General features: G+C 39.7%; 1 protein-coding gene across 1 annotated transcript; it reads right to left on the minus strand.

Moving 5' to 3' along the window:
• Positions 1 to 39,843: 39,843 nt before the first annotated feature.
• LOC107785096 (uncharacterized) lies at positions 39,844 to 40,791 on the minus strand. Its single transcript, XM_016606321.2, has one exon. It carries the CDS (start codon positions 40,711 to 40,713, stop codon positions 40,054 to 40,056), a length of 660 nt encoding a protein of 219 aa, XP_016461807.1. The 5' UTR covers positions 40,714 to 40,791; the 3' UTR covers positions 39,844 to 40,053.
• Positions 40,792 to 72,089: the final 31,298 nt, after the last annotated feature.

The following is a 72,089-nucleotide window of genomic DNA, read 5'->3' on the forward strand; positions in this document are numbered from 1 at the left end:
GTGAACTAATGCCCCGATCAGAAATAATGAACACCAACACACCGTGAAGGTGAACAATCTCGCGGATATAGATCTTAGCCAACCGCCGTGAAGAATAGGTAGTCACAACCAGAATGAAATGTGCGAACTTAGTCAACCGGTCCATAATCACCCAAATAACATCAAATTTCTTCAAAGTCCGTGGGAGTCCAACAACGAAGTCCATGGTGATATGCTCCCATTTCCACTCAGGAATCTCAAGCCTCTGAAGTAAACCGCCTGGCCTCTGATGCTCATATTTCACATGCTGGCAGATTAAGCACCGAGCTACAAACTCCACTATATCTTTCTTCACTCTTCTCCACCAGTAGTGCTGCCTCAAGTCCTGATACATCTATGCGGCAGCCAGATGAATAGAATACCGCGAACTGTGGGCCTTCTCAAGAATCAACTCATGTAACCCATCCACATTGGGCACACAAATCCGACCCTGCATCCGCAACACACCATCATATCCAACAGAAACCTCCTTGGCATCACTATGTTGAACCGTGTCCTTAAGGACAAGTAAATGAGGGTCGTCATACTGACGCTTTCTGATGCGATCATATAAAAAAGACTGAGAAACCGCGCAAGCTAGAACTCGTCATCTAACATCACGAACTGATTGGCCAAGGAATGAACATCTAATGCAGGCAGTCTCTCACCAACAGGAATATATGCAAGGCTATCCATACTCACCGCCTTTCTACTCAAGGCATCGGCCACCACATTGGCCTTCCCTGGATGATACAAAATTATAATATTATAGTCTTTTAACAGCTCCTACCATCTCCGCTACCAAAAATTTAGATCCTTTTGCTTGAACAAGTATTATAGAATCTGATGATCTTTAAATACCTCACAAGACACGCCGTAGAGATAATGCCTCCAAATCTTCAATGCATGGACAATGGCTGCCAACTCTAAATCATGAACGAGGTAGTTCTTCTCATGGGGCTTCAACTGGCATGAAGTATAAGCAATCACTCTATCCTCATGCATCAAGACACACCTAATACCAATTCGAGAAGCATCACAATACATTGTATATGGACCCGATGGTGAAGGCAAAACTAGAACTAGAGCTATGGTCAATGCAGTCTTAAGCTTCTGAAAGCTCTCCTCACACTCATTTGACCACCTGAATAGGGCACCCTTCTGGGTAAACCTAGTCAAAGGCGCAATAATGGACGAGAAACCCTCCATGAAGCGCCAATAATATCCGTCCAAGCCAAGAAAACTCCGAATCTTAGTAGCTAAAGACGGTCTGGGCCGACTCTGAACTGCCTCAATCTTCTTCGGATCTACCTTGATCCTCTCACTGGACACCACGTGCCCCAAGAATGCCACAGAACCGAGCCAAAACTCATACTTGGAGAATTTAGCATAAAGCTTCATCTCCCTCAACGTCTGTAGTACAATCCTCAAATGATGCGCATGCTCCTCTTGGCAATGAGAGTAAACCAGTATATTATCAATGGATACTATGACAAACGAATCAAGATATGGCTGGAATACACTGTTGATCTGGTGCATGAATGTTGCTGGGGCATTGGTCAGCCCAAAAGATATCACAAGGAACTCGTAGTGACCATAGCGGGTCTTGAATGCCGTCTTCAAAATATTTGTAAGACCCCGTAAAATTTTGCAAGGTAATTTAAGGTTTCGTTGTGCCGAAGTAGGCTTACCGTGGCTCGGACTTTTTAGTTTGAATAGCACGCTGAGGAGTTAAAAGAATTTGTTTGGCAGAAGAAGGCATTTCTGCGGTCTATTATGCGGCCGCACAATCACTCTGCGAGCCACAGAATAGCCGCAGAGTGAGGCAGGACTGGGCAGGTATGGGTGCCATTCTGCGGTCGACTATGCTATTGCAGAACTATTCTGCGGTTTATTATGCGACCGCAGAACAGGTCTTCGGGCCGCATAGTGACCGCAAACCCAGGCAGAGTTTCCCAGTTCCTGTGGTTCATTTCGCGGACCGTAGATCCTGTTCCGGAGCTTCAGTTTTTGGGTTTTTATAACCCGACCCTACTTCGTTATATAGACTATATATACCATCCTTTGGGCAAAAATCTGATATTTTGAGGGTGAGAAAGTGCCATAGAGTGGGAAAGAGTTCTTCAAAAATTTGTTCTTCAATTCTTGCTCGAATCTTGGAATATTAACAAGGAAAACTCACTAGGTCTTCATCCTAGAGGTAAGACTCTACACCCTAACCCTTTATTTCGAAAGTTAACCAGAAATGGTAATTAGTAAGATAATTCTTGGGTATGGGAGTTGGTTATTTTGCATGCATGTGTTATCAAGGAGTGCATGAAGAACGTTGAGCTAAAAATGGTAAAGAACGGGTTGTGGGATGATTGAAACCTCCATAAAAGGGCCTTAAAACCTTAATGCACACCTAGTGTTTGATAAAATGCTCAAATGAGCTAGAACTATGATCATCTTCCTAATTTTGGTTCAATTTGTTACATTTCTAAAATAGATCGAAGTTGCTAAGATTTACGGAATATTTTAAAGTTTAAGTAAGCTCAAGTGAGGTATGTTGGCTAAACTCTTCTCCTAAGATTGAACCTCACATTATTCTTGTAAGTCTCAAGTTCTTCACCATGAATCGATTATTCCGAATACGCTTTGTGACAAGAGATATATGTTCTGTACGTGTTCCAAATGTTATTGTTTATTATGTTACTATTGTGAGAACGTGTTCAAAGTATGGATTGCACATATAAATATTATAACTTCAAGTCGTGTTTCAAATGAAAACTATGATGCTAAATTCTGTGGATATTATGATTGGGATTACACCTCCTCCCATATATATTGGGGTGTGGCGGAAAGGCCGCTTTGTGTAGAGTTTTGGTATTGTGGAATACATCTCCACCACATACATTGGAATGAGGCGGCAAGACCGCTTTGTCTAGAGTTTTGGTATTGTGGAATACACCTCCACTCGCATACTTTAGGGTGAGGCGGCAAGGCCACTTTGTGTAGAGTTTCTTGTACTATGATTGCACCTCCACCCGCATATATTAGGGTGAGGCGGCAAAACCGCTCTGTGTAAAGGTAGTTGTCGAGAATTACCGACTGGAAATTTATAAATATTATTGGAAGTTCTTAACAAATCTGTTTGACTCTTATGGCTATCTAAGACCTAAGATTGCTACCACGATTCATCATATCCATGTTGTATTTCCAAGCTCTTGAATAGATGTTTTGGTTTTCATACTAGTACTATTCGACATGTACTAACGTTCTTTTGCCGGGGGCACTGCATCTTTAATGGATGCAGGTGGTTCCACAGTAGGAGACATTGATCAGTGATAGCGGTACATCCTCCTCCCAGCTGACTTGGTAAGCCCCACTTCATTTCGGGGTTGTGTATCTTTTATTCCTTGTATATTGTGTTTAAGGTATAGCCGGGGCCTTGTTGCCGGCACCATCATTGTACTCTTTTCTATTAGATGCTCCGTAGACATAGTGTGGGTTGTGTATTAGTGTGGTAAAGTTAAACTAAAAATTTCGTAATTATATCTCATACTTCCACTGTAAAACTATGGTTGTGAAATGTATTGTTTTGGAGACTTATTAATGAAGTTTATATCCTCTTTATTTATGGGTAAGTTGGGTAGAAAGAAATCCAGCAGGCTTGCTAGGTCAGGTCATCTCAGTTGACCACCGGTCGTGCTCCCCGAGTTCATGGTGTGACAAACTTGGTATCAGAGCCTAAGGTTTTAAAGTATCCTAGGATGTCTCGGAGCCGTGTCTAGTAGAGTCCTTTTTATCGGTGTGTTGTCGACCACATCTATAATTTGGATGCTACCTGGGCAGTTAGGAATAATACCCTTCTTTCATGTTCTCGATCGTGCGTTAAAGATGATTGTAAGATTGTTCCTTCTTTAACTCGTGCGTTGCTCTAATTTTCAGTACATGACGCATAAGAAGAAGGCAAGAACTGGCCAAAGAGCCAATGTCACCCCAGGAGTGGCTGTGAATTCTATATTTGATGAGGCGAGTGAACACCCGAGGGGTGAGGATATCCCTCCAGTTACTACACTGCCTGATTCTACTACAACTGATCAGACCGCACCTGTCCCTACATATACTGAGGGTGCGACGGTCCCTCCAACTGATATTCCAGTTCCACCTCCAGCTCCAGATTCCGATTCTGGTATTTCTGATGGGGATATTATGGGAGCCATACAGATGTTGGCTCAAATAGTGGCCTCCTAGGCCCAGAGATCAAATATTGCACGCACTCTTTACAATTAGCCAGGGGATTCTACTAGTTCCAGGGTGAACATGTTTCTCCAGTTGGATCCTCCAGTGTTCACAGGTACTGATCCTAAGGAGGACCCCCAGGACTTTATTGATGAGATGCACAAGACTCTCCGAGTTATGCGCGCTACTGAGATATAGGGAGTGGAGTTGGCCTCCTGCCACCTGAAAGGGGTGGCCTATTCTTGGTTTGAAATGTGGGAGGTGTCCCATGAGGAGGGAAACCCTCCAGCGAGATGGAGTGAGTTCATTGATTCCTTTATGGATCATTTCTTGCCTGCCGAGACTAAGGCGGCCCATGCCACTGAGTTTGAAAGGCCGCTTTGTGTAGAGTTTTGGTATTGTGGAATACATCTCCACCACATACATTGGGATGAGGCGGCAAGACCGCTTTGTCTAGAGTTTTGGTATTGTGGAATACACCTCCACTCGCATACTTTGGGGTGAGGCGGCAAGGCCACTTTGTGTAGAGTTTCTTGTACTATGATTGCACCTCCACCCGCATATATTGGGGTGAGGCGGCAAAACCGCTCTGTGTAAAGGTAGTTGTCGAGAATTACCGACTGGAAATTTATAAATATTATTGGAAGTTCTTAACAAATCTGTTTGACTCTTATGGCTATCTAAGACCTAAGATTGCTACCAGGATTCATCATATCCATGTTGTATTTCCAAGCTCTTGAATAGATGTTTTGGTTTTCATACTAGTACTATTCGACATGTACTAACGTTCTTTTGCCGGGGGCACTGCATCTTTAATGGATGCAGGTGGTTCCACAGTAGGAGACATTGATCAGTGATAGCGGTACATCCTCCTCCCAACTGACTTGGTAAGCCCCACTTCATTTCGGGGTTGTGTATCTTTTATTCCTTGTATATTGTGTTTAAGGTATAGCCGGGGCCTTGTTGCCGGCACCATCATTGTACTCTTTTCTATTAGATGCTCCGTAGACATAGTGTGGGTTGTGTATTAGTGTGGTAAAGTTAAACTAAAAATTTCGTAATTATATCTCATACTTCCACTGTAAAACTATGGTTGTGAAATGTATTGTTTTGGAGACTTATTAATGAAGTTTATATCCTCTTTATTTATGGGTAAGTTGGGTAGAAAGAAATCCAGCAGGCTTGCTAGGTCAGGTCATCTCAGTTGACCACCGGTCGTGCTCCCCGAGTTCATGGTGTGACAAACTTGGTATCAGAGCCTAAGGTTTTAAAGTATCCTAGGATGTCTCGGAGCCGTGTCTAGTAGAGTCCTTTTTATCGGTGTGTTGTCGACCACATCTATAATTTGGATGCTACCTGGGCAGTTAGGAATAATACCCTTCTTTCATGTTCTCGATCGTGCGTTAAAGATGATTGTAAGATTGTTCCTTCTTTAACTCGTGCGTTGCTCTAATTTTCAGTACATGACGCATAAGAAGAAGGCAAGAACTGGCCAAAGAGCCAATGTCACCCCAGGAGTGGCTGTGAATTCTATATTTGATGAGGCGAGTGAACACCCGAGGGGTGAGGATATCCCTCCAGTTACTACACTGCCTGATTCTACTACAACTGATCAGACCGCACCTGTCCCTACATATACTGAGGGTGCGACGGTCCCTCCAACTGATATTCCAGTTCCACCTCCAGCTCCAGATTCCGATTCTGGTATTTCTGATGGGGATATTATGGGAGCCATACAGATGTTGGCTCAAATAGTGGCCTCCTAGGCCCAGAGATCAAATATTGCACGCACTCTTTACAATTAGCCAGGGGATTCTACTAGTTCCAGGGTGAACATGTTTCTCCAGTTGGATCCTCCAGTGTTCACAGGTACTGATCCTAAGGAGGACCCCCAGGACTTTATTGATGAGATGCACAAGACTCTCCGAGTTATGCGCGCTACTGAGATATAGGGAGTGGAGTTGGCCTCCTGCCACCTGAAAGGGGTGGCCTATTCTTGGTTTGAAATGTGGGAGGTGTCCCATGAGGAGGGAAACCCTCCAGCGAGATGGAGTGAGTTCATTGATTCCTTTATGGATCATTTCTTGCCTGCCGAGACTAAGGCGGCCCATGCCACTGAGTTTGAAAGCCTGAAGCAGGGTAATATGAATGTGTGGGAGTGCCATATGGAGTTCGCGCGCCTGTCCAAGTATGCTATTCACATGTTGCCCACTATGGATGCTAGAGTGCACCGGTTTGTACAGGGCCTTAGCCCCTTGGTTATTAACGAGGCCGCTACACCTGCCTTAAATTCCGATATGAACTACGGTAAGATGGTGGCATTTGCTCAAGCCATAGAGACCCGCAAATTGAAGAATAGAATGGAGCGTCATAGTAGCAGCAAGGCCCGGACCACGGGCAACTTTGGTGGTTCTTCTGGTACTGGTGGTGGTAGTCGGCATTCAGGGGAGGGTCATCAGGGCCATCTCAATCATTTTCTCTGTCTTCGATTAGTGCACTGTCATTTAGACCCAGTCAGGGCAATAGGGGACCCTACCAGCAAGGTCGCCCTGAGGGAAGATTTCAGCAGCAGCGGATGCCCTAAGTGTGGGAGGATGCACTTTGGGGCCTGCTTCATGGGCCTAACTGTATGCTATGGGTGCGGTGTGAGGGTGTAATACCCCGAAAAATTTTGAAGTACCTAAGTGTAAAGCCCCGTAAAATTTTGCAAAAGAAAGTAATGTTTCGTGGTGCCGAATTGGTTTTACGTGTTGAGTATTATAGAAATTCTTCTTGGGTTGAACAATGCACTGGAAAGTAAAGGAAAAGTTTTGGCAGAAAAGTGCATTTCTGTGGTCCATTATGCCACCGCAGAATCAGTCTGCGGACCGCATAATGGCCGCAGAGTGAGGCAGTTAATGGGGTCAGTTTGAAGCAATTAAGCGGTCGACTATGCGACCGCATAACTGTTATGCGGTGCACTATGTGACCGCAGAACAGTTATGCGGACTGCAGACTCAGGCAGATTTTTGGTCATTTTGGACACCAATTATGCGACCGATATGTGGTCTGCATAACCATTATGCGGTCGTATATGCGACCGCAGAACCTGTTCCGGAGCTTCATTTTTGGGTTTTTAAATCCCGACCCTACCTCGTTAAATACACGTTTTGGGCCATTTTTGAGATATAATCTGACATTTTTGAGTGAGAAAGAGTGCCCTAGAGTTAGAAGGTGTTCTTCAATAATTGTTCTTCAATTCTTGCTCATGTTTTGGAAGATTAAGAAGGCAAGCTCACTAGGTCTTCATCCTAGAGGTAAGATTCTACAACCTAAACCCTAATTTCGAAATCATCTGAAAATGGGTAATTAGAAAGATAATATTTGGGCATGAGAGTTGATTATTTTACATGCATGTGATATCAAGGGGTGTAGGAAGATTGTTGAACTAAGCATGGTAAAGATTGGGTTGTGGGATGATGAATCCTCCATAAAAAGACCTTGAAACCTTGTGCACACCTAGTGTTTGATAAAATGCTCAAATGAGCTAGAACCATGATCATCTTCCTAATTTTGATTCAATTTGTTATATTTCTAAAATAGATTGAAGTTGCTAAGAATTCCGAAACGTTTTAGAGTTTAAGGAAGCTCAATTGAGGTATGTTGGCTAAACTCTTCTCTTAGAATTGAATCCCATGATGTTCATGAAATATATGTAAGTCCAGAGCGGTTCATTATAAAATTAGCTATTCCGAGTAAGATTGGGTTGAACGATATATATATATTCGACAAGTATCTCAAATGCTTTATTCATGTTATGTTATCAATTGAGGATGTGTTAAAATATGGTTGTGCATTAATAATGTTTCGACTTCAAGTCAAGTTCAAACGAAGGCTATTATGCCAAATTTTGTGGAATATCTCTATGTGCCTTAGACTCTAAATTGCTCACATGTGTACTACACACCTTGATTTGAATTGTATTTGTTGTTGATGATGATGGTGATATTTGAAATTGAAAAAGTGAGTAGGAAATACTGAAATATGGCCAACATGCCAAGATTGATCTTATAATTATGGCCATTATTGCCAATAAAATGAAAAGATATAAAAGTAATATGAAATGCGATGATTGATATAAAAAGAACATGTCTCAAATAAGACAGCGTAGCCGGTCGGGTCCTGATCGGACACCATGCCTCACACATGGTGGTGATTGTGTTGGAAATAGTAATTGAAATGGTAATTGCGGTTGATGTCCCTAATGGATAGCCTAGCCGATCAGGTCGTGATTGGACTCCGTGTTAAAGACTGTGGTATTGATATTGAGAGAAATTGTGGTTGATGTCTCAAATGAGATAGCCTAGCCGATCGGGTCGTGATCAGACTCCGTGCTAAGAGTACGGTGGTACTGGTTATTGTGAATAATTGTATTGTGAATAATAGTATTGTGGACAATGGTATATCGATACTAAAAATCTCCCAATGTGAGATATGGAAATATTTTTGAACAGTGTCTTGATCCTAAATTGAGGTTTGATGTTGATTAAAGCTTCCTTTGATATTATGATAATCTTGTTTGTATTATTTGTCATTCTATTGAGAGAATGTTTAGTTATACATACTAGTGCTATTCGACAGTACTAACGTCCCTTTTGCCGGGGGCGCTTCATCTTTCAATGGATGCAGGTGGTTCCACAGCAGGAGATATTGATCAGTGATAGCAGTGCACCTTCTTCCCAGCTGACTTGGTGAGCCCCACTTCATTTCGAGGTCATGAATCTTTTGTACTTTGTGTATTCTGTTCGAGGTATAGCCGGGGCCTTGTTGCCGGCATTATCATTGCACTCTTCTTTATCTATAGAGGCTCCGTAGACATAGTGTGGGTTATGTATTGGTGCTGGGGAAGACAAGCTATGCTATGTTGTGGTTGTATTACTTGTCCATTTGAGACTTTAAAAATGGTGAAACTTATGGTAAGAAATTGGTAATTGCAGACATGAGCACTTTATTGTTTAATTAAGGAAAACATATATTCTCTTTATTCATGAATGAGTTTGGGTAGAAGGAATCTAACAGGCTTGCTCGGTCGGGTTCACTTGGTTGAGTGCCGGTCGCGCTCCCCGATTTTAGGGCGTGACAGAGGTGTCACATTCAGATGGATTGCCGCTCGTCCCGCCGAAACATGGGCAGAGGTGCGGCGCAGCCAACTAATTTTGCAGCTACTACATCCACAACACCTCCAGCTCGAGGCACCCTAGAACCTGCAGGGCGTGGTACAGCTAGGGGTGGTGCATAGAATACGGGAGGACCCAGCAAATCTTATGTTATGTGGAGGCATCGGGATTCAGAGGCTTCTCCAGATGTTGTCACAGGTATATTGTCTGTCCAATCTCATGATGTATACACTCTTATTGATGTTCCACTTTGTCATATGTCACTCCTTATGTTGCTATGTAATTCGGGATAGAGCTGGAACAACTTCATGAGCCGTCCTCTGTATCTACTCCGGTTAGTGAGTCTATTTTAGCCGCACGGGTTTATAAGGATTGTGTTGTCACATTGCATGGTCGAGACACCATGGCCGATCTCATTGAATTGGGGATGGTCGATTTTGATGTAATAATGGGGATGGACTGGCTTTATTCATGTTTTGCCAAGCTTGATTGTCGAACCAGGACCGTTAGGTTCGAATTTCAAGATGAACCACTTATTGAGTGGAAGGGGATGATGTGGAGCCGAAGGGTAGGTTTATTGCTTACCTTAAGGCCTCGAAGATGATTAATAAGGGGTGTAGCTACCCTTTCGTCGGGTTTACGGACACCGATACTGAGGCACATACGCTTGAGTCTGTTCCTGTTGTAGACTCCCTAGGACAGAACTGCTCTGATACTACTTTTGTCATGACCCAAACCGATGGGCCGCGATGGGCACCCGGTACCTTACTCAACAGAGTACCAACATAACATATCTTTTCATATTTTACTATTATAGGTAAATGAGATGGAAAGGCTGCCGTGAGATAACTAGAATAAAATATGAGGGAATATTCGACATAGGACGACCCAGCATGTAATATAAATTTATACGTATGACATAAGGGCCTATAAGACCAAAATGATCACTCGTATACTGAACATAGGCCGACAAGGCCATACAATCTTTCATGTACATGACATATATCTACAAGCCTTTAAGAATAGATAAATACCATAAAGGTCGGGATAGGGCCCCGCCATACTAATCAATACATGTCCAAATCATAGTGACCAAATAAGCAACTCCGGAGAAAATGTAGCGCACCGACACCTTCCGTTGAGCTGATAACCTACTTGGAGGACTCTCAACCTGTCTATCGGGACCTGCAGGCATGAAATGCAGTATCCCCAGGCAAATGGGATGTCAGTACGAATAATGTACTGAGTATGTAAGGCATAAAAATCAGTACATAAAGACATAAAAGAAACATGGAGTAAAGAATTCCACTTGTAAGTCTAATAACTTTGTGAATCCTGAAACATTTATAATGTCATGCATATGCGTATAAATGTCATACCATGCATAGGTGTATGTGTACATAACATCATCAAGCCTCTGAGGGCATCCCATCATATCATCTCTGCCAATGTGGGCAAATCATCAACGTATACTAGCTAATCAGGTGGTGGTGCGTATATAACGCCGTAACCTTTTTCCATATCCCATATACATATAATATACATGTATATAACGCCATCTGGTCATGGGTCAATGTACATGTATAAATGCATGAAATGCATAAGAAGTGCGTTAATAAGATTTCTCGGAATGTCATAATATCAATATGCCTTTCGGATAACTTTATCAAAAATATATTTTTTCGAGACACATGAACAAAAGATATAATAATAATTCACATGGGGAATCAAGAATATAGACATCCCTAGTACTTCTATGAATAGAGTCATTTATGAAAGCTGTGCGTTTGCTCGTTTCGTTTGTATCATATGAATTATGCGAAAAGGAAAGAAGGAATAGCCTTAACATACCTGAGACGGTTCTCTTGATAATCCTTCTAACACACAACAATCACGACAAAACACGTAACGACAAGATCGAAGTAGGAAAATATCCGTATAATATTCTTGAGAAAGGTTATACCAGGCTTCCTTAGAATTGCAAAATCCCGTTGCTATTATGCTAAGAAGTTAGCTTTCATTAATTAGCAAGCCTAGCATCAAACTTTAATGAGATAAGAAGGTTTCTTTAAATTGTAGGTTGTGGGCCCCACTTTGGATGGTGACATGGCCACTAACTTTCTCTAAAGGTGCCACTTTGTTACATGAGTTTAAGAGTCACTAATTTGGGATAGTTTACTGCCACGTTGGGGGAGGGGAATAAGCTTATCTAAAATTTATAATTAATTAGCTAATCTCCCACCAAAAATTATTAGTTACCCAATTATCCATATAATTAAGAATTATCCCAAATTACGTAAAATGCTACTCATATTTAACATACCTCATACACCTTACTATCATAGTCATGTGGTACCTTATATGGTACTAGTCCATAAATACTGGGTATTATAGCTCGGACCGTATTTTATCCCAAATTGACAACCTTCAACGAAACTCATTTTCTTTGATTCGGTTACCCTTTAACCTTTACGGCACTTACTTATCGCCTGTTATAAACCACATAAATGCTTATAACCTCAAAAATAATCTCATTCCCGAGGCTGCGTCGATTAACTTTCGAAGAAACTTTAACGTACGACAATGCGGGATGTAACATCTCATTTTCGAGCTTTCATCAATTTACTTATGGCGTACTTTTACGTACGAAAACATGGGGTGTAATATCATTCTCCCATTTGGAACATTCGTCCTCGAATGTTGACTGACGCGCTTATCATTATCATAACCTATAGCTCTTGCGAATTCTTTAGTACTCTCCTTGCCATCTAGGCAAATGTTCTGTGAATAAATCCAAAGGCCAGGGCATTCCCCCTTTAGGCCTCATTCTCACACCACGACTTGTGGTCGGAATTCTTTCCAATCTCGTAACTATTGCTACCTTCTATCATGCAGTCAGTACGACTTTGTCCTTGTATGTGCGCCTATGCTACCCTTCTCTCATTTTTCATCCAGCTTTTAGCTAATCTCTAGGCCTCACTTTGTGAACATATACAAAATTATGACGAGTTGTACCTCTGGGCATCTATGGCTTTACTACATCTAAGTAGGTCATACTATACCATAACTCTTACTTCAGTTTACTGTTACTGAGGTATGCTACCAAACTCCAGGTTACTCTCGCTGCTTATCCCATATGTATAAATCTAAGTCCTTTAATACTTCCTCATTACTGTTCATCTTAAGAATGACGGCCTAATTTCATCTCATACTTTTTAACTTTTATCCATCCATTGTTGATTCACCTCAATATTGATCTACAATCTACCACTAATAACTTGAAACCTCTTGTGTAATCATTAGGGCTCACGTTGCATCGAGGAACATTTGAAGTAATTTTCCTGATCCACCTGGGGGCGATACCATACTTCCATAACCGTGTTTCATAGCATCCCAATGTGATTCACCTTATGTGGGTATTTTCATCTTGTAAAATTCATGAAATCCCCCTCTTTTTTTTCTTCAAATCATTACTCAATCGAAGGCCCAAACGTCATCCTTTATCTATCACAATTACACCCTTATTCTACTACCAGAGCAACATTCCATCTCTTCTAAATGCTATTAGTCTTAGACTCCTTTGAGTTCATTCAGGCTATACTGAACTTTCTATAACTTAGAGAAACCATTAGCTTTCTTGTTTTCATGGGCTTAATCCCGAGGACTTCTCCATTCTCGTCACTTTCTCACTTGCCTTTCCTTATCCTTACTCATGTCTTCCTAAAACCTTGTCACTCTACCATACTTTAGCTTGCGACCTACACATATCCATTTATACTACTCGCAACCTTCCTTCAACTTGCTTGCACCATAGATTTCCTTATGTTATTCTGGAACATCAAGCGAGAATTCACATCGTCTCAAACTCTTCTTTACTCTTTTAACTAGACCTCTCGATACCTAGAAATTATAGTTGGAAGATATGCCACTAATGACACCGCTATTATTCCTGGATACTGAATCCCAATGCTTCTAGCCCTCTATCTGAAGTATGGATTATTCACAACCTTCTGCACCTGAGTATCTCGCACGCTGTTCACCTTTACCTTACTTACCTTAAAATCTTGCATCGTATTGTCTATCTCTTTCATAATCCCCCCTTCCACATAGGTATGATTCACATCCACAACTTGAAGCTCTATTATAATACTTGCACCTCTAGCGCATACACAATCCGGTGGGAGCTTCATACTGACTTCTTATGAGGTTGGTATTCTTCTAACTGGCTCTATCATAGAGCCGTTATAGAATATGGCTATTATACTATCTCTCTTATACCTCTGATATTAAGAGTGATTCTGCAATGATCTCAATCATAATTTCTATAATTTTCTGGGTCCAATAATAAGAATCCTGATTTACTTAGTTGATGTAACTCTTTTAGTTTCCTCTTCGCTCTGATCAGCTTGTACGTAAGCTTAAGCTATCTTTTGATATGCGGCTCATGGTATTAGTTATTACTTTAGCCTTTCATGGGCGCTATGGAATATCCATTATACAATCTTCTAACAATTCAATCCTTTGTCTATGATCTAGACTCAATTCTTTCTTTTAACTTATACCGGAGTCTTCTACGGCTTTATGATTGTCAACATATATGCTGCATGGATAATACTCCAAAATCTTAAGTGCGTTCATAACGTAACTAACTTTGGATCATTGATCGAATAATTCCTTTCATTCCTTCTCAGCTTTCAGCCCCCTTGTTGCGTGCATACTTAGCTTCCCTTAGTTCCCACGCATGCCGGAATTTTCGTACAACTCATATGATCTCGAATATTACTTTTGCTTTTACTTCCCGTTCATTAGCCACGGTAGGTGCCACTTTCTTATGGAGTGCATACAATGTTGTAGTGAGACTGTCTTTACATGACCATTTCTTCTTCAAGTTACTATGTTTAGGTTGAAGCCTTCTTCCTTATTTCCTCAGTTTATTTCATTGTAGCACTTAGGGAGGACCCTCTGTCTCTTGTAAAGCTGCGAGCTTATTACATCGTATACTCGATGGAATTTTTGATGTCCTTCCTCCCCTATAATTATCCCTAGTTACTTATCTCCACGCACTTGTGCTCGTTGGATTGCTTCTGAACTGAAATTTTTGACTGTTTCCTAGTGGCACTCTCTTTTATTTTCATAACACTTATATGACACCTCTAACTACCCCAACTCCTATCTGAACATTTCTCAAGGATCACGATGCCATATCTGCGAGACTGAATTCCCATGTTGGGGTTCACTATGTTTATCTTGCACGATCTGTTGATTTGTCTGTATCCTCTTATCTAGCCATAACTAGGCTCTTCCTGAATTAACTACTAACTACTCGTTGGCCCATTCTCATATCAATATTCCACGTAATCTTTCTTGGGTTATTTCCTTTGTCTTAACTTACATCTCGCACTGGCTCCTTATCTATCAATAACATCTCGGACAGGAACCCTTACTTCCTCTCCTTGACGTCATGTTTGCATAATGTTCTGGAATCGTAGCATATCTGTAGGATTTGAATAAGTGCAATCTCAACCCTTTCTTATTTTTATCGCATTCTTCCTTTACCATTCTATAGTTACTAGAACCACTTAATTCTGACTTAATGTCATATCCCTCCATATTTCCCCCCTTTAGGGGAGTACTAAGATTTAGTGCTACGACGATCTACCTAAAAATGTTTTACCCCTTCATCTTTGGCGTCTTTTCACATTATCGATGACTCTTACTCGCCTTGTGATAATCCTTGTGTACCAAGGATAACAAAATTCCTTACTCACGAGGGTGACACCTAGTATAACTGGCACACATAGTCCCTTAAGCTTAACTTTGCTCACATTGCTTGCTTTAGGGAAGCATCTTCCTGAATGACCTTTAAAGGTTATTCTTCTGTCGTCCATTCTATTATTGTCGGAACACAATCTCTGAAATTCTCATGATGCCGACTATTATCAAATCACTCAATCCATAATTCATGTTTAGTTTATCTTGTTCACCAGTCCATACTGATTTCTATTATTCTGGGGTCTAACTTTTCCTTCTGGTAGTCGTGTTGGAGTCACGAACTTATTTCTCGAAATGAGGATATGACTTTATGGCCTATACTCTTTTGTTGTCTCAAGGCCTATCACCTCTCATCTTTTCCTTCCCTTGACTATAGACTCTATCATACTGTCATTTCCACTTTTGTCAACTAACGCAAACAATCCATCCACCATTTTAGGTTACTCTAACCCCAGCCGGATCCTGATATCCCGTCCTTCTCTTAAACCATATCTGTTAGCTCCCATAGGGCATAATTGAGATGGGTGTGGCCGATTGTATCATCTGCTATTGTTGAAGGGTAACTCAAAATGCTTATATCTCTACTCTTGAATGGTAAATACTGATAATCTTCATTAACTAGGCGCCTCGTACCCTTCTTTGCCTTGCTTCTTTTACTAGTTGAAACTTGTGTCTACCTTCTAAATCTCTCATTTCTTTTCACCATATGGGTGGATAGATATTCTTGCCTTAGGGCTCCCTATCAAGAAGCTTACACGTCTTGGTAGACACATGTTTTGCTGAAGGCTTCACATCTACTCATCAGAAGCATGATGCAAAATCGAGTTCCTCTGACTCAACTCTTCCACAGCAACATTCAATATTTACCAACTATCTTTATGGATGTAAGTATCATTGTATTATGAATAAAATAGAATTTAGGAGTTTGAATTCTTACAACTGAGCTCTACCACATGATCTAGAGTAAGAAGAAAGAGTGACAGTCCTAAATGCCCTGTAGCCTCCTGCTTATAACTGTGGTGCACAACACACCCATAAACAAGACTCTACTAGACACGGCTTGTAGACTCCCTAGGATAGAACTACTCTTATACCACTTTTGTCATAACCCAAACCGATGAGCCGCGACGGGAACCCGGTACCTTACTCAACCAAGTACAAACATAACGTATCTTTTCGTATTTTACTATTATAGGTAAATGAGATGGAAAGGCTTCCGTGAGATAACTAGAATAAAACACGAGGGAATACTCGACATAGGACGAACCAACATGTAATACAAATTTGTACGTATGACATAAGGGCCTATAAGACCAAAATGATCACTCGTATACTGAACATAGGCCGACAAGGCCATACAATCTTTCATGTACATGACATATATCTACAAGCCTCTAAGAGTAGATAAATACCATAAAGGCCGAGACAAGGCCCCACCATACTAATCAATACATGTCAAAATCAAACTAACCAAATAAGCAACTACGGAGCAAATAGAGCACACCAACACCTTCCGCTGAGCTGATAGCCTACTTGGAGGACTCTCAACCTGTCTATTTGGATATGCGGGCATGAAACGCAGCATCCCTAAGCAAATGGGACGTCAGTACGAATAATGTACTGAGTATGTAAGGCATGAAAATCAGTACATAAAGACATAGATGAAATATGGAGTAAAGAATTCCACTTGTAAGTCTAATAACTTTGTGAATCCTGAAATATTTATAATGTCATGCATATGCGTATAAATGTCATACCATGCATAGGTGTATGCGTACATAACATCAGCATGCCTCATCCTATCATATCATCTCTGCCACTGTGGGCAAATCATCAACGTATACCAGTTGATCAGGTGGTGGTGCGTATATAACGCAGTAACCTTTTTTCATATCCCATATACATATAATATATGAGTATATAATGCCATCTGGTCATGGGTCAATGTACATGTATAAATGCATGAAATACATAAGAAGTGCATTAATAAGATTTCTCGGAATGTCATAAGATCAATATGTCTTTCGGATAACTTTATCAACTACGTATTTTTTTGAGACCCATGAACTGAAGATATAATAATAATTCACATGGGGAATCAAGAATATAGACACCCCTAGTACTTCTATGAATAGAGTCATTTATGAAAGCTGTGCGTTTGCTCGTTTCGTTTGTATCGTATGAATTATGCCAAAAGGAAAGAAGGGATAGCCTTAACATACCTGAGACGGTTCTCTTGATAATCCTTCTAACACACAATAATCGCGACAAAACACGTAACGATAAGATCGAAGTAGGAAAATATCCGTATGATATTCTTGAGAAAGGTTATACCGGGCTTCCTTAGAATTGCAAAATCCCGTTGCTATTATGCTAAGAAGTCTCGTATGAATTTTTCTTGCTGAAGCTTTCATTAATTAGCAAACCTAGCATCAAAATTTAATGAGATAAGAAGGTCTCTTTAAATTGTAGGTTGTGGGCCCCACTTTGGATGGTGACTTGGCCACTAACTTTCTCTAAAGGTGCCGCCTTGTTACATGAGTTTAAGAGTCACTAATTTGGGATAGTTTGCTGCCACGTTGGGGGAGGGGAATAAGGTTATCCAAAATTTATAATTAATTAGCTAATCTCCCACCAAAAATTATTAATTACCAAATTATCTACATAATTAAGAATTATCCCAAATTACTTAAAATGCTACTCACTTTTAACATACCTCATACACCTTACTATCATAGTCATGTGGTACCTTGTATGGCACTATTCCATAAATAACGGGTATTATAGCTCGGACCGTATTTTATCCCAAATTGACAACCTTCAACGAAACTCATTTTCTTTGATTCGTTTACCCTTAACCTTCACGACACTTACTTATCACCTGATATAAATAGCATAAATGCTTATAACCTCAAAAATAATCTCATTTCCGAGTCTGCATCGATTAACTTACGACGAAACTTTAACGTATGACTATGCGGGATGTAACATCTCATTTCTGAGCTTTCATCTATTTAGTTATGGCGTACTTTCACGTACGAAAACATGGGGTGTAACACTTTCCGGATGAACTCCCCGGGATTCCACCAGATAGGGAGATTGATTTTGGGATTGATGTGATGCTAGACACGCAATATATATCTATTCCGCCCTATAGAATGGCACCAGCAGAATTGAAGGAGCTAAAGGAACAATTGAGAGATTTGTTAGAGAAGGGTTTCATCCGGCCGAGTGTGTCACCTTGGGGCGCACCGGTCCTTTTTTTAAGGAAGAAAGATGGGTCACTGAGAATGTGTATTGACTATCAGCAGCTTAAGAAGGTCACGATCAAGAATAAGTACCCACTGCAAAGGATAGATGACTTGTTTGACCAATTGCAGGGTGCTATGTACTTCTCCAAGATCGATTTAAGATCCGGATATCACCAAATTGAAGATCAGGCAGCAGGATATTCTGAAAATAGCTTTCAGAACCCGATATGGGCACTTTGAATTTTTGGTGATGTCTTTTGGGCTAACAAATGCCCCAGTAGCTTTCATGGATCTTATGACTCCTTTGTGATAGTGTTTATTGACGATATTCTTGTATATTCACGTAATCGAGAGGACCATGCCAATCATCTTAGGGTAGTTCTGCAAATGCTATACCAACACAAGTTATATGAAAAGTATTCAAAGTGTGAATTTTGACTTAAATCTGTCACATTCTTGGATCATGTCGTCTCTAGTGAATGAATTAAGGTTGATCCTCAGAAAATTGCATCCGTAAAGAATTGGCCTAGACCTACTACCCCAAGTGAGATTTGCAGTTTCTTGGGCTTAGCTGGATATTACAGAAAGTTTGTGGAGGGATTCTCTACTCTTGCCTCTCCATTGACTAAATTGACGCAGAAGGCGGTTAAGTTTCAATAGTCAGATGCTTATGAAAGGAGCTTCCAGGAATTGAAAGCAAGATTGACTATGACACCAGTGTTGACCCTACCAGAGGGTACAAATGGATTTGTGGTATATTGTGATGCTTCAAGAATAGAGCTTGGGTGTGTATTAATGCAACATGGAAAGCTGATAGCGTATGCTTCCAGGCAACTCAAGAATCATGAAAAGAACTATCCAACACATGATTTAGAACTTGCGGCGGTGGTATTTGCATTGAAAATTTGGCGTCATTATTTATATGGGGTCCACGTGGATATATTCACGGACCATAAGAGCCTTCAATACATTTTCAAACAGAAGGAGTTGAATCTGAGGCAGAGGAGGTGGCTTGAATTACTTAAGGATTACGACATCGATATTTTGTATCATTGGGGGAAGGCTAATGTTGTGGCGGATGCTCTTAGCTGGAAATTTATGAGAAGTTTAGCACACTTGGAGGCATATCAAAGGCCATTGGCCAAGGAAGTTCACCAATTAGCTAGTTTGGGAGTTCGTCTTGCGGACTCTAGTGAAGGAGGGGTGATTGTGCAAAATTGGGCTGAATCATACTTGTTGTAGAAGTCAAGGAGAAGCAATACAATGATCCATTGTTGGCACAATTGAAAGAGGGGATTCATAAACACAAGACCATGGCCTTTTCTCTTGGCATGAGTGATGGTACACTAAGGTACCAAGGGCGTCTATATGTTCCAAATGTAGATGGTCTCCGGGAGAGGATCATAACCGAGGCTCACACTTCTAGGTATTCCGTGCACCCGGGCTCTACAAAAATGTATCATGATCTTAAGGAAGTCTATTGGTAGAATGGTATGAAGAGGAATGTAGCGGACTTTGTGGCAAGATGTCCAAATTGTCAGCAAGTGAAGGCCGAACACCAAAGGCCAGTTGGGTTGGCACAGAACATAGAAATTCAAATGTGGAAGTGGGAAATGACTAATATGGACCTTGTGGTAGGACTACCTCGCACACCTCGTAAGTTTGATTCGATTTGGATGATTGTGGATCGACTCATGAAATCAACACACTTTTTGCCGGTTAAGGCTACCGACACAGCGAAACAGTATAGTCAGTTGTATATCAAAGAAATAGTTAGGTTGCATGGCACTCTAGTTTCTATCATTTCTGATCGGGGGACGCAGTTCACGACTAATTTTTGGAAGAAATTTTAGCAAGGTTTGGTACTCAGGTGAATCTTAGTACAACCTTTCACCCGCAGACTGATGGGCAGAAAGAGCGGACTATTCAGACGCTCGAGAATATGTTGCGCGCTTGTGTTCTAGACTTCAAAGGTAGCTGGGATAATCATTTGCCACTATAGAATTTTCCTACAACAATAGTTATCATGCTAGTATTTGGATGGCACCGTTCGAGGATTTATATGGTAGGAGATGTAGATCTCCCAATGGGTGGTTCGAAATTGGGGAAGCAGAGCTGATAGGGCCATACCTCGTGCATCAGGCTATGGAAAAAGTGAAGATCATTAAGGAGCAGTTGAAGACTTCTCAGAGTCGTCAGAAGTCCTATTCGGATGTTCGACGTATGGATTTGGAGTTCAAAGAAATTGATTGGGTATTCTTGAAGGTTTCCCCCATGAAAGGTGTAATGCGATTTGGTAAGAAAGGGAAATTGAGTCCAAGGTATGTCAGTCCGTACAGAATCATTCAGAGGATCGGTGAGGTGGTGTACAAGCTTGAGCTACCACCTGAAATGTCATTAGTGCAACCGGTATTTTATGTGTCTATGTTGAAGAAAGTAGTTGAAGACCCTACAGTCATTGTTCCGGTTGAGACTATTGAGGTTAATGAGGAATTGACTTATGAAGAGATTCCAGTTTCTATTATTGATCGGCAAGTCCAAAATTGAGAAATGAAGAAATTGCCTCCGTAAAAGTGCTATGGCAAAACCAACAGGTTGAAGAGGCTACTTGGGAGGCCGAGGAAGAAATGAAGAAGAAGTATCCTTATTTGTTTGAATAGCCATGTGATTATAAAGTTCTGTTCTATGAAAATGCTAAGAGTTACCTTCTATGAATTATGTATTATTTGTACAATTGATGTTAAAGGTGTTCCTTTCCTGGTAATATATTGCTTAAGAGGCCACAATTAGTGTTGTTTTATGTTATGTTACGTTATCGAATTAAGTACATGTTGTTAGGATTGGTTTCTGGGATTCTCTGACAGGTGGATAAGCCCAGTTACAGGGGATACTCTGGAAAATATTTTGGAAATTTAGGGAGTTAGTCAAAAATTTGGAACTACTGGTGTGTGTTATAGCAGCTAAGTCACATTGAATGCTAATGGCGTATTTTAACCCTCATTTGAGAACGAATGATCTTAAGTGGGGGAGAATGTTAGGCCCCTTAAAATTTTACAAGGTAATTTAAGGTTTCGTGGTGCCGAAGTAGGCTTACCGCGGCTCAGACTTTTTGGGTTGAACAGTGTGCTGAGGAGTTAAAGGAATTTGTTTGGTAGAAGAAGGCATTTCTGCGGTCCATTATGTGGCCGCAGAATCACTCTGTGGGCCACAGAATGGACACAGAGTGAGGCAGGACTGGGCAGGTTTGGGTACCATTCTATTTTTTTGATTCATGCCATAATTGGCTTATTATAGCGCTTGGTCTAGAAATGCCCCTCCGGAGTCTGCACATCCACAGTGGGTGCAGGTACCTATTGAGTGCGAGTTTCGAGCGAGTGCGAGTGCCGAGCGATTGGGAGGATTGAGTGACTATGAGGTTGGAGTGAATTGGAGGACTGAGTGACTGATATTCTGAGAGTACGCACCTGATTTCATTTTTGTTGTATTTCAGCTGGCATATATATTAACTGTGATCATGTAGTTAGTGAGAGGTACTATATCCTGTTTCAATTGAACTTGACATGATTTAATTGTTTTGGCTTTAACTGTCGAACTTGAGAGCATGCCTACTTTCCTGTTCTGTATTTTTCTATTGGGATGGGATCAATATAGTTCTTATCTGGATGTTGGATCATGGAAGACAAGGTAGCCAACGCATCCGCAAACTCGTTCTGAATTCTATGAACATGTTTGAACTCTATCTTAGTGAACCTCTTGATCAAATCTTGCACACGGTGTAGGTATGGAAAAATCTTGGTGTTCTTGGTGGCCCATTCTCCGAGTACCTGATGTATTAGCAAATCTGAATCTCCGATCACCAGAATTCCTGAATTTTCATGTCAATGGCCAATCTGAGTCCCAGAATGCAAGCCTCGTATTCTGCCATTTTATTGGTGCACGCAAACCTGAGCTTGGCAGATACCGTATAATGTTGACCAGTTTCTGATACCAAGACAGCTCCGATGCCCACTCCTTTGAAGTTTGCGTCTCTGTCTAAAAATATTCTCCAACCATCATATGCTTCGGCAATGTCTTACCCTATAAACGACACTTCCTCGTCAGGAAAATATGTCTTCAATGGTTTGTATTCTCTATCCACAGTGTTCTCAAGTGATGAGTAAATTCGTGAAGTTGATAGGGTAAGCAAATCAAAGAAAATAAATTTTGTCAAAGTTTGATATTTTGGGATAAAATACGACCCAAGCTAAAATACCCGGTATTTATGGACAGTACCATATAAGGTACAACATGACCATAATAGTAAGGTGTATAAGGTGTGTTTAAAGTGAGTAGTATTAAAAGTAATTTGAGATAATTCTTAATTATGTGGATAATCGGGTAATTATTTAATTTAGTGGGAGATTAACAATTAATTAAGATAATTGATTGCTAATTATTGGATAAGATCTTTAACGTGGCAGCAAGCCACCCATGACCTATGACTCTTAAATATTGTGGATTATGTGGCAAAGATGAAGGATATGTGGTTAAACCACCACATAAAGTGGGGCACACATTCATGTATAAGAAATCTAAACTTAAGAGTCTTAAACTTAAGAGTCTTATGACTCACGTTATTATCCACATCCACATCACGCTATTATCTATAACTTAAGAGTCTTATGACTCTTAAAGAATCTCATCATGTTATTTGGGTCATTTAATATGCATCTGCATATAGCATATAAGCAACACAAGACCTTCAACAATTAAAATCAAAGTGAGATTTTGCAATTATAACGGAGTATGGTGCAATCTTTCTCAAGAATATCATATGGATTTTTCTCTACTCTAATCTTGCTGTTACGTGTTGTCGCAATTGACGTATGTTAGAGGGATTTTCAAGAGAATCGACTCAGGTATGTTAAGGCTATCCCTTCTTTCTTTTTGGTATGATCTATGCGACACGAACGAAACGAGCAAATGCATAACTTCCATAAATGACTTTATTCATAGAAGTATTAAACATGCATATGTTCTTGAATTCCCATATATCTTATTATTCTATCGTCTGTTCATGGGTCTCAGAAAATACGTAAGTTGATGAAGTTTGTTTCATGATATTAATCAGAGGTATAATGGTCTTATGACGTTCCGAGAGATTTTATTAACGTACTTCTCATGCATTACATTCATTTATACATGTACATTGACCCATGACGAGACAGCGTTATATACGCGTATATATAGGTATATTATATGTATATGAGAGATGGAAAAAGGTTACGGTGTTATATACGCACCACCACCTGATCAACTGGTATACGTTGATGATTTTGCCCACAGTGGCCAAGATGATATGATGGGATGCCCACAGAGGCTTCATGATATTATCAACACATGCACGACATGACATTCATACGCATATGGATGACACTATAAGTATTTCATGATTTACAGAGTTGTCCAGACTTACAGGTTGAGTCATTTACACTATATTTCTTCTATGTCTTTTATATACTTATTTATGTGCCTTACATACTCGGTACATTATTTATACTGATGTCCTTTTTGCCTAGGGACGCTGTGTTTCATGTCCGCAGGTCTCGATAGACAGTTCGAGAGTCCTCCAAGTAGGCGATCAGCTTAGCGGAAGATGTTGGTGCACTCCATTTGCTCCGGAGTTGCTTGTTTGATCAGTATGATTTAGATGTGTATTGTTTGGTATGGCGGGGCTCTATCCCGACCTTTATGACAATTATGTATTCTTAGAGGCTTGTAGACAGATGTCATGTTTATGAAAGGTTGTATGGACTTGTCGGCCTATGTTCAGTGTACGAGTGATCGTTTTGGGCCTTATAGGCCTGTATGTCATATGTATAAGTTTATTCCCTCATGCTTTACTATAATTCATTTACCTATGATGGAATGATATAAAAGATACGTTATGTTGGTACTCGGTTGAGTAAGGTACCGGGTGCCCGTCGCGGCCCATCGGTTTGGATCGTGACAAAAGTGGTATCAGAGCAGTTATGTCCTAGGGAGTCTACAAGTCGTGTCTAGTAGAGTCTTGTTTATGGGTGTGTTGTGCACCACACTTATAAGTAGGAGGCTACAAGGTATTTAGGACTGTCACTCTTTCTTCTTACTCTAGATCGTTTGATAGAGCTCAGTTGTAAGAACTCAATTTCCTAAACTCTATCTTATTCATAATACGACGATGCCTACATCAAGAAAGATGATAAGAGATATAGTTGTGGAAGAGTTAAGTTAGAGGAACTCGATTTTGCATGATGCTCATGATGAGAAAAAGAAGCAAGGTGAAGAAGGGTATGAGACGCCCAATTAATGAAGATTATCAGTATTTACAATTCAAGCAGAGAAATATAAGCATTTTGAGTTACCTTCAATAGTAACAGAGGCATGTACAATTGGCCACACCCATCTCATTTATGCCTTATGGGGGCTAACAAAAGTAGTATAAGAGAAGGACGGATATCAGGATCCGGCTGGGGTAAGAGTAACCCAAAATGGTGAATGGATTGTTTGTGTTAGTTGACATTTCCGAAGGATATAGCAAATGTGCTAATTGATCTCCTTGTGAGATACCTAGATGGTGCACTCTAAAATAGTACAACTATATAGTACTACAAAGATAGGCACTGGAAGCCTGGAGGAGATAAATATTATCTTAGTGTGACTCGCGTCCCTAGTAGAGCGAGAACGTTAAGCAACCCAAAGAGCCACTGGTTGGAGCAAAGGGGAGCTCAAAGCAAAATGATGTCTTACTCGAGTTTTCAGAATAAAGTGATAGACATAAATGTTAGCGAGAAATAAGAAGAGAGTTAATGAAGCATTATGAGTAAGATGTGATACATGGATGACAATGGTAGATCAAAAAGATGACAGTATTATAGAGTCTATAGTCAAGTGAAGGAAAAGACGAGAGGTCATAGGCCTTGAGACAACAAATGAGTATAGGCCATAAAGTCATATCCTCATTTCAAGAAATAAGTTTGTGACTCCAACGCGACTACCGGAAGGAAAAGTTAGACCCCAGAACAATAGAAATCAGTATGAGCTAGTGAACAAGATAAACTAAACATGAACTAGGGACTGAGTAATAGTCAGCATTATGAGAATTTCAGAGATTGCATCCCGGCGATAATAGAATGGACGACAGAAGAATACCCTTTAAAGGTCCTTCAGGAATATGCTTCCCTAAAGCAAGCAATATGAGCAAAGTTAAGCTTAAGGGACTGTATGTGCCAGTTAGACTAAGTGTCACCCTCACGAGTAAGGAATTTTGTTATCCTTGGTATAGAAGGATTACCGGAAGGCGAGTAAGGGTCATCGATGATGTGAAAAGATGCCAAAGATGAAGAGGTAAAACATCTATAGGTAGATCATCGTAGCACTAAACTTTAGTTCTCCCCTAAAGGGGGGGAATATGGTGTGATTTGGCATTAAGTCAGAATTAAGTGGTTCTAGTAATTATGGAATGGTAAAGGAAGAATGCGAAAAAAAATTAATGAAAAAGGGATAAGCTTGCACTTATTCCAAGCCTACAAATACACTACGATTCCAGAACATTATGCAAACACGACGTCAAGGAAATGAAGTAAGGGTCCCTGCCTGAGATGTTATTGATAGATAAGGAGCCAGTGCAAGACGTAAGTTAAGACAAAGAAAATAACCCAAGAAAGATTACGCAAAATATTGATATGAGAATGGGCCAAGGAGTAGTTAGTAATCTATTCAGGAAGAGCCTAGTTATGGCTAAACAGGAGGTTAAAGACGAGACATCAGATTGTGCAAGATAAACATAGTAAAACCCAATATAGTGAATTCAACCTGTCATTATAATACTTGAGAAATATTCAGATACGAGTTGGGTAGTTAAAGGTATCGTATGAATGTTATGGAAAAAAAAGATAGTCTCACTGGGAAGACTGTCAAAACTTTAGTTCAGGAACAACTCTACAAGCACAAGGTCGTGGAAATAAATAATTACGGATAATTATAGGCAAGGAAGAACATCAAAAATTCCATCAAGGATACGATGTGATAAGCTTGTAACTTTACAAGAGCCACAAGGTCTCCCTAAATACTACAATGAAAGTCTAGCTGAGGAAATAAGAAAGAAGGTTTCAACCTAAACATAGTAACTTGAAGAAGAAATGGTCATGTAAAAACAGTCTCACTACAAATTGTATACACTCCATAAGAAAGTGGCACCTACTGTGGCTAATGAATAGGAAGTAAAATCAAAAGTAATATTCGAAATCATATGAATTGAGCGAAAAACTCCAGCATGCATGGGAACTAAGATAAGCTAAGTATGCACGCAACAAGGGGACAGAAAGACCAGAAAAAATAATTGCCTACGATTAAAGAAAGTTGAGAAGGAACGAAAAGAATTATTCGATTAATTATCCAGAGTTAGTTACGTTATGAAAGCACTCAAGATTTCGGGGTAAGGTCTGCGTACACACTACTCTCCCCAGACCCCACTAGTGGGATTATACTTGGTTGTTGTTGTTGTTGTTGTTATATCCATAAAGCATGTATGTTGACGATCATACAGCTGTAGAAGACTCTGGTATAAGTTAAAAGAAAGAATTGAGTCCATGTTACACCTCATGTTTTCGTACATGAAAGTACGATATAAGTAAATTGATGAAAACTCGGAAATAAGATGTTACATCCCGCATTTTCGTACGTTAAAGTTTCGTCGTAAGTTAATCGACGTAAGTTCGGGAATGAAATTATTTTGAGATTATAAGCATTATGCTATTTCAAACAAGTGACGAGTAAATTCGTGAAGGTGAGAGGGTAAGCAAATCGAAGAAAATGAATTCGTCGAAGTTTGACATTTTGGGACAAAACACGGCCCGAGCTAAAATACCCGATATTTATGGACTAGTACCATACAAGGTACCACATGGCCATGATAGTAAGGTGTATAAAGTATATTAAAAGTGAGTAGTATTTTAAGTAGGTTGAGATAATTCCTAATTATGTGGATAATTGGTTAATTATTGGACTAGTGGGGGATTAATGAAGTGATTAAGGAATTAAGTGGATGACTTTTTGATAAGTCTTATGACCAATTACGTGGAAGCCCCCTCCATCCCCATGTATGACTCTTAAGTCATCAAAATATGTGGCAAGACTAGAATGTGAGAACTGGACAAGTCTTATAAAGTGAGTCATATATCACTTTGGAAAAAGAGAACCAGTATGTCTTAAAGACATAAGAATCACATCTCCATTTTTAATTGAAGTGAGATTTCAAGAATTTTAAGGAATTCAAAATATGATGTCCCATAGCGTCTCCAACACTTCAAAACCCGAGATTTCAGAGCACCTTAATTAACGTGAGATTTTATAATATTAAGGGAGTACAATGCAATCTTTCTCAAGAACATCATATGGATTTCCCCTACTTCGATCCACCGTTACGTGTTGTCAAAATTGACGTGTGTTATAAGGATTGTCAAGAGAATCGACTCAGGTATGTTAAGGTTATCCCTTCTTTCTTTTGGCATGGTCTAAATGATACAAATGAAACGAGCAAAATACACAACTTCCACAAATGACTCTATTCATACAAATACTAGGGGTGTCTATATTCTTGATTCCCCATGTGAATTATTATTATATCTTCTGTTCATGGGTCTCATACAAATACGTAGTTGATAAAGTTTATCCAATGACATATTGGTCTTATAACATTCTGTGAAATCTTATTAACATATTTCATATGCATTTCATGCATTTATACATATACATTGACCCATGACCAGATGGCGTTATATACGTGTATATTATATGTATATGGGATATGGGAAAAGGTTACGGCATTATATACGCACCACCACCTGATCAGCTGGTATACGTTGATGATTTGCCCAGAGTGGCCGAAATGATATGATGGGATGCCCTCAGAGGCTTGATGATGTTATGAACATATATACCTATACATGGTATGACATTTATACGCATATGCATGACGTTATAAAAATGAAATGATTCACAGAGCTATGCAAACGTACATGTCGAGTATTTTACTCCATGTTTCTACCATGTCTATTATTTACTGATTTTCATTCCTTTCATACTCGGTACATTATTTGTAATGACGTCTCTTTTGCCTGGGGACGCTGCATTTCATGCCCGCAAGTCTCGATAGACAGTCGAGAGTCCTCCAAGTAGGCGATCAGCTCAGCGGAAGATGTTGGTGCACTCCATTTGCTCCGGAGTTGCTTGGTTGGTCAGTATGATTTAGATGTGTATTGTTTGGTATGGAGGGGCTTTGTCCTGACCTTTATGACAATTATGTATTCTTAGAGGCTTGTAGACAGATGTCATGTATATGAAAGATTGTATGGCCTCGTCGGCCTATGTTCAGTGTACGAGTGATCGTTTTGATCTTATAGGTCAGTATGTCAAATGCATAAATTTTTATATCAGATTGGGTCATCTTATATTGAGTATTCCCTTATATTTATTCTAGTTAGCCCATAACGGCCCGTTAGGCCCATTTACCAATGACAGTACGATAAGAATGATATGTAATGTTGGTACTCGGTTGAGTAAGACACCGGGTGCCCGTCGCGGCCCATCGGTTTGGATCGTGACAAAAGTGGTATCAGAGCAGTTCTGTCCTAGGGAGTCTACAAGTCGTGTCTAGTAGAGTCTTGTTTATGGGTGTGTTGTGCACCACACTTATAAGCAGGAGGCTATAGGGCATTTAGGACTGTCACTCTTTCTTCTTACTCTAGATCGTGTGGTAGAGCTCAGTTGTAAGAACTCAATTTCCTAAACTCTATCTTATTCATAATACGACGATACCTACATCCAGAAAGATGGTTGGTAAGAGATATAGCTGTGGAAGAGTTGGGTTAGAGGAACTCGAGTTTGCATCATTCCTATGATGGATAAATGTGAGGTCTTCAGCAGCACATGTGTGTACCTTACGTGTAATCTTCTTGATAAGGAGCCTTAAGGCAAGAATATTTATCCACCTCTATGGTGAAAGGCAATGAGAGATTCAGAAGATAGATACAAGCTTCAACAAGTAAAAGGAGCAAGATGAGAAGGGTACGAGGTACCCGGTTAATGAAGATTATCAGTATTTTCAACTCCGGCAGAAAAGTATAAGCATTGTGACTTACCTTCAACAGTAATAGATGTATGTAGAATTGGCCACACCCATCTCAGTTATATCCTATTGGGGGCTAACATGTGTAGTTTAAGAAAAGGACAGGATATTAGGATCCGGCTGGGGTTAAAGTAACCCAAAATGGTAAATGGATTGTTTGTGTTAGTTGACATTTCTGAAGGATATTACAAAGGTGCTAATAGATCTCCTTGTGAGGCACCAAGATGGTGCACTCTAGAATATTACAATTAGATGTGAATATTAGCAACAAATAAAAACAAATCAAAAGATAGGCACGGAAAGCCTGGAAGGGATAAATATTACCTTAGTGTGGCTCGCATCCCTAGTAGAGCGAGAACGTTAAGCAACCCGAAGAGCCACTGGATGGAGCAAGGGGGAGCTAAAAGCAAAATAATGTCTTGTTCGAGTTTTCAGAATAAAGTGATAGACATAAATGTTAGCGGGAAATAAGAAAAGAGTTAATGAAGCATTATGAGTAAGATATGATACATGGATGACAACGGTAGATAAAAAAGATGACAGTATTATAGAGTCTATAGTCAATTGAAGGAAAAGACGAGAGGTGATAGGCCTTGAGACAACAAAAGAGTATAGGCCATAAAGTCATATCCTCATTTCAAAAAAAGAGTTCGCGACTCCAACGCGACTACCGGAAGGAAAGGTTAGACCTCAGAACAATAGAAATCAGTATGGGCTAGTGAAAAAGATAAACTAAACATGAATTAGGGACTGAGTGATTGGATAATAGTCAACATCATGAGAATTTCAGATTTCGTTCCGGCGATAATAGAGTGGATAACAGAAGAAGATTCATGAGAAATTCAGAGAATGGTCATTCAGGAAGACGCTTCCCTAAAGCAAGCAATGTGAGCAAAGTTAAGCTTAAGGGACTGTATGTGCCAGTTATACTAAGTGTCACCCTCACGAATAAGGAATTTTATTATCCTTGATACAGAAGGATTGCCGCAAGGCGAGTAAGGGTCATCGATGATTTGAAAAGACACTAAAGATGAAGAGGTAAAATATCTATAGGTAGATCCTCGTGGCTCCAACTCCTAGTACTCCCCTAAAGGGGAGAATATGGAGTGATGGGACATTAAGTCAGAATTAAGTGGTTCTAGTAATTATGGAATGGTAAAGGAAGAATGCGACAAAAATGAAAAAGGAATGAGATTGCACTTATTCAAAGTCTACAGATAGGCTACGATTCCAGAACATTATGCAAACACGATGTCAAGGAGAGGAAGTGAGGGTTCCTACCCGAGATGTTATTGATAAATAAGGAGCCAGTACGAGACGTAAGTTAAGATAAAGGAAATAACCCAAGAAAGATTGCGCGGAATATTGACATGAGAGTGGGCCAACGATTAGTTAGTAGTTGATTCAGGAAGAGCCTAGTTATGACTAGGTAAGAGGATACAGACAAATCAATAGATCGTGCAAGATGAACAGAGTGAACCCCAACATGGGGAATTCAATCTCGCAGATATGACATCGTGACCTTGAGAAATATTCAGTTAAGAGTTGGGGTAATTAAAGGTACCGCATGAATGTTATGGAAATAAAAGATAGTCTCACTAGGAAGACAGACAAAACTTCAGTTCAGGAGCAACCCTACAAGAACAAGGGCGTGGAAATAAGTAACTATGGATAATTATAGGCAAGGAAGAACATCAAAAATTCCGTCAAGTATACGATATAATAAGCTCGTAGCTTTACAAGAGCCAAAAGGTCTCCCTAAATACTACAACGAAAGACTAGCTGAGGAAATAAGGAAGAAGGCTTCAACCTAAGCACAGTGACCTAAAGAGGAAATGGTCATGTAAAAAAAAGTCTCAATATAACATTGTATGCACTCCATAAGAAAGTGGCACCTACCGTGGCTAATGAACGGGAAGTAAAAATCAAAAGTAGGATTCGAGATCATATGAGTTGCACGAAAACTCCGGCATGTGTGAGAACTAAGATAAGCTAAGTATGCACGCAACAAGGGGGCAGAAAGACCAGGAAAGGTAATATCTTACGTTTAAAGAAAGCTGAAAAGGAACAAAAGGAATTATTCGATTAATGATCTAGAGTGAGTTACGTTATGAATACACTCAAGATTTCAGAGTATTATCCATGCAGCATATATGTTGACAATCATACAGTCGTAGAATACTCTGGTATAAGTTAAAAGAAAGAATTGAGTCCAGGTCATAGACAAGGGGTTGAATTGTTAAATGATGGTATCACGGATATTCCGTAGCGTCTGTGAAAGGTTAAAGTAATAACTCATACCAGGAGCCGCAGATCGGAAGATAGCTTAAGCCTACATAAAGGTTGATCAGAAGGAAGGGGAATCTAAAGAGTTACGTCAACTAAATAAATCAGGTGTCTGATTATTGGACCCAGAAAATTATAGACCTCGCAATTGAGAACATTGCAGGATCACTCTTAAATATCAGAGGTACAAGAGAGATAATACAATAGCCATATTCCATAACGACTCTATGATAAAGCCAGTCAGAAGAGTACCAGCCTCATAAGAAGTCAGTATGAAGCTCTTACTGGATTGGGTATGCACCAAAGGTACAAGTATTATAATAGAGCTTCAAGTTGTGGATGTGAATTATACCTATGTGGAAGGAAGGTTATGAAAGAGATAAAAGATGTGATGCGAGATTTTAAGGCATGTAAGGTAAAGAAAGATTGTGAATAGTCCATACTTCAGATAGAAGGCTAGAAGCACTGGGATTTAGTATCCAGGAATGATAGCAGTGTCGTCAGTGGCATACCTTCCAGCCTATGGTTTCTAGGTATCGAGAAGTCTAGTTAAGAGAGTGAAGAAGAGTTAGAGACGATGCGATGTCTCGCTTGATGTTCCAGAATAACGCAAGGAAATCTGTGGTGTAAACAAGTTGAAGGAAGGTTGCGAGTAGTATAAACGAATATGTGTAGGTCGCAAGCTAAAGTATGGTAAAGCGACAAGGTTTTAGGAAGACAGGAATAAGGATATGAAAGGGCAAGTGAGAAGGTGACGAGAATGGATAAGTCCTCGGGATTAAGCCCATGAAAACAAGAGAGCTTATGGTTTCTCTAAGTCATAGAAAGCTCAGTATAGCCTGAATGAACTCAAAGGAGTCTAATACTAGTAGCATTTAGAAGAAATGGAATGTTGCCCTGGTAGTAGAATGAAGGTGTAATTGTGATAGATGAAGGATGACGTTTAGGCCTTCGATTGAGTAATGATTTCATGAATTTACAGGATTAAAATACCCATGTAAGGTAAATCACATTGGGATACTATGAAATACGATTATGGAAGTATAGTATCGTATCGCCCCCAGGTGGATCAGGAAAACCACTTCAAATATTCCTCGATGAAACGTAAGCCCTAGTGGCAAGGTATTACGTAAGAAGTTTCAAGTTATCAGTGGTATATTATAGATCAATATTGAGGTGAATCAACAATGGATGGACAAAAGTCACAAAGTATGAGATGAGATTAGGCCGTCATTCTTAAGATGAACAGTAATGAGAAAGCATTAAAGGACTTAGATTTATACATATGGGATAAACAACGAAAGTAACCCGGAGTTTGGTAGCAGACCTCAGTAATGATAAATCGAAGTAAGAGTTATGGTATAGTATGACCTACCTAGATGCAGTAAAGTCATACTAATGAATAACCGGGTCTATAAAATAAGATATAGCAGTATTCGTAAGTTCAACAAAGTATCGAGCAAAAAACTTCAGTATACATATAGATACCCAGAGAGACATCTTATTAAGCTCTGTATATGCTTACAAAGTGAGGCCTAGAGATTGACTAAAAACTGGAGGAAAAAGGAGAGAAGAGTCGCATAGGCGCACACACAAGGAAAAAGTCATACAGGCTGCATGACAAAAGGTAGCAAGAGTTACGAGATTGGAAGAATTCCGACCACAGACCATGGTGTGAGAAAGAGGCCTAAAGAGGGGAATGCCCTGGCCTTTGGATTTATTCAAAGAACAGTTGCCTAAATGGTAAGAAGAGTATTAAAGTATTCTCAAGAGCTATGGGTTACGACAATGATAAGTGCATCAGTCAACATTCGCGGACGAATGTTCTAAAGGGGGGAATGATGTTACACCCCATGTTTTCGTACGTGAAAGTACGGTATATTCTAAATTGATGAAAGCTCGAAAATGAGATGTTACATCACATATATTCGTACGTTAAAGTTTCGTCATAAGTTAATCGGCATTATATACGCGTATATTATATGTATATGGGATATGGGAAAAGGTTATGGCATTATATATGCACCACCACCTGATCAGCTGGTATACGTTGATGATTTGCCCACAGTGGCCGAAATGATATGATGGAATGCCCTCAGAGGCTTGATGATGTTATGAACACATATACCTATGCATGGTATGACATTTATACGCATATGCATGACATTGTAAAAATGAAATGATTCACATAGCTATGCAAACGTACATGTCGAGTCTTTTACTCCATGTTTCTCTCATGTCTATTATTTACTGATTTTCATTCCTTTCATACTCGGTACATTATTTGTACTGACGTCCCTTTTGCCTGGTTACACTGCGTTTCATGCCCGCAGGTCCCGATAGGTAGGTCGAGAGCCCTCCAAGTAGGCTATCAGCTCAGCGGAAGATGTTGGTGCCTCTATTTGCTCCGGAGTTGCTTGGTTGGTTAGTATGATTTAGATGTGTATTATTTGGTATGTCGGGGCTTTGTCCCAACCTTTATGACAATTATGTATTCTTAGATGCTTGTCGACAGATGTCATATATATGAAAGATTGTATGGCCTTGTCGGCCTATGTTCAGTGTACGAGTGATCGTTTTGGTCTTATAGGCCAGTACGTCAAATATATAGATTTATATATCAGATTGGGTCGTCTTATATTGAATATTCCCTTATGTTTATTCTGGTTAGCCCATGACGGCCCGTTTGACCCATTTACCAATGACAGTACGATAAGAATGATATGTAATGTTGGTACTCGGTTGAGTAAGACACCGGGTGCCCGTTGCGGCCCATCGGTTTGGGTCGTGACAGTCCAGGTCATAGACAAGGGATTGAATTGTTAGATGATGGTATCACGGATATTCCATAGCGTCTATGATAGGATAAAGTAATAACTCGTACCATGAGTCGCAGATCGGAAGATAGCTTAAGCCTACATAAAGGTTGATCAGAGGGAAGAGGAAACTAAAGAGTTACACCAACTAAGTAAATCATGAGTCTAATTATTGGACCCAAAAAATTATAGACTTCGCGATTGAGAACATTGCAGGATCACTCTTAAATATCAGAGGTACAAGAGAGATAGTACAATAGCCATATTCTATAACAGCTCTACGATAAAGCCAGTTAAAAGTGTACCATCCTCTTAAGAAGTCAGTATGAAGCTCTCACCGGATTGTGTATGCACCAGAGGTGCAAGTATTATAATAGAGCTTCAAGTTGTGGATGTGAATTATACCTATGTTAAAGCGAGGTCATGACAGAGATAGAAGACGTGATATAATATTTTAAGGTAAGTAAGGTAAAGGTGAACAACGTACGAGATACTCAAATGCAGAAGGTTGCGAATAATCCATACTACAGATAAAAGGTTAGAAGTGCTGGGATTCAGTATCCAGGAATGATAGCGGCACCATCAGTGGCATATCTTCCAGCCTATGGTTTCTAGGTATCGAGAGGTCTAGTTAAGAGAGTAAAAGAAGAGTTTGAGATGATGTGATGTCTCGCTTGATGTACCAGGATAACATAAGGAAATCTATGGTGCAAGCAAGTTGAAGAAAAGTTGCGAGTTAGTATAAATAAATATGTGTAGGTCGCAAGCTGAAGTATGGAAAAGCGACAAGGTTTTAGGAAAATAGGAGTAAGGATAAGAAAGGGCGAGTGAGAAGGTGATGAAAATGGATAAGTCCTCAGGATTAAGCCCATGAAAATAAGAGAGCTGATGGTTTCTCTAAGTTATTGAAAGCTCAGTATTTCCTAAATGAACTCAAAGGAGTCTAAGACTAGTAGCATTTAGATGAGATGGAATGCTACCCTGGTAGTAGAATGAAGGTGTAATTAAGATAGATGAAGGATGACGTTTGGGCCTTCGATGGATTAATGATTTCATGAATTGTACAGGATTAAAATACCCACATAGGGTAAATCACATCGGGATGCTATGAAATACAGTTATGAAAGCATGGTATCGCCCCAGGTGGATCAATCTAATCATTTCAAATGTTCCCCGATGAGACGTGAGCCCTAGCGGCAGTATTACATAGAAGGTCAAGTTATCAATGGTAAATTATAAATCAATATTGAGATGAATCAATAATGGGTGGATAAAAGTTACAAAGTATGATATGAGATTAGGCCGTCATTCTTAAGATGAACAGTAATGAGGAAGCATTAAAGGACTTAGACTTATACCTATAGTATAAGCAACGAGAATAAGCCGGAGATTGGTAGCAGACCTCAGTAACGATAAAGCGAAGTAAGAGCTATAGATACCCAGTGAGACATTTTATCAAGCTCTATATATGTTTATAAAGTGAGGCCTGGAGATTGGCTAAAAGCTGGAGGAAAAAGGAGAGAAAAATCGCATAGGCGCATTTACAAGGTCAGGGTCATACAGGCTGCATGATAGAAGGTAGCAACATTTACGAAATTGGGAGGATTCCGACCACGAGTCGTGGTGTGAGAAAGAAGCCTAAAGGGGGGAATGCCTTGGCCTTTGAATTTATTCACAGGACAGTTGTGGGGATGGCAAGGAGAGTACGAAAGTATTCATAAGACATAGGTTATGAAAATAATAAGTACATCAGTCAACATTCGAGGACGAATGTTCCAAAGGGGCGAATGATGTTATACCCGATGTTTTCGTACGTGAAAGTACGCCATAAGTAAATTGATGGAAGCTCGAAAAAATGAGATGTTGTGTCCCACATTTTTGTACGTTAAAATTTCATCGTAAGCTAATCAACGTAAGATCGAGAATAAGATTATTTTGAGATTATAAGCATTAAGTTATTTCAAACAAGTGATGAATAAATTCATGAAGTTGAGAGAGTAAGCAAATCAAAGAAAATGAATTTCGTCGAAGTTTGACATTTTGGGATAAAATACGGCCCGAGCTAAAATACCCGGTATTTATGGACTAGTACCATACAAGGTACCACATGGCCATGATAGTAAGGTGTATAAGGTATGTTTAAAGTGAGTAGTATTATAAGTAATTTGAGATAATTCTTAATTATATGGATAATCGGGTAATTATTGAATTTAGTGGGAGATTAATAATTAATTAAGATAATTGGTTGCTAATTATTGGATAAGATCCTTAACGTGGCAGCAAGCCACCCAAGACCTTTGACTCTTAAATCTTGTGGATTATGTGGCAAAGATGAAGGATATGTGGTTAAGCCACCACATAAAGTGGGGCCCACATTCATGTATATGAAATCTAAACTTAAGAGTCTTATGACTCACATTATTATCCACATCTACATAACGTTATTATCTATAACTTTATATGCATCTCCATATAGCATATAAGCAACGCAAGACCTTCAACAATTCAAATCAAAGTGAGATTTTGCAATTATAACGGAGTACGATGCAATCTTTCTCAAGAATATCATACAAATTGTTTTCTACTCCGATCTTGTCATTACGTGTTGTCGCAATTTACGTATGTTAGAGGGATTGTCAAGAGAATCGACTCAGGTATGTTAAGGCTATCCCTTATTTCTTTTTGGCATGATCTATGCGACACGAACGAAACGAGTAAATGCACAACTTCCATAAATGACTCTATTCATAGAAGTATTATGCCTATGTTCTTGAATTCTCATATGTCTTATTATTCTATAGCCTGTTCATGGGTCTCAGAAAATACGTAAGTTGATGAAGTTTGTTTCATGATATTAATTAGAGGTATAATGGTCTTATGACGTTCCGAGAGATTTTATTGACGTACTTCTCATGCATTGCATTCATTTATACATGTACATTAACCCATAACCAGACGGTGTTATATATGCATATATATAGGTATATTATATGTATATGGGATATGGAAAAAGGTTACGACATTATATACGCACCACCACCTGATCAGCTAGTATACGTTGATGATTTTGCCCACAGTGGCCGAGATGATATGATGGGATACCCTCAGAGGCTTGATGATATTATCAACACATGTACTTATGCACGACATGACATTCATATGCATATGCATGATACTATAAGTATTTCATGATTTACAGAGTTGTCCAGACTTACAGGTTGAGTCATTTACTCTATATTTCTTCCATGTATTTTATGTACTTATTTATGTGCCTTACATACTCGGTACATTATTCGTACTGACGTCCCTTTTGCTGGGGGACGCTGCGTTCATGTCCGTAGGTCTCGATAGACAGGTCGAGAGTCCTCCAAGTAGGCGATCAGCTTAGTGAAAGATGTTGGTGTACTCCATTTGCTCCGGAGTTGCTTGTTTGATCAGTATGATTTAGATGTGTATTGTTTAGTATGGCGGGGCTCTATCCCGACCTTTATGACAATTATGTATTCTTAGAGGCTTGTAGATAGATGTCATATATATGAAAGGTTGTATGGCCTTGTCGGCCTATGTTCAGTGTACGAGTGATCGTTTTAGGTCTTATAGGCCAGTATGTCATATGTATAAGTTTATTCCCTCATGCTTTACTCCGATTCATTTACCTATGGTGGAATGATACGAAAGATACGTTATGTTGGTACTCGATTGAAAAGGTACTGGGTGCCTATCGCGGCCCATCAGTTTGGGTCGTGACACCATGGTAATAGTGGGTCAGAAAAAACTTTTGCTAAGAGCGTTGAAGAATATGGAAAACTTTCTAAGCAAACGCAGAGTAAGTGCAGAGAAGAAGGAGGACTTCTGAAAACTAAATCTTTTTAAGAAAGAAGTAAAGTAATAAGTAGAAGTGAAGATATAGACGACAAAAATCGTGGCCATGATTATCTCAAAAATTGGCAAAATTATTTGCTGAATCATGGGACAACACATATTCGGGGTATTAAATGCGAGAAGACGTGCGTCTTTTCAAGCGTTAGAGACTATTCAGGAACTTTTTTGCCAAGAAAGTAATCTTCACCAACTTCCCCGTAACACAAAGATATGTCACCGGAAAGCAGGGGGACTATCTATATGGGGTTAAATTGGTTTATAGTAAATGGTCGAATGATAGCATGATACGTGGAACCGAAGACAGGTAAAAGACGAGTCAAGTAACAATCAGTACCAGATACAACTGCAATCGACATCGGGTGAATCCCGAAAGGAGCGTGGTCAGTGGGAGCAGATCAAGTATTTGTCATCGGATAGCATTCAATGAGAGAATATTCGTTCACATTAAATGAGCAACCGTTACAACGAATATTTATATACATGGTCTGCCATTACATATTCATCAATGACTCTTATTATTATCATTTAAGAGGAGATTGATCCTAAGATCATGCTTCTCTAGATAAAGCTATAAATAGTAGGCTCAACAGCCATTTTAAGACATGAAAATTCTTTTGAAAACATATGTTGTATTTTACATTTGCTTTCAATTAAACAACTTTACTTGTTCTTTATATTGCTTTCAGTTTTGTCCTCGGAGGCATTGTGCTCGGAGCCAGGCTTGTCATCTCTTTCAATTTCAATTACTAAAACTCATTTTTACTCTTATTTCTCTATCATTTTTGGATCAAATCAGTTCGTTTGTCTATAAACCACATAACAAATTTAACTATACTGTTTTACGGGTAAACAATCCCTAGTGAAGTCGTGCTAGATTTATCAAGTTTAGATGTTATATAGGATAAGTAAACCACCATATGAATCATTCTAGTGCGTAGTTTTATTTTCTTATAATTTGGAGGGTCTTCGTAAACTCATTGTCGGTTTCTATCGTAGTGGAGTTACTATGAGGAGATCCTTGTGCCAATTTGACTGGAACCTTTTTCCTCTTGTTCTTTGCAGTATACTACTACTTTAAGGGCAACATCTTCCTCTTACGCTTTGCTTTTCTTTCATTAGTTATTACTCCTGAAATAGCATTCCTTATGTTCTTCTCACCTGTAATATTGAGATCATCCAATGTAGTATATATTGTTGCCATGTATAGCATGCATGCACAATGTACAGAGAACGTACACAGGATTTGCCAAACCATTTTCTTACATTAAAATGCGTCAAACTGCACTGACATCTATATATATAAAAATCTTTCATACGTTAATTTTTAAAAGAACCAAGAGTACACGTAGATTAAGTGCACTTTTCTTTGCTGAACAGTTTTGCGTTCATAAATTAGATCTCTTCTTACCACGCAGTTTGAATTTTTGATACATTATTTTTAATAATATTAGATAAGAAGAGGAAATCCTTTAGTGTATGCAGTTACTGAAGAGAATTAGCTCTCAAGGAGCATAGCCACCACCATGTCCACCCCCTTCACCACCTCCTTCACCCCCACCATATCCACCTGCATGTCCACCCCCACCAGCATAGGCTCCTCCTCCGCCGGCTCCACCTCCACCGCCTCCACCGGATCCTCCTCCATGTGCTCCCCCTGCACCGGCACCGGCACCTTCACCGCTTCCGTATCCGCCACCAGCTCCTTCAGCTCCTCCAGCTTCCCCTGCAGAACCACCTCCACCACCACCTCCGTGGCCGCCTCCCCCTCCATATCCACCGCCTGATGCACCACCAGCTCCGTAGCCACTACCACCACCTGCTCCTTCACCTCCACCATATCCACCACCACGTGCTCCACCTGTCGTAGCTCCACCACCACCACCACTACCTCCACCGCCTCCACCACCATATCCGCCTCCTGGCGCCCCTCCAGCGCCATATCCGCTGCCACCACCTTCACCAGCACCAGTTCCTCCAGCATAACCACCATGGTCACCGGCTACAGCTCCACCTCTACCGGAACCTCCTCCACCGCCACCAGCATAGACGCCAACCTTGGCTCCAACACCAACATCAAGATTGATGAGGGTTCTTGCGGCTGCACATATTCCTATACCCAATAACAGAAAGAAAACAATGTTAAGAACTCTACACTTTGCCATAGCCAGGTATACAGTTGAATATATCCTAGAACCACGACTTAAGAATGTATGGACTGAACAAAGGCTATTTATAGATGTTTCCAAGGATAGGAAAAGCGCGTGTATGCAAAAAAGCACATATAAAGAGCAAAGGAGAAGAGGTACTTTAGTCCCTACAAGGTGGTCCAATATAATCCACCAACACTATCACAAGTTTGGTTTCAATTCTCCCTAGTAGACTTGCTAGTGTGCTTCTGCTGTCTCCCATATTCCATATGTATACTGAACAAATATAACATATATATGACGACTCTACTTATTTTTCTTTATTTATTTTTCTTAAGACTTCTGGTTGGGAATCCAATTCAGTTTCATACAATTCCCCCATACAATAGTTCATTATATTTGTTGAATTTCACTTAATTAATTTAATTAATTTACGTTAGTTGGGGTAGGGTCACGTTTTCTCATTTGTAACGTGCATAAACAATGTGTGCTATGGCAGAGAAGAAAGGAAACAGTAAACTACACTGTGGGTGATTAATTAATTACTTTAAGTTGCTTTCAAGGTTTTACCCCTCCCCTTGAGCATCCGATCCTCCATTTGAGGTGTATTTCTGAACTTATTTTTAATTTTTAAATTTGTTTAAGCGGAAGCGATGCATATTTTCCGGTCAAGAAGAGGTTGAATCCTGATAAATCAAGTATATTAGCTTGATTCAAGTTGGATAACGGAGATCTGTAACTTTCAACATTAGGAATAATTAAATTATGAGGTAATGCTTTATTGAGATATCTATGATTAAACTAATAGATCTAGATTGATTTGATTACAAGGATTAGCACATAGTTGTGAGAAAGTTACCACTCTAAGAGATAAAATAGGAGATAGTGGAATGATTTCGATTACATCCAATACAAAGTTGTGGATTTTGATTAATCTATTATAAGATTGCTAAATGTGGATGCTTAGGCCACTATCTCTGCAGCAAAGGCTGCTGGTCTGCTGTATCGTATCCACAATCATATTGAATAATACATATGAATGTAATTTCCAACTAAATGCAGCGGAGTGATTCTTCCTATTTGTTTTCGTTATGCCCATTACGTTGAAGATGATCACAAAGTGCAGAAAAGCAAAGGAAGACATAAATATATGTTACTAATTCTGCTAAGAGGGTTATGCTGAAAACCGATGAAATATTATTTAGCGTATAGAATAAAACACTAGATTAAAATTTACTGGTGAAAATTGAAGTAAATAACTACAGTATTAGATTGAACTTATTCCTTTGTCACTTTATATAATGTACAAATAATTTCTTTTTCATCAGAGTCTATCAAGACCCTCTTGATAATGTAGTTAATCATAAACAAGTAACAACTTCGTTAGTCCTTTCTTTGATGCTCGTTGTTGAATCGATCACAATGCTAAAAATAGTAAGGTATAAAATTATTGCTGGGTGAAGGACAATTGTGTGAAGGTTATTTTCGTCATTGCAATCAAGGTGCGAATTAATTTTTTTTTTACTTCGTCCTCGAAATTAATCTACCCTTCTTGACCAAATAAAAAGAAGTTTCAAAATAAAAGAGTCAGTAATCGCTTGTTGTGTTAGCTTATAATGTTTTTCTTTGAATTTAATGATCTTTTACAGGTAGCCGAAACATATAGATTCCGTCTATTTAAGAGTGTGATTGGTGAGGTAAAATATTTTTCGGAAAATATTTTTTAATTTTTCTCGTGTTGTTGGATGAAATATTTTAGAAAATATTTTCCTCATGAGCTCATTTTTCTTCAATTGGAGGAAAATATTTTCTTTATCGAGAGAATGGAAAATATTTTTCAAAACTCTTTTTCAACCTTCGACACCCTATTTCCCACCCCCACTCCCCACTCCACCCACCCCCACCCACCACCACTCCCCACACCCAACCCGCCCCTACCCCTACCCCCACCACACCTACCCACCCCCACCGTCACCCCACTACTAACCCCCACCCTACCCCCACATCCCCACTCTAAATAAAAATATCATTAAATGTACTTTCTTTTCATGTTGTAGATACAGTACTTTCCTTTTCATTTCAACAAAATGAGTATTTTTTTTCATGATGTAAAAAAAGTATTTTCTTTTATTTCAATAAAAAAAGTACTTTCTTTTCATTATTTAGAAAAAATATTTTCTTTTATTTCAATAAAATGAGCATTTTCTTTTTATGATGTAGAAAAAGTATTTTCTTTAATTTCAACAAAATGAGTAGTTTTTTTTTTATGTTGTAGAAAAAGTACTTTCTTTTTCAAACAAAAAAAGAGTATTTTTTATAGTTATGGAGCATAAATTTTAATATTGTTTCTGCGTGAAAATGTAAAGCAGCACATTAGTTCTTTTGGATTTGTATGAATTTTAAAATAATAATTAAATTCTTGAAGGAAATATAGTCTTGAATACGTCGGATATTTGGAGGAAGGGGGATGGGGAGCACATGAAACATGGGGATTTCCTAAAAAATATTTTTCAAAAAATATTTTTCACTCATCAACCAAACAAGAAAAAATATCTGATAAAACCACTCATTTCCAGAAAAATATTTTCGAGGAAAATATTTTACATAAAAAATATTTTCTTCCGTACAAAACACACCCCAAGTCTGCAAACTTTTCTCACGGCACCCCAAATTACTTTGTTAACTCTGATCACGACACGGATATCTAGGAAAATAATGGTAAAAGAAGAAAAATTACTAAATACAAAGTGAGAGTTTATTACCTTTACATTGTAATGAAATTACTAATCGCTACTTGGAAGTATGTTTCCTATAGGTTCGAAAGGAAACGCCCTAGAGTTCAAAAATTTTATTCACTCTACAGCAAAAAAAAATACTTACGCATCGTGACAATTAAAAGTTAATTGTGTATACGGTACCCGATTTCGTTGGCAAGGGAGTTGCCTCGAGGGTAACCTCATAATAGATCGGGCTCGAGCTCGAAGATAGAACATCACGCCTGGAGATCAAAGTGTTCATTGAGATCGAGGCCAGCAACAATCAAGATCAAGCATGACTGACTTCGAGTAAGGCGTAATAATGGAATGGCGAGATATCAGTAACCGGTCGAAGAGCACGGTGAAAATTCCGGAACAGATTAAATCAAAGCGGTTATTAGTGACAATCATGGGATCTACTTCCATTATTAGAGTTGTACCTTATTTAGGATTCCTCTATTATATAAAGAGTGATCCCATTCACTTGTAAAGAGGACAATCATTATTCACTGATATGAATATGCATATACGCTGTTTTACTTACTGTTCATCACTGTTCATCGTTGTTTGTTCCATCCTCTACTGTTCTTATTAACTAACCTCGAGACTATCTCGAATCGAGGTCGAGGCATTATTTGCAGACCGGTTTGATTTATTTTATTGTCCAATTTATCTATTTAATTCGTTATTTATCAATTGGTACTAGTTTAAATCACATATCCTTAAAACCACAATATAAGTTTAATTGTTACTCAATTTTTAGGGTAAACAGTTTGGCGTCCACCGTTGAGCTAAGGATAATAGTGATTGTTCAGTACTGATTCTGGTAAAACACATTATTTTACTCGTGTTCTTGTCAAGTATATTTGCTTTCAGGTTAAAGCATGTCAAACTCACAAAATGCATCCACACACGGTGACGATGGCCGCGGATTCCACGGTGAAAACAAATATGTGATTGCTCCAGGAGTCAAGGTGCAACAAGCTAATCTCGGGGGAGCACCGGTTGCCAACCCAGTCGATGTCAGTTTGCACGTTGCTCTAAATGCGGACCTAGGCGCAGATCTCGATGGGAGTGTACGCAAAGAAGGCCGATCTAGTAGCCAAGGAACACAGAGCAGAGGAGACGAAGGAGTCAGTCTCCAAGTGATATTCGAGATGCTTCAGGCTCAGCAAGCCGCTATTGCTCAGTTACAAAATCAACATAGAGCTCCGAATAGGGTCGAGCCGGAAATTACTCGCCGTACCGAGCCAGTACCGGAAAGGTCGAATGGTAACGAATTGGGGGCTGATCCTGCGATAATGAAAATGCTCGAGGAGCTCACCAAAAGAATTGAATCAGGGGAGAAGAGAATCAAAGCCAACGATACAAAAGTGGAGACATACAACTCTCGAGTTGATCAGATACCGGGGGCACCGACAATCTTGAAAGGGATGGATTCGAAGAAGTTTGTACAAAAGTCGTTTCCTCCAAGTGTGGCTCCGAAGCCTATTCCGAAGAAATTTTGTATGCCAGACATACCCAAATATAATGGGACCACCGATCCCAACGAGCATGTTACTTCATATACATGCGCCGTCAAGGTAACGATTTAGAAGATGATGAAATCGAATCTGTGCTGTTGAAAAAATTCGGAGAGACCCTTTCGAAGGGAGCAATGATTTGGTATCACAACCTGCCACCAAATTCCATCGACTCATTTGCCATGTTAGCAGATTCTTTCGTAAAGGCACACGCCGGGGCCATAAAAGTCTCAACGAGGAAATCAGACCTTTTCAAGGTAAGACAAAGGGATAATGAAATGCTGATGGAGTTCGTGTCCCGATTTCAAATGGAACGCATGGAGTTGCCACCGGTCACAGATGATTGGGCCATTCATTCTTTCACCCAAGGGTTGAACGAGCGGAGTTCGATAGCATCATGTCAGTTAAAACAAAATTTGATAGAGTATCTAGCTGTAACTTGGGCAGATGTGCACAATCGATATCAACCGAAGATCAGGGTCGAGGAAGACCAATTAAGAGCCCCTTCTGGTTCAGTACATCCAAACAGGTCAGCAGTTAAAAACCATAGGGACGTCGACAGGGAGCCAAGGTCGAACAGAGACCGATATCAACCATATACCGTAGATCGAAGGAACAATGGTTCAGGACGCAATTCCGCCCGGAACGATTGAAGAAGTGATCGAGGACAGAATTCTCGGGGACTTATGAGAAAAAGTGGGTTTGACAAGTATGTCGATCCCATAGAGGCACCTCGGTTATCGGATAATAACTTTAGCGACGATGGATCAGGCATTGTATCGGCAATCGGAAGGATCAGAGATACTAGGTGGCCCAGACCCATACAAACCGATCCTTCCCAAAGAAACCCAAATTTGATGTGCAAGTATCATGGCACGCATGGTCACAAGACCGAGGATTGCAGGCAATTAAGAGAGGAGGTAGCCCGTCTATTCAATGAGGGCCACCTTCGAGAGTTCCTCAGCGATTGAGCCAAGAATCATTTCAGAGAAAGGGATGCCAACAGGAAAAATGAATAGGAGGAACCCCAACATGTTATTCATATGATCGTCGGTGGGGTCGACATTCCACAGGGACCCATATTCAAACGCACTAAGGTATCAATCATTAGGAAAAAATGAACCCGAGATTATGTGCCCGAAGGCACTTTATCATTCAACAACGAAGAAACAGAAGGCATTTCTTAGCCCCACAACGACGCTTTGGTAATTTCTATCTTATTAAATAAAGTTCAAGTTAAGCGTGTTTTAGTAGATCCAGGTAGCTCGGCGAATATCATCCGATCGAGGGTCGTGGAACAGCTCGGCCTACAAAATCAAATCATGCCTGCAACTCGGGTCTTAAACGGCTTCAATATGGCCAGTGAAATGACTAAAGGAGAGATTATTCTACTGGTGAACGTGGCTGGAACCATTCAAGATACCAAGTTCCACGTAATCGAGGACGACATGAGGTACAATGCCCTGCTCGGAAGGCTTTGGATCCACAATATGAGGGCAGTCCCTTCGACTCTCCACCAAATGATGAAATTCCTGACGTCGGACGGTGTAAAAACATTATACGGGGAGTAGCATGCTGCAAAGGAAATGTTTGCGGTCGATGAGGTAACACCGATATCGACACTATCAACCTCGAAAAGGTCGAGCATCAAAGGTAAACAGGAAGTAAATAGCAATCACAACCACCAGCCTCGACCAAATCGGGGAAGCAGGAGATAGAAGAAGAAGAGGAGGATTTTCTGACCCCTTAAACTTTTATAGATCCCGAAGATTCTGATGCCACCAAATCAACTGTCGAAGAGCTGGAACAAGTTATATTGATCGAGTACCTGCCCGAGCGAAAGGTATACCTGGGAACGGGATTAACCCCCGAACTCAGGAAAAAGCTTATTCAATTTCTTATTGATAACATAGATTGTTTTGCTTGGTCCCATTTAGACATGACAGGGATCCCACCGGAGATAACGACGCATCGGCTAAGCCTGGACCCTAGGTTCAAATTGGTGAAGCAAAAGAGAAGACCCCAGTCCGAGGTAAAGCACGCATTCATAAATTACGAGGTAACTAAACTTCTCAAAATATGGTCCATTCGGGAGGTGAAATATCCCGAATGGTTAGCCAATATACTTGTAGTCCCTAAAAAAGGGAACAAACTTAGAATGTGTGTAGATTATAAGGACTTAAACAAGGTGTGCCCCAAAGATTCTTTTCCACTGCCTAACATCGATAGCATGATCGATGCCACGGCCGGCCATGAGATCCTTACTTTTCTCGATGCCTATTTCGGGTACAATCAAATCCAAATGAACCCGAAGGACCGAGAAAAGACTTTATTTATCACCAAGTATGGAACATACTGTTATAATGTAATGCCCTTCGGGCTAAAAAATGCAGGAGCTACTTACCAACGTCTAGTAAATAAAATGTTTGAAGAACAAATAGGTAAATCAATAGAAGCTTATATTGATGACATGCTAGTTAAGTCCCTGCACGCAGAGGACCATTTGGCTCATTTGCAGGAAACGTTTGAGATTTTAAGGAAATACAACATGAAGCTCAACCCCGAGAAATGTGCTTTCGGGGTCGGTATGGGCAAGTTCCTTGGCTTCATGGTATCAAATCGGGGGATAGAGATCAACCCCGATAAAATTAAGGCCATCGAAGACATCACCGTCGTGGACAGTGTAAAAGCCGTGCAAAGGCTAACTGGACGGATAGCTGCCTTAGGCCGATTCATTTCGAGGTCGTCAGATCGAAGCCATAGATTTTTCTCTCTACTCAAAAAAAAGAATGATTTCTCCTGGACCCTGGAATGCCAACAAGCATTAGAGGAATTGAAGCGATACCTATCGAGCCCACCACTACTTCAAACTCCAAAGGCAGATGAGAAACTTTACTTGTACTTGGTAGTATCAGAAATCGCGGTAAGTGGTGTCCTAGTTCGAGAAGAGCAAGGTACACAATTTCCCGTTTATTATGTAAGTCAAACCTTATGAGAAGCAGAAACTAGATATCCACACTTGGAGAAATTGGCACTTGCACTACTAAGCGCCTCTAGAAAGTTAAGACCATACTTTCAATGTCAACCCATATGCGTATTAACCACTTACCCACTTCGTAATATTTTGCACAAGATCAAACTATCGGGCCGATTGCCCAAATGGGCCATCGAACTCAGTGGGTACGATATCAAATATCAACCTCGAACGGCCACCAAGTCTCAAATTTTAGCGGACTTTGTGGCCGATTTCACGCTTAACCCTTGTACCCGAAGTTGAAAAGGAACTCTTGTTAAAATCGGGTACATCATCAGGGGTATGGACCCTCTTCATAGACGGTGCTTCAAATGTGAAGGGGTCCTAGCTAGGCATCATTTTGAAGCTGCCCACGGGTAGCACTATTAGGCTATCTATCAAAACTTCTAGGTTGACTAACAATGAGGCCGAGTACGAGGCCATGATTGTAGGTCTCGACTAGCTAAAAGCTTGAGAGCAGAAGTCATTGAAGCCAAGTGTGACTCTTTACTGGTGGTGAACCAAGTAAACAAAACCTTCGAAGTTTGAGAGGTTAGAATGAAAAGGTATTTGGACAAACTGCAGGTAACTTTGCACCGTTTCAAGGTATGGACTTTGCAGCATGTACCTCGAGAACAAAACAGTGAGGCCGATGCACTTACAAATTTGGGGTCATCGGTCGAGGAAGATGAGATCAGCTCGGGGACTGTCGTTTAACTCTCGAGATCCGTGATCGAGGAAGGTCATGCCGAAATAAACTCTACAAGCTTAACCTGGGATTGGAGGAATAAATATATTGAATACTTGAAGAACGGAAAGCTCCCATCGTACCGTAAAGAGTCGAGGGCCCTACGAACCAAAACTGCTCGATTCACATTGGCTGAAGATGGAACATTATACAGAAGGATATTCGATGAACCATTGGCAGTATGCTTAGGACCAGGAGACACCAATTATGTTTTACGAGAGGTCCATGAAGGCACTTGTGGGAACCACTCCGGCGTCGAATCACTGATTCACAAAATCATTAGAGCAGGATACTACTGGGATAGCATGGAAAAAGACACTAAGGAGTTTCTTCGAAAATGTGATAAATATTAAAGGTTTGCACCGACGATCCATCAACTCGGAGAACAACTTCATTCAGTCCTATCCCCATGGCCATTCATGAAATGGGGAATGGATATCGTCAGCCCTCTGCCATCGGCCCCAGGTAAAGCTAAGTTTATATTATTTATGACTGACTATTTCTCTAAATAGGTTGAAGTACAGGCGTTCGAGAAAGTGAGAGAGAAAGATGTTATAGACTTCATCTGGGATCACATCGTGTGTCGATTTGGGATACCCGCTGAAATAGTGTGTGACAATGGAAAATAATTTATCGGCAGCAAAGTGACGAAATTCATCGAAGACCACAAAATAAAAAGGATATTATCAACGCCGTATCACCCTAGTGGGACCGACAGGCTGAATCGATGAACAAGACTATCATTCAAAACCTAAATAAAAGGTTGAACAACGCTAAGGGAAAATGGAGAGAAATTCTACCCGAAGTCCTTTGGGTATATCGAACAACATCAAAGTCCAGTACGGGGGCAACCCCATTCTCGTTAGTATATGGCTCCGAAGCCTTGATTCCAGTCGAAGTCGGGGAACCCAGTGCTAGGTTTCGACATACAACAGAAGAGTCAAATCACGAGGCTACAAATACTAGCCTCGAATTATTGGATCAAAAACAAGAAGCCACACTCGTTCGAATGGCTGCACAAAAGCAACGAATCAAAAGATAGTACAATAGGAGAACCAACCTTCGCCACTTCAGAGTCGGAGACTTAGTCCTAAGGAAATTCATCATCAACACTCGAGATCCTAATGAAAGGAAGCTCGGCCCAAATTGGGAGGGACCCTACCAAGTCCTCGACATCTTCAGAAAGGGATCTTATAAGCTCGGCACGATGGACGGCGAACAACTGCCAAATAATTGGAACATATCGCTTCTCAAACGGTATTATTGCTAAGGTATGACTTTATCCCCTTTTTTCATTTATATATTCGACACTAACTCACTACAGGTGTTCGATCGAAGACATCGAGACCTCAGGTTTTAAAGCACGCATTGCACTCTTTTTCCCTTAGATCGGTTTTTGTCCCAAGTGGATTTTTCCGGCGAGGTTTTTAACGAGGCAACAATTATGTGCTGCCTGAGGACAATTCAACAGTATCTAAGGCTTCTTTACAATCAACCTCGAATACTGGGGGGCATCACCCTCGGATATTAAACTTTCGAGGAAAATACTTCGTGTCAAAGGGTCTCGATAGAGAGACTTTGTAATGGGCCAAACAGTCGAATGAACCATGTCCGTATAGATTAGTCGAGCCCCGATGGCAAAACATGTACGCATGTATAAATTATACAAAGAAGCATTCTTTCTATATCAAACTTCTTGTGTCTCAAAGAAAATTTTCTACTATACAAGCTCCATACTTATGATTTTGTGAGAAATGGCTCAAGGGCCAAGTGCAAATATAACTCGTACAATCGGGGACTGTCATCGACGATCGACATATTATTGAGTAATCTAAACTCAAATTCATAAGACCTCAAAGAGGCACCCCTCGATCTATAGGACAAGGACATCACTCTCGGGGACTAACACTTCGAACAAGTTCGAAGTGTTATTGGAAAATAAGCCCAAGAGGCATATCCGAAGGCTACGGCCAAATTAAGGCAGCTCGGAGACATCCAAATCCCGCAATAAAAATAGGACTTCGAATTCTTTGAAAAACCGGTTAAAAAGGGCTACCCTCGGCAAGTAATCAAAAGGGCTTTGATGAAATCAGCCCTCGAAAAACCTTAAGAGGTATCAAATTATCTTAACACAAACGTGTTAAGGCACAAAAATCAAAGGGATTTCAATCGACATCAAACCCTCAAAAAAACCAATGGGTAAGAATACGTGTTAAGGCATAAAGAATTTTTTTACTAAGTCTTCTAAGCCGAAAAAGGGAAAAAATAGCCATCTTTTAGTGGCCATATCGGCCCAATCTAAAAAGCCTAAGGGCCAATACACTTAGAGTTCAAGATTTTGTTCTCACTCAATTCGGACCTAAGGGTTCCACTATTCCGAGCTCAAATAAAACTGACTTGAATATAGCTCGAGGATTCATCATTATTTGATATAAAACCTTAAGGGGTTTGTTACTGTGAGGTCAAAACTTACTCGAACTCGGCTATAAAAATAGTACAATTATGGCTTCGATCAAGCCATCCGAAATCAAAATCCCGAACATATTGTTGAGCTCGGGGACTCACCCTCGCTTAACTAAAAAACCTAAGGGTTTGTTCTACTCTGAGTTCGTATATATGGAAAAAGGTTACGGCGTTATATACGCACTACCACCTGATCAGCTGGTATACGTTGATGATTTTTCCCACAGTGGCCGAAATTATATGATGGGATGACCTCAGAGGCCTGATGATGTTATGAAACATGTGCCTATGTACGACATGACATTCATACGCATATGCATGACACTATAAGTATTTCATGATTTACAAAGTTATCCAGACTTAAAGGTTGAGTCATTTACTCTATATTTCTTCCATGTCTGTTATGTACTTATTTATGTGCCTTATATACTCGGTACATTATTCGTACTGACGTCCCTTTTGACTGGGGACGCTGCGTTTCATGCCCGTAGGTCCCGATAGACAGGTCGAGAATCCTCCAAGTAGGCTATCAGCTCAGCGGAAGGTGTTGGTGCGCTCCATTTGCTCTGGAGTTGCTTGTTTGGTTAGTATGATTTAGATGTGTATTGTTTGGTATAGCGGGACTCTGTCCCAACCTTTATGAAAATTATGTATTCTTAGAGGCTTGTAGACATATGTCATGTAAGTAAAAGATTGTATGGCTTTTTCGGCCTATGTTCAGTGTACGAGTGGTTATTTTGGTCTTATAGGCCCGTATGTCTTACGTATAAGTTGGTACCGTCTTATTTACCTATGATAGCATGATACGAGAAGATATGTTATGTTGGTACTTAGTTGAGTAAGGTACTGGGTGCCCGTCACGATCCATCGGTTTGGGTCGTGACAAAAGTGGTATCAGAGCAGTTCTGTCCTAGGGAGTCTACAAGCTGTGTCTAGTAGAGTCTTGTTTATGGGTATGTCGTGCACCACACTTATAAGCATGAGGCTACAGGGCATTTAGGACTGTCACTCTTTCTTCTTACTCTATATCGTGTGGTAGAGCTCAGTTGTTAGAACTCAATTTCCTAAACTCTATCTTATTCATAATACGACGATGTCTACATCTAGAAAGACGGTTGGTAAGGGATTGAATGCGGCCGTGGAAGAGTTGAGTCAGAGGAACTCAATTTTTGCATCATGCTTATGATGGATGAATATGAGGTATTCAGCAAATCATATGTATACTAAGATGTGTAAGCTTCTTGATAAGGATCCCTAAGGCAAGAATGCCTATCCACTCTTACGGTAAAAAGGAATAAGGAGGGAGACACAAGTTTCAGCAAGTAAAAGAAGCAAGGTGAAGAAGGGGTACGAGGCACCCAGTTAATGAAGATTATTAGTATTACAGTTCCGATAGAAAAATATAAGCATTGTGAGTTACCCTCAACAGTAACAGAGGTATGTATAATTGGCCACACCCATCTCAGTTATACCCTATTGGGGGCTAACAGGTGTAGATTAAGAAAAGGACGGGATATCAGGATCCGGCTGGGGTTAGAGTAACCCAAAATGGTGAATTGATTATTTGCGTTAGTTAACATTTCCAAAGGATATTGCAAATGTGCTAATAGATCTCCTTGTGAGACACCCAGATGGTGCACTCTAAAATAGTACAGCTAGATATGAGTACTATAAAGATAGACACTGGAAGCCTTGAAGGGATAAATATTACCTTAGTGTGGCTGGCGTCCCTAGTAGAGCGAGAATGCTAAGCAACCCGAAGAGCCACAGGATGGAGCAAAGGGGAGCTAAAAGCAAAAGAATGTCTTGTTCGAGTTTTCAGAATAAAGTGATAGGCATAAATGTTAGCGGGAAATAAGAAAAGAGTTAATGAATTATTATGAATAAGATGTGATACATGGATGACAATGGTAAATCAAAAAGATGACAGAATTATAGAGTCTATAGTTAAGTAAAGAAAAAGACGAAAGGTGACAAGCCTTGAGACAATAAAAGAGTATAGGATAAAGTCATATCTTCATTTCGAGAAATAAGTTCGTGACTCTAACGCGACTAGCAGAAGGAAAAGTTGGACCCCAAAATAATAGAAATTAGTATGGGCTGGTGATCAAGATAAACTAAACATGATTTAGGGACGGAGTGACTTGATAATGGTCGGCATCATGAGAATTTCAGATTGCGTTCTGGCGATAATAGAATGGACAACAGAAGAAGATTCATGAGAAACTCAGACAATGGTCATTCAGGAAGACGCTTCCCTAAAGCAAGCAATGTGAGCAAAGTTAAGCTAAAGGGACTATATGTGCCAGTTATACTAAGTATCACCCTCATGAGTAAGGAATTTTATTATCCTTGGTACAGAAGGATTACCGCAAGGCGGGTAAGGGTCATCGATGATGTGAAAGGATGCCAAAGATGAAGAGGTAAAACATCTGTAGGTAGGTCATCGTAGCTCCAACTCTTAGTACTCCCCTAAAGGGGGGAATATGGAATGATGTGGCATTAAACCAGAATTAAGTGGTTCTAGTAATTATGGAATGGTAAAGGAAGAATGCGAAAAAATGAAAAAAAGGATGAGATTGCAATTATCCAAAGCCTACATATATGCTACGATTCCAGAATATTATGCAAACACGACGTCAAGGAGAGGAAGTAAGGGTTTCTGCCCGGGATGTTATTGATACATAAGGAGCCAGTGCGAAAGGTAAGTTAAAACAAAGGAAATAACCCAAGAAAGATTACGCAGATCATTGATATGAGAATGGCCACCGAATAGTTGGTAGTTGATTAAGGAAGATCCTAGTTATGGCTAAACAGGAGGTTACAAACGAGTCAGCAGATCGTGCAAGATAAATATAGTAAAATCCAATATAGTGAATTTAGCCTCGCAGTAATGTCATTGCAATACTTAAGAAATATTCAGATAGGAATTGGGGTTGTTAAAGGTACTATATAAGTATTACGGAAATAAAAGAGCGTGCCACTGGGAAGACAATCAAAATATCAGTTCAGAAGCAACCCTACAAGCACAAGGGCGTGGAGGTAAGTAACTACGGATAATTGTAGGTGAGGAAGGACATCAAAAATTTTATTGGGTATATGATATAATAAGCTCGCAACTTTACAAGAGTCACAGGGTCCTCCCTAAGTGCTACAGTGAAAGACTAGCTGAGGAAATGAGGAAGAAGGCTTCAACCTAAGCACACTGACCTAAAGAGGAAATGGTCTTGTAACAATAGTTTCACAACAACATTGTACGTCTTCCATAAGAAAAAGGAACCTGATAACAACATGATAGGGGTCCAAGAATTACTAAAGAAAATCAAGAAACGTGTGGAAGCTAAAAGAAAATAAAGAAACAAAAAAACGACAGAAAATTAAAGATAGATTGAATTCAATAAAGAGTTTCTTGAATTCAAGAAGTCTATTCTTGAAGTTGAATCCTAACAACAACAATTAGCTAACAAAGAACTAATTACCTTTGGTAGAGAATTAAAAACAAGAGATAGATTGTGAAACCCGACCCTTTAGAATAACAAGAACAACAATAAGCCTAAACTTATCACCTTTTTTGAATACCTAGAAGTGATCTAAGATTTAAAAAAGGGTTTAATCTTACCACCTTAAGTTGAGTCTTGAAGGTTGAAGAATAAATCCAAGAGTAGCCACACACAAGAATGCAAGAAAAATCTCACAAGTTTTATTGATATTGTCTATAATAATCTAAAATCTAAAAACAAATAGGATACCCCTTTATATAGAGAGGGGGTCACTAAATTCCTACCTAAAAACAAGGAAATAAAGTCCTAAACTACTATGGACAACAAGTCCAAATACCTTAGGAAAAGGAAAAACACTAGGAAACAAAAACCAAGTCAATCTTGGAAAGTAACTCCAACAATCTTAGAAAAAGGAAAACATAACCTTAACTACCTAGGAAAGCAATAAATCTAGTACCAAAATATATGGAAATAAGTTAAAACCAATCTTGGATAGAATCTTGAAAGTCGCAAACCAATCATAGATAGGATCTTGGAAATCTTGAAGGCAACATGGCACCAACTTGGCACCAACTTGTACCCAAATTCTATCACGCCTATTGAACATTTCTTGGGCAGCAAGTAAGTCCTTTTTATGTTATAAAAACTTGGCTTCATGTAGGACTTATTGGGCTGCAAGTTTGGACATATTTTTAGGTGCCAAATAGGTCCAATAGTGGCCTGATTTGGACCTTTTTCAGAGGATGTCTCTTGGGATCTAATCCACCTTTTCTTGGATATGAATTTGGACCATAAAATAATTATAATACCTAGACAACTCATATCCTTTATCCTTGAGCTCTCCATCCCAATTAACAACTTCTTTATTTGCACTTGAAGTCTAATGACTTTGTTTTGCTACTCTTTAGCTTGATATCTTGTAAAAGGCCCTCTTTGAGATTCCAAAGCTTAATTCTTGTCCTTGAATAGATTTGAGCTTCCTAGGATGCTATCATTCCCCTCTTCTTGAAGAAAATTCGTCCTCGAATTTCGACCTTGCAAGAAAAAGAAGTCACGCACTAGTAAATGGCATCCACTAATCTGAAAAAATAGTAGGAATAAAATAAGATAGTAATCATGTGTCCACTTAATCCAATTAAGCCTAATAGGTGTAAATACTCCTTTATAAAGCATATGGACATCATCATCCCAATAAAATTTATGCCTACTTAGAGTTGTCCAATAAAAACCTCTCTTAGATGCACTATGTAATGAAATTTGCAATGTGATCTTGTCAATAAGGTAGTCCAAACATGTGCATGCCAAAGAAATTACAAAATATTGGTCATGCATCCATTTAACACAAGTATCTCTGCCACATGTATCAAATAAGACACTCTTATGATATAGCCAAGTATCAATTATAAATCCCATGGATTCTTCTACATGTAAGTTATTCAAAGAAGCACATAAATTCTCAGAAAGGTCAGAAGAACCCATAAATTCCAAAATATAAATTTCAATACATTCAAGCTCATGATTATAACTTTCCCCAATAATATTCGCAACATCAATGGATTCTACATGGTTGCTCAAACTGTCATAGAAAGAGTCATAGATAGGTTCATGAAAGAGTATTTGATTACTAACGTCACAATAATCGTGCATATCCTCTTTAAAAGTAGCAAACACTTTTACAGGCTCACAATCAACATGCCTAGAGGAATGACTTCCCATCAAACAACAAATCTCACATTCTAACAATTTATCACATGAAAACTCATTAGATACTTGAATAAGAGAAGAAAGAACATTTAACTCATTAGCAAGCCTCTTCTCATAAATTTCACGCCTCTTTCCACCAAGTTGGAATGCATAATCATCTATGTCATACTCAATTTCAAAAGGAAGCAAATTACTCTTGCACTTTAACTTAGATATTACAGTTAATGACTTGATATGCATCAAAATATCATCATCCACAAAAATTATAAAGTCACCAACATAAGAAATAAGAGTGTAGTTCATTACCTCCAAAGATACCTTAGGTATTCTAGGAAGGCCAAGAATGTGAATGAACCAATTATACATATCATACTTGGACTTATTTACTAATGGAACAACATCACCTTGTATTCTTTTATGCAATGCTTCCAGCTTAGCAATGGCTTTAGGAAACTCCATGTCATAAACTTGTAAATAAGAATTAAAATTGTCAAAAAGTTTAATAACAAAGAATTTAACCAAGCTTTTATCTTCCACCATCCAACAAGAATTAATTTCGCCTAATTCATGTTGGAATCCAATTGGATCCTTTACCACCATTTCTCGCGCCTCACCTCTCCTTTCAAAAGGTCTTTCAACACGTGGCTACACAAAATCACAAGAACTAAAACAAGAATGAGTTAATGGGTTAGGAAGTAAAGAAATTTTATTCTTGCTTACACTCTCTTTGGCTTTTATCACAAAACTAACTTTTCCCTCACCCTTAGTCTCTTTTCTCTCACTAAAGTGTTTTTCTTCTTCTTTACTCAAACCCTCTTGTTTTTCTCTCTCTACCTCAAAGACTTTTCTTTTCTCATTGCCTTCTCTCTTTTCTTTTCCTTCAAGCTCACTATTTTTATCAATTGACATCCCATTCTCTTCACTCAATACAACCTCTCCTTTTTCCTCTCTTGGGATGTCAACATGCACTCCTTTACTCCTCTCATTCTTTTCTCTCTCATATTTTTTCATATTCTCTTTAACAGTCTTTTCATCTTCATAAATTTGTGAGGGAGTCAAAGGTCCAAGAATAAGTTTCTTTCGGTTAACCTCAAAAGAGTATCTATTTTTTTTCATGTTATATGAAGCTCTTCTATAGGTATACCATGGCTTTCCCAACAAGATATGATAATTATTCATGGGAATCACATCACACCAGATCGCATCCTCATACCTTCCAATAGAGAATAGTAATAACACTCTTTTATCTACCTTTACTCCTCTCAACATGTAGGGTTCAATATGCTCTACACAAGGCAAGTTTAATTTTTCAATCATATAAGTGCTAATTGAGTTATAGACAAACTCTTTGTCAATTCTAAGGGCACAAATCGCAGACCTCACTTTAGCTCTTGTTTGAAAAATAATTTTACCATTGTCTTCCTTCCATTCGGTATACTGTAAGTTCGACTTTTCAAGTTGTTGAGTCATAGCTCGCCTCCTTTCACTATAACTACCTGTTTGAAACATCTTGAACAAAGATTAGAAGAATTATGTATCTCTCAAATTTTGGCTTTTTCCTCTAATGTTCTCGCCTCTCTTGCCTTTTTCCACTCAAAGCAACTCTTGGTCGTTAAACTTTAGATTTATTAATAAACCTTACTAGTCACAACCCTTAGTGATAAGAATGTGGAGTTAGAAAAAGAAAAGAAAAGTGAAGGACCAAACCTTGGAAGAATAGGAATTGGTTATGTAGAAAAAATAAGGAAAGAATTTAGGAAACCCAAAACTCACAAGAATAAGGAAAGAAGTTACCTTAATCTTCAAGAACTAGGATCCCCTCTTCTTGTTTCCTTTCTTGACTTGGAAACCAAATAACACTTGAATTCTACAAATAATAATGACCCATAATACTTTTCTTTTGGCTGATCTTCGTTTTTTTTTGGTTCCTTTTTTTTTTGTTTTGTTTTGCTCAAGAACCTCCCAAGATTATCATGATTGAAATCTTGATTAGCCTATACTCTGATACCACTTGATAACAACACGATAGAGGTCCAAGAATTACTAAAAAAAATCAAGAAACGTGCGGAAGCTAAAAGAAAATAAAGAAACAAAAAAATGACAAAAATTAAAGATAGATTGAATTCAAGAAAGAGTTTATTAAATTCAAGAAGTCTATTCTTGAAGTTGAATCCTAACAACAATAATTAGCTAACAAAGAACCAATCACCTCTGGTAGAGAATTAAAAACAAGAGATAGATTGTGAAACCCGACCCTTTAGAATAACAAGAACAACAATAAGCCTAAACTTATCACCTTTCTTAAATACCTAGAAGTGATCTAAGATTTCGAAAGAGTTTAATCTTAACACTTTAAGTTGAGTCTTGAAGGTTGAAGAATAAATCCAAGAGTAGCCACATACAAGAGTGCAAGAAAAATCTCACAAGTTTTATTGATATTATCTATAATAATCTAAAATCTAAAAACAAAGAAGATACCCCTTTATATAGAGAGGGGGTCACGAAATTCCTACCTAAAAACAAGGAAATAAAGTCCTAAACTACTTTGGACAAGAAGTCCAAATACCTTAGGAAAAGGAAAAACACTAGGAAAAAAAAACCAAGTCAATCTTGGAAAGTAACTCCAACAATCTTAGGAAAAAGAAAACAAAACTTTAACTACCTAGGAAAGTAATAAATCTAGTACCAAAATATATGGAAATAAGTTAAAACTAATCTTGGATAGAATCTTGAAAGTCGCAAACAAATCATGGATAGGATCTTGGAAATCTTGAAGGCAACTTGCAAGCAACTTGGAACCAACTTGTACCCAACTTCTATCACGCCTATTGAACCTTTCTTGGGCAGCAATTAAGTCCTTTTTATGTTATAAAAACTTGGCTTCATGTGGGACTTATTGGGCTGCAAGTTTGAACATATTTTTAGGTGCCAAATAGGTCCAATAATGGCCTGATTTGGACCTTTTTCAGAGGATGTCTCTTGGGATCTAATCCACCTTTTCTTGGACATGAATTTGGACCATAAAATAATTATAATACCTAGACAACTAATATCCTTTATTCTTGAGATCTCCATCCCAATTAACAACTTTTTTATTTGCACTTGAAGTCTAATGACCTTGTTTTGCAACTCTTTAGCTTGACATTTTGTAAAAGGCCCTCTTTGAGATTCCAAAGATTCATTCTTGTCCTTGAGTAGATTTGAGCTTCATAGGATGCTATCAGAACCTACCGTGGCTAGTGAACGGGAAGTAAAATCAAAAGTAATATTCGAAGATCATATGAGTTGTACGAAAATTCCGGCATGCGTGAGAGCTAAGATAAGCTAAGTATGCACGCAACAAGGGGGAAAAAGACCAAGAAAGGTAATAGCTTACATTTAAAGAAAACTGAGAAGGAACGAAATGAATCATTCGATCAATGATCCAGAGTTAGCTACGTTATGAGCGCACTTAAGATTTCAGAGTATTATCCATGCAGCATCTATGTTGACAATCATACAGCCGTAGAAGACTCCGGTATAAGTTAAAGAAAGAATTGAGCCCAGGTCCTAGATCGAATTGGTAAAGGATTATATCATGGATATTCCATAGCGCCCATGAAAGGCTAAACATAATAACTAATGCCATGAACCGCAGATCAGGGGATAGCTTAAGCCTACATAAAGGCTGATCAGAAGGAAGAGGAAACTAAAGAGTTACATCAACTAAGAAAATCAGGAGTATGATTATTGGACCCAGAAAATTATAGGCATCATGATTGAGAACATTGCAGAATCACTATTAATATCAGAGGTACAAAAGAGATAGTATAGTAGCCATATTTTATAATGGCTCTATGATAAAGCTTGTGAGAAGAGTACCAACCGCATAAGAATTCAGTATGAAGCTCCCACTGGATTGTGCATGCACCAGAGGTGCAAGTATTATAATAGAGCTTCAAGTTATGGACGTGAATTACACCTAGGTGGAAGGGAGGTCATGAAAGAGATAGAAGATACGATGCGAGATTTTAAGGTAAGTAAGGTAAAGGTGAACAACGTACGGGATACTCAAAGGCAGAAGATTATGAATAGTCCATACTTCAGATAAAAGGCTAGAAGTGCGGGGATTCAGTATCTAGGAATAATAGCGGCGTCGTCAGTAGCATATCTTTCAGCCTATGGTTTAGGTATCGAAAAGCCTGACTAAGAGAGTAAAGAAGAGTTAGAGACGATGTGATGTATCATTTGATGTTCCAAAATGACATAAGGAAATCTATGATGCAAGCAAGAAGACAGGAGTGTAGATATGTGTAGTATAAATAGATATGTATAGGTCGCAAGCTACACATATCTAGGTCGCAAGCTAGATATGTGTAGGTCGCAAGCTATTATATGGTGAAGCGACAAGGTTCTAGAAGACAGGAGTAAGGATAAGAATGGGCGAGTGAGAAGGTAACGAAAATGGATAAGTCCTCAGGATTAAGCCCATGAAAACAAAAAGAGCAGATGGAGTTTATACAAAGTTCACTATAGCCTGAATGAACTCAAAGGAGTCTAAGACTAATAGCATTTAGAAGAGATGGAATGCTGCCCTAGTAATAGAATGAGGGTGTAATTGTGATAGATAAAGGATGACATTTGGACCTTCGATTGAGTAATGATCTGACGAAGAAAAGAAAGGGATCTCATGAATTGGACAAGATTAAAATACCCGTGTAAGGTGAGTCATATTGGGATGCTATAAAATACGGTTATAGAAGTATAGTATCACCCCCTAGGTGGATCAATCTAATTACTCCAGATGTCCCCGATGAGATGTGAGCCCTAGCGGCAGTGTTACATAAGAGATCAAGTTATCAGTGGTATATTGTAGATTAATATTGAGGTGAATTAACAATGGATGGGCAAAAGTCACAAAGTAAGAGATGAGATTAGGTTGTCATTCTTAAGATGAAAAGTAATGAGGAAGCATTAAAGGACTTAGATTTATACATATGCGATAAGAAACAAAAGTAACATGGAGTTCGGTAGCAGACCTCAGTAACGATAAATCAAAGTAAGAGTTATGGCAGTAAAGTCATACAGATGGATAAACGGATCTATGACAAAAGGTAGCAACAATTGCGAGATTGGAAGAATTCCGACCACAAGTCGTGGTGTGAGAAAGAGGCCTAAAAGGGGGAATGTCCTGACCTTTGGAATTATTCACAGAACAGTTTCCTAGATGGAAAGGAGAGTACTTAACTATTCGGAAGACATAAGTCATGAAAATGATAAGTGCATCAGTCAACATTCGAGGACGAATGTTCCAAAGGGGGGAATGATATTACACCCCATATTTTCATACATGGAAGTACGCCATAAGTAAATTGATGAAAGCTCGGAAAATGAGATGTTATATCCCGCATTTTCATATGTTAAAAGTTAATCGACGTAAGTTCGGGAATGAGATTATTTTGGAGATTATAAGCATTATGCTATTTCAAATAAGTGATGAGTAAATTCGTGAAGGTGAGAGGGTAAGCAAATCGAAAAAAATAAATTTTGTCGAAGTTTGATATTTTGGAATAAAATATGGCCCGAGCTAAAATACCCGATATTTATGGACTAGTGCCATACAAGGTGCCACATGACCTCGATAGGAGGGTATATATAAAGTGCGTTAAAAGTGGGTAGTATTTTAAGTAAGTTGGGATAATTCTTAATTATGCGGGTAATTTATTAATTATTAATTTGTGAGAGATTAACTAGTTAATTAAGGATTAGTGGATAATTAATTAAGATGTTGAGATAAGGCCTAACAAGCCAAAACGTGGCAGCCCTTTCTTTCATTTAGTGACTCTTACCTTATAATTGAAAGGTGCCACAATTGAGTAAGATTAAGGCTTAATCATTACTATGTGGGCCCCACTCCATTTAATGCATAAAACCCCTCTAATTCAAAGAGAGGTCTTACATACAAGTATTAGAAAACGTTCAGGAGGTATTCAACCAAATTTTACACAAAACACTTTTCGTTTGAAGGAAAAACCATTGAATTCTCATCTTTCAATCTATCCTCTTTACTCATCTTTTTCTTCCCACCTTTAATCTATCTAATACTAAATCAAATCAACTCTATATTCTTTAAAATCCAAAATCTTCCACCAGCACCATTCCAATGGCCATTAATAGGAAACATACCAACTTTTATAGGCAAAAATCCCCATATCAAATATGTATAATATAGTAAGGCAGTACATTATAATATAGTACTCTTTCTATTAGAAAGTTACTAGAGTATATCTTGAAAGAACATCATACGGATTTTCCCCTACTTCGATCCGCCTTTATGTGTCGTCGCAATCAACGGGTGTTAAAGGGATTTTCAAGAGAATCGGTTCAGGTATGTTAAGGCTATCCCTTCTCTCCTTTTGGCATGATCTATACGCCACAAACAAAATGAGTAAATGCACAACTTCCATAAATGACTTTATTCATAGAAGTATTAGAGGTGCCTATGTTCTTGAATTCCTATATGTCTTATTATTTCATCGTCTGTTCATGGGCCTCAGAAATTACATAAGTTGATAAAGTTCATTTCATGATATTAATCAGAGGTGTAATGGTCTTATGATGTTCCGAGAGATTTTATTGACGTACTTCTCATGTATTGCATTCATTTATACATGTACATTGACCCATGACCAGACAACATTATATACGCGGATATATATGTATATGGGATATGAGAAAAGGTTACAGCGTTATATACGCACCACCACCTGATCAGCTGGTATACGTTGATGATTTTGCCCACAGTGGCCGAAATGATATGATGGGATGCCCTCAGAGGCCTGATGATGTTATGAAATATGTACCTATGCATGACATGACATTCATACGCATATGCATGACACTATAAGTATTTCATAATTTACAAAGTTATCTAGGCTTAAAGGTTGAGTCATTTACTCTATATTTCTTCCATGTCTGTTATGTACTTATTTATGTGCCTTATATACTCGGTACATTATTCGTACTAACGTCCCTTTTGCCTGGGGACGCTATATTTCATGCCCGCAGGTCCCGATAGACAGGTCGAGAATCCTCCAAGTAGGCTATCAGCTCAGCGGAAGGTGTTGGTGCGCTCTATTTGCTCTGGAGTTGCTTGTTTGGTTAGTATGATTTAGATGTGTATTGTTTCGTATGTCGGGACTCTGTCCCGACTTTTATAAAAATTATGTATTTTTAGAGGCTTGTAGACAGATGTCATGTACGTAAAAGATTGTATGGCCTTGTCGGCCTATGTTTAGTGTACGAGTGGTTATTTTGGTCTTATAGGCCCATATGTCTTACGCATAAAGTTGGTACCGTCTCATTTACCTATGATAGCATGATACGAAAAGATACGTTATGTTGGTACTCGGTTGAGTAAGGTAACGGGTGCCCGTCACGATCCATCGGTTTGGGTCTGTTAGAGGTCTGTAGACAGTCATGTATAGTTGGATAGTATGTGGCCTTGTCGGCTCGCCCTACCGTATTCCGTATATATATATATATATATATATATATATATATATATATATATATATATATATATATATATATATATATATATATATATATATATATGTCTTTTGGGCATGTTTTCCCACATATGTTGTTCATATGAATCAGTAGTTTATTTCCAGACGTTATGTATGACCTACACTTATTTCATGTTTATATCTTAGAAAAATGCTTAGGGGTGTTCGATAGGTAGATATCGTGCACTCGTCCCGGCCCATCGGTTTGTGTCGTGACAATTCTCGTGTTAAAAATGTTAGATTTTCCCATGCATTCATGACTTACTGCTACTTGCCTTAAATGACTTACTTGTACCCTTAGTTATCATTTATTTGAATTGTCTTGCTGTTTAGTATTAATTGTAGTGGATTCTTAATTTGAGACGAGATTCCCTTTCTGTTTCTGCTTCATATCCTTTACTCGTAGAGGACTCTTGTGATTTAAGTTGTTAAATTAAATGCACTTATTGATTTATTCATACTGTAGGGTGGGATCAGGTTGCGCGCCGCAACATGTGAAATAAGAGTTGATTGATATGGCGAAATAAGGGTGAATTTATATTGATACTGATAGCATCCTAGGAATCTCAAATTTATTCAAGGACAATAATGAAGCTTTGGAATCTCAAAGATGGCCTTTAACAAGATGTCAAGCTAAAGAGTTGAAATACAAGGTCATTAGACTTCAAGTGCAAATAAAAAAGTTGTTAATTGGGATGGAGAGCTCAAGGATAAAAGGATATGAGTTATCTAGGTATTATAATTATTTTATAGTCCAAATTCATGTCCAAGAAAAGGTGGATTAGATCCCAAGAGACATCCTCTGAAGAAGGTCCAAATCAGTTCACTATTGGACCTATTTGGCACCTACAAATATGTCCAAACTTGCAGCCAAATAAGTCCTGCATGAAGCCACATTTTTATAACATAAAAAGGACTTACTTTCTTCCCAAGAAAGGTTCAATAGGCGTGATAGATTTTTTTGTAACATAATAAGGACTTACTTTCTTCCCAAAAAACAAATATCTTTAATTTTTTGTTGTTTTTTTGTTTCTTTATTTTTTTTAGCTTCCACACGTTTCTTGATTTTTTTTGGTAGTTTTTGGACCCCTATCGTGTTGTTATCAGATACGGTGGGATCGGGTTGCGCGCCGCAATAGGTGAAATAAGGGTGGATTGATACGGTGAAATAAGGATAAATTATGATATTGATTCTAATTATATGGTGGGATCGGGTTGCGTGCCGTAACATATATTTATTTATTATTATTGATATTATTATTGTGGAATAAGGGAGGATTGAGTTATACGGTGAGATTGGGTTGCGCGCCGCAACAGTCTATGTGTTTTTGTTTCCTTATCGTGTTATGTTGGCTTCAGTATTTTCATACGAGACTCTAAGGTTTGGTATTTCTGGCATTTACTAGTTTTCCTTCAGAGATTGAGATACTTTCATGTATTAACTATTTTAATTCGTTCCCGCATTTTTTTTCCTGCCATTATTTTATACTGCGTAGATGTACTCATACTACACTCCGCACTTCTTGTGCAGATTTTGGAGTCAGTCCTAGTGGCGGTTCATAGATTGCTCGGGTCGGCTATTGAGTGGAGACTTAAGGTACTGCTCGACGTCCGCATCCCCTAAAGTCCCCTTCTTTTTTATCATAGCTGTTAACTTTCTCTCAGACAACTTTATTTTATTCAGACCTTTATTTGTACTAATCTAATAGCTCGTGCACTTGTGACACCGAATTAGGGATTGTATTAGATGTATCAGTTATTATGGTTTTTCCGTGCTTTAACTCAGCTTTATTGCAGTTATTTCAGCTTCTTTATCATCATTTAATCTGAACTGTTAAAAATGTATAAATTATTCTAACATTGGTTTGCCTAGCAAGTGAAACGTTTGGCGCCATCACGGCCCCGAGGGTGGGAGTTCCGGATTGTGACAAGTTGGTATCAGAGCATTAGGTTTCCTAGGTCTCACGAGTCACGAGCAGGCTTAGTAGAGTCTGGAGGATCGGTACGGAGACGTCTGTACTTATCTTCCAGAGGCTATGTAGTTTAGGAACAATGTCACTTCTATTCTTCTCTGTCGTGCGATTTGATTCTATAATTGACAATTGAACTCTTCTATTCTTGCTCTCTCGCAGATGGTGAGAACACATACGACATCTACAACTGGACAGTAGCCGGAGCCCCCTGTGGCAGCTCCTATGAAGGGCAGAGGTCGAGGCCGAGGCAGAGCTCCGCCTAGAGCTTAAGCAGCAGTGCCAGTAGTGGAGCCTCAGATAGACATTGATGAGGAGGTTCCATCTCAGACTGTACCTGTTGGACCAGCTCATGTCCCGGCGGGGTTCATCGCCACTCCAGTGCTTCAGGACGCTCTAGTCCGTTTGGTGGGCCTTATGGAGAGTGTGGCCCAGGTCGGAAATATTTCCGGTGGCACCAGCCGTCTCTCAGGCTGGGGGAGGAGCATAGACTCCCGCTACTCACACTCTGAAGAAGATGGCTCCCTAGTATCAGACTCCAGCAGTCCCGCCAGTTAGGGTAATTCAGCCGGTTGCTGCGGCACAGGCCGGTGATAGGCCTGCCATGTCTTTTGAGGCTTGATTGAGATTGGATAAGTTTACTAAGCTCTTTCCATTTCACTTTAGTGGTGCACCTTCTGAGGACCCATAGGATTATCTTGATCGCTGCCATGAGGTGCTGCAGAACATGGGTATAGTTGAGACCAATGGGGTCGATTTTGCTGTGTTTCAGATGACGGGTTCCGCCAAGAGGTGGTGGAGAGATTATATGTTGACCAGAACACCCGGGTCACCTTCACTTACTTGGGATCAGTTCTCTCAGCTATTTCTAGAGAAGTTCCTCCCTATCACACTAAGGGAGGATTACCGCAGGTAGTTTGAGCATCTCTAGCAGGGCAATATGGCTGTTACTCAGTATGAGACTCGATTTGTGGACTAAGCTCGCCATGCTACTATCCTGCTTCCTACTGAGAAGGAGCGGGTGAGGAGATTTATTGATGGGCTCACTTATGCTCTCAGGCTTCAGATGGCCAAGGAGACAGGGAGTGATATTTCCTTCCAGACGGCCGTTGGTATTGCCAAACGTATCGAGTTGGTTCATGCTCATGAGAGGGGGCCGGTATAAGATAAGAGGCCCCGTTATTCCAGTGGTTTCAGCGGTTCCTCATCTGGAGGCAGGGGTGCTTTTGGTAAAGGCCATCCCCCAAGCCATTTCATTCCGCGCTTCAAGCATCCCACAATGCTTTTGGTGGTCGTGGTCCTTATGTGTCTTATCCTAGGCAGCCAGCCTATAGTGCACCATTTGCTCTTATCAGTACGCCTCCAACACAGAGCTATCACCATGGTTATCTGGCCCGTTCGGGTCGGCTTCAGTTCCAGCATCCACGACATCAGGATGGGTGTTTTGTGTGTGGTGCTTTTGGGCACATCCGGAGGTCATGTCCGAGGTTATTGGGTGGCATGCCACAACAGAGTTCTCGTGCCATGGTTCCTGCACTAATTTCTCCACCGCTCGCTCAGCCAGCCCGGGGCAGGGGTCACGTAGCCAGAGGTAGGGGTCAGGCCATTAGAGGTAGAGGTAAGGCCGTTAGAGATGGAGGCCGGCCAGCTAGAGGTCATCCCAAAGATGTAGTTTCTATTGGGAGTCTTGAGTCTAGCGTAGATCTTCTAATTCTTGATATGGTAGATTTTGATGTCATCCTGGGTATGGATTGGCTATCACCTTATCTTGCTATATTGGATTGTCACGCCAAGACAGTGACCTTAGCCTTGCCGGGGTTGCCTCGATTAGAGTGGAGGGCGACTCCTGGCCATTCTACTAGCATAGTTATCTTTCATGTGAAGGCACGCCGTATGGTCGAGAAGGGGTGTCTAACTTATTTGGCTTATGTTCGCGATTCTAGTGCGGAAGTTCCTTCCATGAATTCACTACCAGTCGTTCGTGAGTTTCCAGAGGTGTTTCATGAAGATCTGCTGGGGATGCCATCCGACAGAGATATTGACTTTTGTATTGAATTGGCTCTGGGCACTTAGCCCATTTCTATTCCACCATACCGTATGGCCCTGCCATAGTTGAAAGAATTGAAGGAGCAGTTGTAAGATTTGCTTGATAAGGGCTTCATTAGACCTAGTCTCTCGCTCCGGGGTGCGCCCTTGTTGTCCGTGAAGAAAAAAGATGGATCGATAAGGATGTTCATAGATTATTGGCAATTGAACAAAGTCACCATCAAGAACAAGTATCCATTGCCGAGTATTAATGACTTATTTGATCAGCTTTAGGGTTCCAAGGTAATTACGGAGATTGATTTGAGGTCTGGGTACTACCATCAGTTGAAGATTAGGGCATCCGATGTCCCTAAGATAGCTTTTCGGACTCGGTATGGGCATTATGAGTTTTTAGTGATGTCATTTAGGCTGACGAATGCCCCTGCAACATTTATGGATTTGATGAACCGTGTGTTCAAGCCCTACTTAGATTCCTTTGTGATTGTATTTATTGATGATATCTTGATCTACTCCCGCAATCGAGAGGAGCACGAGCAGCATCTTCGGATTGTACTTCACACTCTGAGAGACAACCAGTTATATGCCAAGTTTTCAAAGTGCGAGTTTTTGTTAGGCTCAGTCGCTTTCTTGGGGTACTTTGTATCTGTAAAAGGCATAAAATGGTGGATCCTAAGAAGACTGAGACAGTTCGGAACTATCCTAGACCCACTTCAGCTATAGAGATCCAGAGTTTCCTAGGTTTGGCGGGTTATTACCGCCGGTTGGTGGAGGGATTTTTATCTATATCATCCCCATTGACTAGATTGACCTAGAAGTGTGCCCCGTTCAGATGGTCAGACGAGTGTGAGTTGAGCTTTCAGAAGCTCAAAACTGCTTTGACTACGACACCAGTGTTGGTGTTGCCCACAGGTTCAGGATCTTACACGGTGTATTGTGATGCATCTCGTGTTGGGCTCGGTGCAATATTGATGCAGGATGTCAGGGTGATCGCATATACGTCGCAATAGTTGAAGGTTCATGAGAAGAATTACCCTGTTCATGACATAGAGTTGGCAACCATTGTTCATGCGTTGAAAATTTGGAGGCATTATCTTTATGGTATGTCGTGCGAGGCATTCACGGATCATCGGAGTCTATAGTATTTGTTCAGGCCAAAGGATCTCAACCACATCCGCGAGATCGTCCGTCTTCACGGTGTGCCCATGTCTATCATTTCTGATTGAGGTACGCACTTCACCTCGCACTTTTGGAGGGCAATACAGCGCGAGTTGGGCACGCAGGTTGAGTTGAGCACATCATTTAATCCCCAGACGGACGAACAGTCAGAGTGCACTATTTAGATATTGGATGACATGCTTCACGCTTGTGTTATGGATTTTGGGGGTTTTTGGGATCAGTTCTTGCCACTTGCAAAGTTTGCCTACAACAACAGCTATCAGTCGAGCATTCAGATGGCTCCCTATGAGGCATTATATGGGAGGCGGTGCCGTTCACCAGTTGGATGGTTTGAGCCGTGGAAGGCTCGGTTGTTGGGTACAAATTTGGTATAGGATGCCTTGGATAAGGTCAAGATTATTCAGGATCGACTTCGCACAGCTCAGTCTAGGCAGAAGAGTTATGCCGACCGTAGAGTTCGTGATATTTCATTCATGGTTGGAGAGAGAGCATTGCTTCGGGTTTCACCCATGAAGGGTATGATGAGGTTCGGAAAGAAGAGCAAGTTGAGCCCTAGGTATATCGGGCCCTTTGAGATTCTTGAGTGAGTGGGTGAGGTGGCTTACATGCTCACATTGCTACCTAGTTTATCAATAGTTCATCCGGTGTTCCACGTGTCTATTCTCCAAAAGTATCACGGTGATCCGTCCCATGTGTTATATTTTAACTTAGCCCAGTTGGACAAGGATTTGACTTATGAGGAGGAGCCGGGAGCTATTCTAGCCCGGCAGGTCCGACAGTTGAGGTCAAAGAGTTATCCTTCAGTCCGAGTGCAATGGAGAGGCCATCCAATCAAGGCAGCCACTTGGGAGTCCGAGTTGGACATGCAGAGTAGATATCCACACCTTTTCAAAAGATATCCACACCTTTTCACCAGTCCAGGTACTTTTATATGTCCGTTCGAGGAAGAACGTATGTTTTAGAGGTGGAGAATATGATGACCCGATAGGTCATCTAGAGCTTTAACCCTTAATTATGTGTTTCAAAACCCCAAATAGCTCCTTTTAGCCTTTCTCGATTTGCGTGCTCAATCCGTATCTTTTTCCGAAAGATTTTTATATAAAAAATTTAATAAAATATGAATCGGTGCCTTAAAATTCATTTGAGTTGACTTCGGTCAAAGTTTTATGCAAATGGATCCGGACCCATATTTTGACAATCCCGGTGGATCCGTATCGTGATTTGGGACTTGGGCGCATGCCCGAAATCGAATTCGGAGGTCCCTAACTCAAGTTATCGCAATTTGTTGAAAATGTGTGGTTTAAAGGTTTAAGAATTTATAAATTTGACTGAAGTTTGACTTTATCGCTATCGGGTCCAGATTTTGGTTCTGGAGCTTGGTATAGGTTCATTACTGTATTTATGACATTTTTGCAAAATTTGGTGCAAAACGAAGTTGATTTGACGTGATTCGGATGTCCGATAGTTAAAAAGAAAGTTCTTAAGTTTTATTGAAAATTTCATTTGTTTTGGTGTCCGATTCGTAGTTCTAGGTGTTATTTTGGTATTTTGATGGCGTGATCGAGTTCCTATAGTATTTTTGGACTTGTGTGGATATTTAGTTTGGATCCCCGAGTGCTCGGGTGAGTTTCAAATAGGCTACGGAAGTTTTGAAGCTTAGAAATTATGGTTTTCCTTAGCTTCTGTTGTCATCTGGTGTTTTCTTCTTCGTGATCGCGAAGGTACTCCCGCGATCGCGAAGAGTAAGCTGGGCTAGGGGTGGAATTTAATCTCCGCGAACGCGAAGGGCTGGACGCGAACGCGAAGTAAATGAGGGGTTTCCCTTCGCAAATGCGGACTCGCGAACGCGTAGTAATGAGGACCTGGGAGGGGGAAGCCATCATTACTCTACGCGAACGCAAAGGCCTGGGGGATCAGCCTTCACGAATGCATGAGTAAACTCGCGAACGCGTAGGCCTTTTGGGTTGATGTGGTTCGCGATCGCGGCAGGCCCTTCGCGAACGCGAAGAAGGCCTGACGCCCAGTCATTTAAACATTTCAAAAACGAGATTTCACCTATTTTTCACAAACTTTCCATTATAGCTCGGCCTAGAGGCGATTTTGAAGAGAACACTCATCACCAATTCATAGGTTTGTACACTTTAATTCATTTTCTTCCATTTTCTAACATCACCCTTTTAATTTCTAGCCTTAATCTTTGTTCTTCCATGGTAGAAAACTAGGGATTTGGGAAGAATTGGGGTTTATTTTCAAATTCGGGATTTAGACCTCAATTTGGGGTCGGATTTCAAAACTAATGACATAATTGAGCTCGGGGGTGAATGGGTAAACGGGTTTTTGTCCGAATCTCGGGTTTTGACCAAGCGAGCCCGGGGTTGGATTTTTCTTTTTTGACCTTTTGGGAATAATGTAAAAATCCCAACTTTATGTATTGTAATTGATTCCCTTAGCATTATTTGACGTTATCGAGTCGATTGTGGTTAGATACGATTGGTTTGGAGGTGGATACTAGAGGAAAGGCCCTGGTAGAGCTCTGAGTTGACTGTGGAGTAAGGTAAGTGTTGGGTTTAACCTTGATTTGAGGGAATTAGGAACCCTTGAACTATGTGCTATGTGAAATTCATGTGTTGTAGCGTATATGCAAGGTGACGAGTGCTTATACGCCGCCGAATTACTTGTTTCCCTGATTTTTCGCATTTCATTAATTATTTCCTTTCATGCCTTAACTGTTACGTGTTTTAAATTCTTCCCATTCCTTTAATTGATACTTGTCACCTATTATTCTCGTGTTAAAAATGTTAGATTTTCCCATGCATTCATGACTTACTTGTACCCTTAGTTGTTATTTATATGAATTGTCCTGCTGTTTAGTATTCATTGTAGTGGATTCTTAATTTCATACGAGTTTCCCTTTCTGTTTCTGCTTCATATCCATTACTCGT

The sequence above is a fragment of the Nicotiana tabacum genome, chromosome 23 (assembly GCF_000715075.1).
Source record: "Nicotiana tabacum cultivar K326 chromosome 23, ASM71507v2, whole genome shotgun sequence".
Taxonomy (NCBI): Eukaryota; Viridiplantae; Streptophyta; class Magnoliopsida; order Solanales; family Solanaceae; genus Nicotiana; species Nicotiana tabacum.

Excerpts from the sequence above, each read along its gene's own strand:
- LOC107785096 (XM_016606321.2), bottom strand. The coding sequence starts at position 40,713 with ATGGCAAAGTGTAGAGTTCTTAACATTGTTTTCTTTCTGTTATTGGGT.